We start from the raw sequence: 72,089 nt of genomic DNA on the forward strand, positions 1-72,089 counted from the left end.
TTGACTAATTTTGGACGACATACTACACTATGTCTTTTTTGACTGATTTTGAACGACATACTATAATATGACTTTTTTGACTGATTTGAACGACATACTATACTATGACTTTTTTGGGTAATTTTGGACGACATACTATACTATGACTTTTTTGACTGATTTTGGACGACATACTATACTATGTCTTTTTTTTTGATTTTGACTAACCTATGACTTTTGACCGATTTTGGAGGACATACTAACCTATGACTTTTTTGACTGATTTTGGACGACATACTATAATATGACTTTTTTGACTGATTTCAAACATACTATACTATGACTTTTTGGGTAATTTTGACCACATACTATACTATGACTTTTTTGACTGATTTTGGACGACATACTAACCTATGACTTTTTTGACTGATTTTGGACAACATACTAACCTATGACTTTTTTGACTGATTTTGGACGACATACTAAGCTATGACGTTTTTGACTAATTTGTGATGACATACTATACTATGACTTTTTGGACTGATTTTGGACGACATACTATACTATAATTTTTTGACTGATTTTGGATGACATACTATACTATGACTTTTTGAACTTGACATGCACATAATTTCCATTTATGTGCATGTGGAAATTATTTGCAGTTTTTTGTCGCCATGGTTACTCAAAATGCTTATGAAAGTCATAGCACACCATTCCCGATCAAACCGCACGTTTTCCTACAAGTTATGTTGGGGTTTTTGCAAAACTGTGGGTCTAGTTACGTGCCAAATAATGGGAGGAAGAGGAAAAAGAAGTAACGGAATAAACGCGGAGAATAACAAAAGATACTTGCGGTGGAATGCATTCTAGCGAAAACTCTAGGGATTTAGCTTTAAATATAAGAAGCGCCAAACTCCACTACAAAGAAGTGTGTCCTGTTTGTCTGGGAGACTGTCACAATTTGGTATTAGGCAACACGAAATACTCACACTTTGTGCAGATGATCCTGGGTCTCTCCCAGTTCCCGTCAGCCCGGCAGCGAGTGGTGGGAATGTGACGCTGGTAGAAACCTTCAGCGCACTGGTAGCGTACCACTGAGTGGATGTCATAGTGTGACCTCCGGCGACCTATCAAATGGGCATTCTCCACTGTGGGCGGAGTCCCACACAGCACTTCCAAAAAATAATGAAATTAAGTTATTATTCAAGTCTTCAAATAATGTAATAATGTAGAAAAATGAACTTTATAACCTTGTTTCTATCAGTCCAGGGTCAAAGAGCATAAGACCTTCATTCATATAGTAGTCTGCAGTTTCACTTTTACATGTGAATACAAATTAGGCCACAGTGCTTTATTTTTTTTTTTTCAATGGACAATGTCACAGGTGGGTTTTTGCCTGTAGATGCCAGCATTGTTGCTAGTTGATTGTTGACTTTTATTGTGGAGGGACCAGAGGAAGGCAATCATGCAACAGAAAGGAAATACAGCCAAACCACAGAATCCTGAGACCACAAACACTCAAACTACTTCGTAATTTTCTCCCTGTCCTTGTCCATCTTTCTCCATCCTTTGCTATCTCATCCTGAACATCGTCTGTATCTTCAGCGTTCTCACTGCTTTCACCTAACAGCTGGCTGAGTCAGATTAAGAAAGTTGGTTTCCTTGCTTGGTTTTCAACAGCTCAAAATAATCTCAGCTTGTACTGACAATTAAATCAGACTTGGGCAAAATGTATGGGAGCACAAATGCTCTAAAAATATTTGACAGAATTTCATTCTTCACACAAGTTTGTTAATTCTGGCACATATGCTTTTTGTGACCTTCAAATGTAGGCACAACAGGTGACCAGCTGTCCACAATAACACTCAAGCAACCAGATTACATGAAAACAGCAAAATCTCTGCACACGACATGTATAATATACTGAATGAAACCAAACAGTTCATTTAGTCCAGCACTTCTTTCGCAGTACCTGTGCCTTTCTTGCAGATGTAGGGCAGGTTGTAGTTGCAGGGCACGTCGTTCCACTTGCCATCCTCATGGGCAATGGTCACCACGCAGTCTTCACCACCTGCAAAGAAGTTGTCGGGCTGGCTCTCCCTCCAGTTCTCATAAACCTGTACAAGAGCAAACACCAACATTCAACTGTATTTGTTTCATTTGTCATTATTATAACTCTGGAAAGCACTGATTGTACATCTTTATAAAAGCAACAATTTCCCCTATTTGCTGATAAATTGTCTCAGCAAAATTACTGTTGCGGAGATGTGATTATCAGGTGAGACAACCAAGGATAGAGTTTCAGTGATGAGTTAAGTTGATCTGAGGAGAACTGAGACGATGGCAACCATGAACAAGGAGATGATTAACAGTTGGGCATCCTCTGTCAGCCTGCCTGTGAATCCCAGAGTTATTGTATATCTAAGGTTTTGGGGAAAATGTCTGGTGCCTTCCTCTGGTGATACCTAGAGTCAACCTTGGGGAGGACTGCATAGTCAAGTTATCGGTCCTCTGCCCTATTTAGGTTAAGTTCAACAAAGATATAATGAGGCACACTCTGCAGACAAATTATGGGTGTCAGGGTTACACAGAGTTGCAGCTGGCCTTGTTCTGAGTTTGTTAGGTTTGTGCTTTTTCTCTCTTCTCTTACAATTACAAATTGAATTGTGCTTTCAATGGGAGACAGTTTTACTTCAAAATTAAGCTTTAAAAGGTCCTGAAAACATTTTCTATCAGTATTAGCAACAGAGCAGCGACTTTGTGAAGTTAAGAGTTTCGGTTTACCCTATGGATCAGTGTTTTTTGGGTAATACATGCTTCAGGAACATGAACCAATTGTGTTGTCTCCAGAAATGCAGTTTTAATAGTTCAACGATGTTCTAAAAATCTTTTAATGCCATTAGAAGTTTTCCAGGGCCTTTACAACTGGAGATGATGATTCTCATGCATCACTCACCAGATCATTTCCATCAGTCCACTGAAAATCTTCCTCCACTGTACGGTCATTCAGTCCGATCCAGGCATTGTCGTGACCCAGACCTGAAAAAGAAGAATCTTAAACTTAAGTGAAAAGCATGCAACAAGCCACACTGGGTGCCACCTCCTGCCACTTTGTTATGTGCCTTGTATATTACATACTTTTGTTCCGAAATGAACAGGTCCGTGGGTGAATTAACATGTTCTAGTAATTTACTTTTTATTGCTTCGTAAATACGGCATACAAATTAGGACCCACAGAAACCAACACACCGTTGATGAAATTCTGCTCCGTAGCAGAGATGGCACTGCTGAGGTGAGCACTGTGCTCTCTGCAGTCTTTCTCCGCGTCCTCCCACGTGTGCCTGTGGGTGAAGTACCTGAGGAACAATGCCATGAAAGTGGAAATGAAAATAACATATTTCATACATTATGCAGCGAGACAAGTGTAAATGGTTCAGAGCGCAGCAGTAAGTATGTCACGGATAACTCAAGGGTATGAAGAAGTAATGCAGATAGATGGGGCACTTGAGGTTGCAGCAGATACATATATTGTGTGACTCCATATATTCTCTCTGTGCAGCCATTTTTTGTCATCATTCCTACCTGTAGCAGTGGCCGTGGAACTTCCACCAACCATGCTCACAGCCCTCTATGTCTGTAGAGATGAAGAGAAAAGAGGAGGGGAAATGAGAAAAACTGAAATGATTCCTTTACGGGCACGTAAAACCACAGTTAAGTGCAGGAACGTGGAGAAAGATAAAATAGTGTGTCTAAGAGAGGAGGAGAGAGGAAGCAGAAGAACAATTTACTTTCTGTCTCATTCAAGAATAAAATGTATGGCTCTGGCATCTTGAGAGGCTAAATGCAAGAACTGTGATTATACAGGACTGTTTCTCAATTCGTTGCACACATAGTGCTCTCTCTACGCACCATTAGGATTCATTAATAACACCAATGCCTCTGGATTAATGTATAACTGCAAAGGTTAGATATTCATTAATCCTCATTAGTGCACAGATACACACACGCACACTCACAGGAGCTGGAGATAGCTGAAGCAAGTGAGTTGATGAATCAGTGCTTGCCGTCCAAAAAGGTTCATTGTAACTCACCAAATTATACTCTGACTATATTCCTTTTCTTGGCTAGTGCAAGTTTGTTTACCTTTACAGTTTCGACTGCACTTCCTGCAGTCTTCCACAGAAGTGTCGCGTCACGTGATGTTGCTGTGAGTTCTGGTGTTACAGTATATACTGTATCTATATATGTATACATATATATATATATTGCAAGGAGTGCAGTCGAGACAGTAAATGTAAACAAACTTACACTAGCCAAGAAAAGAATAATATTATCCATGCTTGTGTTTGTGTGTAGGTAGGTTTGAGTGTGTTGTATGGGGGGTTATTAGGTACGACACAGGCATACTTTAGGATCCAAAAGCATAAAAATAAAGCACATGCACTAGCGATGGTCCGATACTGGTCAAAATCAATGGATCGGATATCGGACAGATAAAAATGTAAAATCCAATATATATTGCATAAAAATCAGCAAAAGCGTTGAGCTTAATCATTTTTGGGGAACAATATTTGTTAATTATGTCTTTGAAATAATTATGTCTTTTGAAATAACTCAGCACAAGTGTGTTGTTAACAGCTTCATACGTTCATAAATGGTCTAAAATAACTGTATTGGACTGATGTTGGTACTGGTAGATACTCGAGTGTGTGCTATCAGTATCAGACACAAAACAAAGTTGTATCGTCCCCTAATCTCTTAATATGTACAGTGTCTATAAACAAGTCATATTGGTGCAGGTTCAGAAACGTCTCCAGGTTATAGGGTTGCCAGAGGGTTTTTACTTTTTGAGCACTTTCTAGCATATCATACATTGTTTTTAAACACTATTATTTTTGAAATACTTACTGCTTATTACCCTTAACACCCCAGTATTAGTTAAAATTTTGTTAAGGGTAATCTCTGTAATCTTCTGGAACCAGCACTTTTAAGCGATGTTTAAGGAGCGAGTCACTGTTTTTGTAAATGCACGTCCACATGTGACTTTCACACTGTCCTGATGATCAACAGGTGGTGGCAGTAATGCATCATTTAAAAACATCAAATTGAGCTGTATTGCAAATACATTGCACTTTTTATACTAGAACATTGTTTCAATAGGTAACACCTAAAGGAATTAAGCTGATTCAAACCTAATTTGCTTCTCAGATGATGTACTGACCATAATCATAGCTTTTATCTACATAGAAACAACTCACTTACTTCAGTCGCCTCAAGCCATAAAAAAATCCCTTTTACTATAAAGAAAGCACGAGGAAAAGCATGTGTTTTTCATGAGTTATATACCAGCCACAAAACATGCAGCCACGTGTGCATATGAAAGGAGACAACAATGAAACAAATGGTATGCGTAGAAACTGACATGTGGAAAATGGTGAATACATTTTTGTGCTCAAGGAAGAGTCAGTCGGTATCCATCACAGTGTGTGACACAGTGTCTCACAGTGCTGCACGGCTGCACACTAATCAGGATTATTTCCACCGGCACTTTTCGCTGTTGGTATGAGATGGTTGCGAATCTTAATAAGCTCACCACAGCAGCTGCACACACAACAATGCACCGGATTTGTTGGTGCTACACAATCCAGTAACACAATGCATAATAAAATCCCCCTCAGATAGCTCGGAGTCATGTGTTCTTTATCAGTGTGCGGCCTCTCACCTTTCTCACAAGTGTCCCCGCCGTAGCTGGGTAAGCACAGGCAGAGGAATGAATCAATCTTGTCGATGCAAGTGCCTCCATTTTCACACGGCTCAGACTGGCAGTCATCAACATCTGCAGAGAGGGAAGAGGCAGGCATGAACAGATGGTTTGCAGGTCTCAAATTCAAAATGCATTTCCTGCCGAGGAGATATTGTTAATAAACAAGGGAGAGAAACTGCCGTTTGTGGGTGTTCAAGACCTGACATGAGAAACAGCAGAGTGTCTTCATGTTGGTGTGTTACAGTGTCGTAATTCAAACAACGGAGTGTGATGAGAATACAGACAATCTAATACACCCTTTCCATTTTTTGCCCTCATTACCCCACAGAAGACGCCTTCCATGTGTTCTGTCTTTCCTTTTGTCTCCTGCCCTTTGTCTCTCTTTACAAAGGGCTGCACGAGGGAGAGACAGACGTCTGCACATTGCATTGCTTATATCTCGAAGCTGTTTAAAGAGAGGACAAAAAACGAGCACACACGTTGGACCTGGTCTGGACTCGGGCCCCCATTTAAGCAGACGTCCACTCCAGTGGGGAAGACTTAAATAACACCAGGCGAGCTACCAGCTCCAGGACAGCATGCTCTGCAGCTCACTGTGCTCGCTCACCTCTGTGTGACCAGCATAAGGAACATTTCTCTTCATGGATCAATAGAGCAAAGCTTTATCGTTGGAAATGTGGTGCATGTAATCCTCTTTCACCACTGTGGGGTTATTTTGGTCCCAAGATAACAGACATACGCGACACCCCAGGACTGCAGAAAACTATTAAAACTAACAGCGAGCGTGCAGAGAGAAAGCTTACAAGTTTAAATTTCTTGACAGTGAAAATCTGTAAACATTTCAGACATATCAAACTCGGATGACCTCTAGCCTCACACACAGTTTCATTTGTCACACTGTCCTCACTCTACACACTTTAGGTTTAATGTTATTCATTAAACCTTGAGCCTAAACTGTTTTTTTGAATCATCTTAAATCACATTTCCTAAGCTTTAACTTTTTCCGTGACATCAAACTGTTTTGGGTTTGACTTTAATCTGACAGGAGAGGCTATTTATCTGTTTTTAAAGATGGCAGCACTTTATGTGTGAGTGATGGAGGAAAATGGTGCTGTTGAACACATTTGTGTTTCCTTGCAAACATTTTCAATGAGCTAAAAGGTCAGTCATTGTGTATCTGTAAGATCAAAGATCGCTTAGACATTAAAGTAGCAGACATGCTCCAAATGACAGGGTTTTTTTTATTGAAAAACTAGGCCTTAAACAAATGGGCTCACTGATTTAAATCACAAAACCCCCATATATGGGAACAACACTGTGGCAGGACGTATGTTTTCAAAAATATGTGAAATGTTATATTATATGGATTCGAAGAAGCTCCTATATTTCTTATATTATATTATATTATATTATATTATATTATATTATATCATATTATATTATATTATATTACATTATATTATATTATATTATATTATATTATATCATATCATATCATATCATATCATATTATATTATATTACATTATATTACATTATATTATATTATATTATATTATATTATATTATATTATATTATATTATATTATATATTCTATCATACATTTTTTATTAACACTGGAGAAAATGAATCCACAGGTCAGAGTAGTATTTGATGACTCAGACCGCAGGCACAATAAAAACTAAATGTTAAATGGTTGCAATAATTGTAATAATAATTGCATATGATGTCAATTTTATATAAATTATGTTCCCAGTTTTTTCCCAAAAAACCTGACATGGCACATGGTCAAAACTTTGAGTTTGGAAAACAACGTGCATATCAATATACAACCCTAATGAATGTCATTGAATGACCTTGATGTATGCTAGCGCACAGTCAAAGACGCATCACTCAATTCTCTCCCCATAAAAATCAGCCCAGCTCCTCATTGTTGCCTATAAAAAAAAGGGACCTCTCTTTCCTCTCATCTGGTATGCAGAGGGCGAAGCTTCCCCTCAGAGAATTAGTACTACAAATTCCACAAATCCGTTACAGCATATACTCGTACATCAGCGACTGTCACTTTGATTGTCTCGCCGTCTGTCCATCCCTCTTTCTGTGACACTGAACACCGTGCGTACCGAGGTGTTCACGGCCCAAACGGCTCTGTGAATACAGATGATAATGTTGCCGAGCGTGAATTATTTCTATTCATAAAGTGATCACTTCCAAGAGGAATTGCTGCCTAATGAGCTGAGCATGTGTTAAGGAACAAATTAGGCCTCCTAAGACAGATTTACACATTGTGTCAAAGTGTCAGACCAGTAGGGTTCGCAAACAGCTGCTCTAAATCTACGTCTGTCTGGGAACCAGGTTAGTTTATGACACGAGGCCTAAGGGCGAAGAGCAATACCAACATGCACATTATGCATTCATGGTATCACGATATACATAGTACAATTCCTGAAGCCTTTCAGACATTTTCTAGCTACTCCAGTGAATTTAATATCTCAGTGATGTTTTTCGGATTGATGCAAGAATTGTCTAAATTCAATATAATGTTGTTCTTATTATTTCCAGACAAAAGATCACACAACTAATCTGAACTCTCCTTCACCTGTTAACAGTCCGTCCATGTCTTCTGTGTACTGGATTGTGGGATAATGGTGTCCGTCAAGATCCCATACAAATGATTAATATGTCCTTTATTTTGTCAGTTTTCTACATAGGCTACTCAGAAAAACAGCGTGACAGCTAGTCTGTAGCTACGAACACAAAATGTACACTGTGTTATATTATTATATTACATATTATATTATATATATTATATTAATTGAGACTTTGACATCCAAAACTTTGATTGGAAATCATGTTATACAGCATCAACACAATTAGAAGTGGGTTAGGTCACTGGATATATTTTAATGAAAAGGGGCAAAAAGACATTTCGTTTAAAAAAATCAAGCACAACTAGTTGAGACACATTTTCCTCTGTATTGTCCTCATTGTGATGGAATAAAACACCTTCATTGAATAAAATGTTCTGGTGCACTGATGGTGACACAGTGGAACGGTGGTTTAATTGAATGTTTATATGTGGCTGCCTATGGGAAAATGTATTGAATATGATTTGTGGGGCTGTCAAATGATTCTTTTTTTTCTTGGTTGTGAAAATGTCATGATTCATCAGATTTGTATCACTTTATCACACCAGCTGCAGCTTCATTCATTTATTTCTTTGTTTCATTGATGGATCTGCAGTCTTCTCCCCAAAAGTTGAATTATATTCTAGTGTCTTCAGTTGCACACTCTCTGTCTTTCTTGGTAGATTGTTTGATCTGGGCATATTTTCTAAGTATGACGCAATAATGATAATAATACCGAGAAAAAAAACCTTGCCAGTAAAATCAACCATATATTATATATAAACTCCTCCTGGACTTGTCCTGTCAATAGGCCGTTAAAGACCCCTACGTCAACATGCACAGAATGATGCAGAGCCGACTTCATTAAGCCTCGTGGTGGGTTTGAGTGGGACGTTTGATTGCATGTGTGTTTGAGCGTTACTCACCAATCTCGCAGTTCTCCCCAGTGAATCCCTGTGGACAGTAGCAGCTGTAGCCGGTTCCCTGAGGAAGGCACTTTCCTCCGTGCAGACACGGGTTTGTCACGCAGGGCTCCACCTCCACTAAAAGAGACGCATGGAAGAGGACGGAGGAGGAATTACATTTCTTTGTGTTTGTTAATGTGATTAATTTTGGCAGCGAAAAAGCTTGTAACTAATCTCACCGAATAGTTAAATATGACTGCAATAAAATAAATTTTCTTTGTCAATTAATCCATCCCTTATTCTCTTTAAATTTCAAGTACTTGTGTGGGCTGCAAAATGTCAGTAAATGGTTGATTGTTGTTTATATATATGTTCTGTTTACTCTCATAGAGGAGCAAAGAAAAGTGAAAACAGGAGGTAAGAGAAGAGTTTTTTTTCTATAAATTGGCTTAATCCCACTTTTTTTATGTCCAATAATATCACAGTCTTCAGTTTGTGATACAGATATGAGTCGGATATACATTTACCATGTACCTGTCACATGACATCTTTCTTTACAGCATGTGGTCTGTGTTTAGTTAAGCACTTTTTCTTTTTCCAATATTTGGTCCAGTGATTATAGCAATTATTTGACAATTTCCCTCACCTTTGTTTGGATTCAGGATAAAATAAACACTCGAATCATACAAAAAACAACAACAAACAAAACATGCTACCCTGATTTTCCATAATTGCAGTTCAGCTGAAAAGCTGTGGTTACAACTCGCACATATCCATTTCACACTCTGTGTTTTTTCAAAGGGATCAGGAGCCACAGAGCCTCAACCTCTCCATCCACTTGCAGCCACAGTTGTCATGGTTACTGCATGGAAAGCGAGCCTTGGCTCCCTCCACCAAGCATAGTGGGCAGCGTGAGAACTTCAGACATTAGCCACCCTCGACAGAAACGAGCAGACCTCCTGCTGAGCGCCTTGGCCCCACTATTCACCCCCAAAATGTCTTCACGTGTGTGGTCTCCTTCCACAATTACACATTTCCATATCAATTGACACAACACCACATGTTTCTCCCCTGAACCGCTCATTATTACACTCGTTCATCCTGGCCGCAAAAGCTCGGCTGTGGGACTCTTTGTTCTGCCAGCTCTCTGTCTGACACTGAGGACCGCTTAGGGGGAGGTGGTTTGTGAAGTTAACAGTGTGTGTGTGTGTGTGTGTTTGTGTAGGTTTGTGTGTTCGCATTCACGCAGTATGATGAGCGAAAAATCAATACCTTGGCTATGATTACACCCGGCAGCCGTTCCGGCCCAATAACTAACCAAGTCTCGTATCCTATACAATGGAAGTCTCAAAACTGGCAGGGTTTCAATCACAAGGACCCCAGCAGAGAAAGATTCTTCGATAGCTCCAACTTGAACTCCACTTTCGGCTTCACCATTATAGATTCATGATAAATTTTACAAAGTAAACCTCTCCGCTCACGATTTGAAAATCTGCTGAAGTCAGGTGCTAAAGCCAGCCATGCATTTTATTTAATATACATCAGTCGCACCCAATGTGCACTTGCACCCGTTGCATCAGCGAAGGTCAATGGCACGTCTTGACAAATATAAACTGTTATGACAAGCAGATTTACTACAGTGTGTGTATGTGTACGTGTGTGTGCGTGAAAGATAAACCTTGTGTGACTGGCCATTCATTATAGCGAGTGGTGCAGAAAAATCAATAGCGGGCAGAAGGAACTGACAAAGTGGACTGTCCCTCGCTCCACATGCAGTGGCTGACACCACGGGTACAAACAACAATAATAAGCTGGCAACAGCAAAAGCCAACTAATACGTTTGCAGAGATAAAACTGCGAGTGGATAATGCAGTGCTGAGATCGTATATTAGTATTTATCTGCACATTACACATGGTCTTTGCTGCAGACACTGAGGAAATAAGGTTTGCATTGGAAATATGATTCTGGATAAGGAGACTCATTTCTGCGATGGCAGAGGATAAAAGATGAAAACGGACGAGAGAAGAGTGTTTTTGTGGACTAATACCTTAATCCCACTGGTCAAACAAGCTGTTTAATCCTGATTTTAAAGGTAGTTTTTTTATTATTATTATTTAAAATCACAATTCACTACCAAATCAAATGACTGCATGTGGGTTTATATCGGCTTTGGCTCTGATTGGCTCTCAGTAGTAATGTACGACTCGGTGAATACTCTGATTTCTTCTTCGTCTGCTCTGTTTTTGGCGACCCTTACCTTTTAAAACTTAGGGTAGTGCACATTGCTCAGAACCATTTATTTCATCAATCAGATCATCTAAACGATTGATTTAAAGACAGACTGAAATAAAAGATGCAAACTGCTAACCTCTGTTAACATGATCACTAAAGGGGTATGGTGTTGTTGTTTCTTTCCTTCCCTCGACTCGTTTAGTTTCCATAAAGTCCATGATCTCAATTCATGCACAGGTGAAGAAAAAACACCACTGGGCAGAGTAACCAATGGCAATGGGAATGGTGTGTATTGCTGTTTTTAAGTGGGTGCACCTGGGTTTACAAATCCTTTTTTTCAATGTGAAAAAGGCTTAAGTGTGAATTTGTGTGTCTGTGATGTGTGTGTGTGTGTGTGTGTATGTGGGCGCTCATGTACATGAATCCAATTCTTTCATTGATTGAGCTGACTGTTAAAGAACTCCGAGATCCAGTCACAAGAGTGAATACTGACCACCGACATGAAACCCGACCACAGGAGACTGAACAGGAGCCGAGAGTGTGTGCGAGAGTGAGAGAGATGTCAGCTGAAAGCCATTACTCTGGTCCAATCTCCTGCAAATGTATCCATCCACATCCTTTCCCCTCAAATCTATCAGTGTGTTTGTATGTTTATGGCCTTCTGCCTGCACGACTCCAGGGTCTCCGAGTCAATCAATCTCCTCTCCTACTGTACACCAGCAGTCCAGATGGATGCCCTCGGCTGCTTGTCAGTACAGTTGTTCTCTATCTGTAGACTCCTCACACACTGGACAGGAAGCTCAGTCGCGTCTGCTGCAGACATCAACAGCAGCAAAATAAATCACCTTAAAAATGTGTGATCGCATCATGTCCGTGGGGCTTTAAGGAGCTGGACCCCGCCCCCCCACCCCCCCCTCACACACACACACACACACACACACACACACACACATGCGTTCTCATTATCAAGTAAAAAAAGAAGTAGTAAACTGGGTGGCCAGCCTGGAGCTTCAGTGAAAAGCTTAATCATCAGATTGTGTGTGGTGACAGTGATGTGATCTCTGCTTCTGGTCGGAATAAAATCTTTTGAATAAAAAAAAGCCAGCGGAGAGGACAGAGCAAGGGTAATGAAAACAGTATTACGCGATCATTTCTGTTCTTTTACAACCACTGTCTTATTTTCCTCTTTTGACTGATATTCCTGTTGGTGATGATTGTGTTAGCAAGTTATGCCTCTGGTTATGCCTCTGGTTCAGAACTCAGTGGCTTTGCAGCAAGGACAGAAACAGCTGCCTATGAGTGTGTTTCAACAACACATTGTATAAATGGAAGGGATTCATTGATTCACAATAACAACAACATTTTTTTTATCTTGCAGCAGTTGTCAGTGAATGGATTGGATGATTACTTTTTCCTTTATATTTAATGCTATCTGAAGAAGAAACATTATTCTTATTGTTTAGATAATGTGACAGTTAAAAGTTCCTTGCATTAACTTCCTGACTGGTGCTTATCAGCTGTGACTTGAACATCAGGTGGGAAAACTCTTTTTGTCATTGTTGTTTCTTGTCAGTGACACTCTCAGAAACAAAGCAGGCAACTGCAGAGGAGAGAATCAACTTCCTGTTCACATTGGCACATGTACGCCCAGTGTATTTGAATGTTATTGTTTTTTATCTGAAAACAATATGGAAGTAGCCTGTAACATAACACTGGTGATCCCAAAGTCTACCCATCCACCATCATCTATTCAACATTTGAAAGTTCTAAATATGCCAGACAAACAGTGCTTACTTGTTGGTCCCAGAGTTACGGTACTGACATTGGCCCCTCTGCTGCTCTCCTCCTCCATGTTGCCAGGTAACAGGGCCCCCGAGCCCACAGCGTGAGACCAAGCCGGCTCCTCCTCATCCGCAGGCACTGACAGCAGTGGAGGATAATCCAGAGAACTGTTCTGACCTGCTTTCTTCACTGGGACCCAGTGAAGCAGTGTTGAGAGGTTAGTGGAGCTGTGCTGGTTATTTAAGTAGTCAGGCGATGGCGATGGGTCTCCTGATCCCACCATTTGAGACAGGGACTGGGAAGAGGGTGATGATGGTGAGAGTGATGAGTTATGGGAAGTCAGCGAAGGTGACAAAGTGTTTGGAGAGGAGGAGGAAGAAGAGGAAAGAGATGGTGAGAGGGAGGGAGTGTGGGATTCAGTCATGGGTTGAGATGGAGATGACTCAGAAGAGGAGGCTGATGTGGATAGTGTATCTGCCAAGATTGAAGGTGATGGGGTTTCTGCTGGCAAAGTAGAAAAGGATTTGAATGTGGAAAAGTTGGTATTTTCCAAGCCAGTTGTGGTCATCACTGTGGGCTCCAGTGAACTGGCAGTGGGAGTAGTGGTAGTGGTTGTGGTGGTGGAAGCAGTAGACTGTCCTTTTCTGTGACCCCTCTCTCTAGATCTTTCTCTGGATCTTTCTCTTGGTTTATTTGTTCCTACTGGTCGCCGTGAGACTTGTATTTCCCCTTTTGCCTCTGCACCGGTGAGTTCTCCACTCCCCTCATCATCTCCTTTGCCCTTCTCCTCTCCTTTCTCCTTCTCTTCTCCTCTGCTCTTGTCCTCCCCTCTGTACTTTTTCCCCCTCCCTCTGCCACCTCTGCCACCTGCTCTAGAGGCCACGGTCTCCTCCTTCTTGTCACTCTGCTTGGTTGTGGTCTCTGCTTCAACACGGACCCAGCTATCTCCGCTGGATGAGGTGATTTCAGGTGCAGAGCTGGAGGTGGTGGGTTTGTGGGTCTCTGAAGTCCCCGAGCTCTTAATGCTTTCTGTAGTCATAGCAATACTGGAGGCAGCGAATGTCAATGCCAGAGGAGTAGGTGAGTCTTCACTGGCTGGTGTAGAGTTCTCCTTCGGGGGACTGTTGAACCATGAACTTCCCCAAGAAAACAGACCTGCAGAGGGCATGAAATACACAGAAAGAACGTAGTGAGTGAAGTCAGACAGAGAGAGAAAATAACAAAAGATAAAGCCAAGAGTGATGAACAAAGTCAAATCATTTCATGGATTTTCTCTACCTTTCTAAGGGGGAGACATAATAACCTGTCTGAGATACAGTATTGTTCACATGGTTTACTCTTTCACTAGACTTGCACCATCTCTATTTCAATATCATCCATGCCAGCAAGAGAAGCTCTGTGAACACTGTAAAGACAACATTTAAATAAATAAATAAATAAAAATAATTTCCTATAAAAATCAAAAAGCATTTTCCTGTACCGTGCAGAATGAAATACTGTGTGCTGAATGATAATTGACTAACCTGCAGGTCTTTTACACCATATTTCATGAGTAAATGCAGGTGCAACACAGATACAACCGCTCAAAGAATTAAAAGAAATCTGAAATAGCTTGCCTTTGTATTCAGGTGCTGTCATGTAAGATGTAAATAGCATGTTTACCTCACTATATTGCAGAGTTATTAGACCCAGGAGGAAATAGTGATGGTTTCCATTCCCAGTGCAGCCAAATCCAGATGTTAGTGGGTCTTAATGGGTTTTTCACCAGTGGGAAAAAGACTAACAATGTAATAAAAGTGGCCTAAATCAATGTGATGAAATAACACTGAACTTACTGAAGTGCGAGTTTTATAAAAAGACTACACTACACCATGTTGTGATATGTTCTGTGGAACAATATTACCTCCCTAAGTGGAGTGATACTTTACAATGTAAACAGCATAAGGAACTCTGTATGTGTGTAATGTGTCCAAGTTTACATGGAGAAAAGTTACATTAAATCAGATCCTCCGGTCCTCATCATTGCCTCGATAATACTTCACGGTGGCAGTGGAAATGGATCGACACAATCCAAAGTTTGCAAATGCTAAAGTATTCCGCGAGCTTGATGCAAAAGCAGGTTATCTGTCAGCACATCTTGACAAGGACTCTCAGCTTCTTATAACCTCTCTCACTCCATTTGGCAGACACTTCTGGAAATGTCTTCCATTCAGACTCCATTCTCACGAGCTCCTCCATGTCAATGTGGACCAAATCTTCAAGGGTGTCCATGGCATGGTCAGCATAGCTGATGACATAGCAGTATGTGGCAAGGACGAGGAAGATCACAACAGATCAACCTTATGTAACGCTCACCTGAAGCAGGTATGGTGTTTAACAGTGACAAATACATAATGAAGCAGCACAATCCTCTGCCACCTTTACACAGACTGTGGCATAAAACCTGTCCCTGCTAAAGTAAGACACTGGGAGAATGCCAACCATACAAAACAAGAATGAACTTCACAGATTTATGCAAATGCTAACATACATTTCATACCTTGACCCTTGAAGTGGATGCATCACAGAAAAGCTTAGGCACAGCACTGGTGCAGAAACCTGGTGCAGACCAATCACATTCGAATCAAAGACACTGACAGGCTGCCAGTCAAGATACAGCAACAGTACATGGAATATCACACCGTTACAATATTACCGTTATAGCAAATCATTCACTGTGATAAGAACAGACCACAAACCACTTGTGATCATCTGTACAAAACCACTGCAGGCAGCAACCACCAAGACTCCAATGCAAAACATAGAGATGCAACTATGAACTCAAATACCGGCCTGGAACAGAAATGGTCCTGACCGACCCCCTTAGCCGGTTACCTAACCCTGAAGATGGAGGCGACAATGAGCTGGATGAGCGTATAGATGGACTGATGAAGAGATGGAGGATTAGGGTGGCAAGACCATTGCACATAGCGTCACTGCAGGTCAGAGCAACACCTACTGACTGAGAAAACTCCCTGCAACAACAGAACTGATCTTTGGCAGACCTGTTACCACCTTACCGCCAAGCCGAACAGACCCAGGTGAGGAAGCACGACGGCAGCACATGGATCACAGAGCAGCGGTGATGAAGAAACACCACAACAGCAGGCGAGAACTACGCCCCCTCTCCACCCTGGACAGCATGTGACTGTGTAGAACAGGGACAGAGGGACATGGCACCCTGCAGTTGTCATGCAAAAGTGCAATAAGCTAAGCGAGAGAGTTAGGTTGTCCAAACACCAAATGGAAATAAGATAAGGCTTTGCAGGAGCCATGAGCAAATGTAGTGTTAAATAGACAATATATTGTTTTAATCCTGACATTCTTTGGAATAATAGACATGTGTCTTCATCCATGTCATACAAAACACAACGGCATTGTGAGGAAACACTGCATTAAAAAGAGACACAAGAGTATAAAGAACCACAAAATGTGATGACACATGAACACCTATCAACTGACGATGTGAATTTAGTCAAACAGAGAGAGAGAGAGAGAGACTGCCTGTGAACACAGACTCACTCACTCACTCACAACGACAACAAAGTGTGAAACTAAGAACCTACATGCTCTCACAAATTGCCTCAAAATCCAATCAACAACTCTGTAACACAGACACTGACCATTTCAAAACCAATTCCCTCTACAGACAGCACATAAAACCCCGTAAACCTCAAAGAACCTGAGGGAACGGCTGTCTCCAGCACGAAGAAGTACATGGTGTTGAGTTAAAATTTTACCCTTTCCTACATCACCTGCCTGTGACCATGTTTACGGAACCTGATCTTTTTAACCCACAATAAATGTGCCCCTGTGTAAATAATGGGAATGCAGCTAAAGGCGGACAGTTGTGAGACGTATGTGCAACCCTGTGGTTACAGAAACAAGCGCCTCTTCTCTATTTCTGGGGTTTGGGTGAACAGCAAAAACAGCTTCACTTTGTGCTCAAAGCTAATGATGATGATTTCCATTTGACCTCACAAGCATATCATTTTATATGCAGATGACACCGTTGTTTTTCTTACAGTCTATCTACAAATCTGACTGTTAATCTGTCAAACGGGTCACGTAGAGCTTCAGGCTTGGCAGGTGACTTACTGAGGGCATCAGTGTGTGGCGGTGTTTGGATATTTTCTTCCTCTAGTTTTTCAGAATGAATGAGATCATTTTTCGTGAGATTATCTTGAGCTCCTTTTTTTTTTGGCTGTGTTTTTCATAAATTCATAAAAACACAGCCAAAATAGTTTTTTGAAGTGATTGCAATACGCTTCTGTAGGGACCAGTGTGTGTGCGGTGCCGTCTGTGACATTGTTTGGATGAGAAACACATGAGATGTCTCGTCTGTTTGTCTCTTAATCGCATACCAAACACTTCACTTGAGCCAAAATAAAACACTCACTCACTTTTTTGATCATTTTTTGGTCATTTTGATTTTCCCTGCACTCACTGTCACTGACAATATGAAAAATAAACTAGACTAAAACTAACTATGTTTGAAGATAAATATATGCTAAGCAGATAGTGGCACATCAGTGCAATCAGGGATTCAATCCCAGCTGAAAGGATATAATGAACATCCACACACCTAGTGATGAAGTACTGGGCTGATCAATCTTTTTTGTCACTGTTTCCTCTTCCTCGGACTTTCCAATTGGTGACTGGGTTCCCTCCTCATCTCCAGTCCCTGACAGGTAGTTCCAAGGCTTCCAAATGGACTTGACAATCTTTGACATCACCTGAATTAATGAACATATGAACAGATTTTTATTTTATTTTTTTTGCTGTATTTTCCAACCTCATCACCAAACCATAAAATCACACCAACCTTCTTCTCAGCAGCAGTGGGTTGCACTGGAGGTTGGAGAAACTCCTCTGAGTCAGGACCAGGCTCCAGTGGTTCTCCCCAGTCCAAGGAGCTCTGTCCTGGGATGAGCTGGAGAGTCACAAAGAAGGCTGAAGACTCTGTGGACCAGGGGTCTGTGGGTGAGAAGACCAACATATATATGTTGAAATCAAATATACCACAAAATACAAGCAATATTATTTACAGGCATCAATATTTGACTCACGAGCATCAGTGCTGTGAAGAGCAGCCTCCTCTTCAAGATCAACCGATCCTGTCCAGTTGGTAGGTGAGCCATCACCACCGTGTAAGGATCCTGCATGAATATATATAACATGTCTAAATCTACTGTTTGGATGTTTGATTTTCTTATTAATCAGCTGGTTACAGACAAATGTAAAACCTCTTGAAGTGACAGTTTGCTGCGTAGTCAGGCCGGGACTCTCTGTCCCTGTGGAGTCAGCATCACTTAAGCCTGTAAGGTAGCTCCAGGGCTTCCATAGGGAGGTGTAAATCTGAGAGACAGAGCCTGTGTTCTTCGTGTTACCTAGGAAACAAGTTGATGAGATTGTTCACAGGGCAGTCACTGGATGATATTATGCAGTTGGTTTTACCGTTTTAATTTTGCAGGATTAGGCCAATATCAGTCTACAGTCTAAAGCTTATCGCAGAAGCACACATCTAGGTAGATGACATTGAGATCCTGTCCCTTTGTTCTCCTCTCCTGTCACTCCAACTGTCTCACACATACATGATGGCCGGGTAGATAATGTGGCTCAGGAATCAGAGTTGCCATAGCTACAACAGTGGTAATGTCATTTGTTTTCATTCAAACTGCATTAATAGCTGTCGGAGCCTCCTTGGCAACAGCAACCCTTCTCTCATGAGGGAGACCGAGGTAAAATCAGTGCAGTATTTCATTTCTTGGCCATTTTTGCTCCACGCATAACAAAAATGATATCTGTGTCACTATAATCCCTAAGTCCAAAGTAATACATAGACAAAGCCTTTGGCCTTTTGACACCAGAGTTCCAATACCTCTGTAGCAGTAAGCATCATATAGCACTGTGGTGTTGTCGGCAGTGTTGTTGGGTGTGATGGTGCGGACACCCTGCTGGCTCCCACCGCAGTCTGGGCGAGGCCAGGTCACCGGGTAGCGGACGCTGCCATCAGACAGCCACCCGGGGGCGCAGCTGTCCAGTCCAGCTCTCCAGGCCAGATAAAGCTGTCCCACGGTGGCCAGCTGTCCCCCAAGGGACACACAGCGGTCTGAAGCTGAGGACAGAGACAACCTGCCCGGGACTGAGGAGTGAAACACCTCACCTGAAGGAGCAAGACCATGACAGCATGTCAGAAAAGAGAATGACCAATGACCTCTTGCAGAGAGACATCTGGATAGATAACTGTATACGAAATATGTGAAATGATGCCGGTCCTGGATTAAAAAAATTACCAATAATTTATCATATGGAACAAATGGGTTGGACCAATATGTGTTTATAACAATATAATGATGCATGTGGGGCTGGCATACAGTGCCCATGTTCATTTTCATGATGGGAAATGTCATCCTTACGACTAACATGTTTTTTTTATCTATCACACAGGAGCAACGAGGTGACACAAACAGCAGATCAATTCACTGCTGTATGTATTTTTATTGACGTGTATATGGCGTCTTTGATGTGTTTGTCTGCGCGTGTGTGTGTACCGTCAAGTTCCTTTGCAAAGCAGTAGACATCAAACAGCTCTTTCGGGTCCCTCTTCCCATAATTCCTCACTCCAGCAGAGTACTCCTTGTGACCATAGCAACCAAGATCGGGTAGCTGGACAGAATAACTGTGGAGATGACCATGTGGGAGTTATAAATGGGTTTAAACCTTGTTTCGTTTCAATAATCACTGGAAATAAGCAGCATAAATAATATCTCGCGGACTGTTATTGTCTGAACAATATCGTGTTGGTTCTTATTAAAACCTCAAATCAATAATAATAGGCAAGGTATTAAAACAGATTCATAAATAATGAACAGAAAATAAACACCAGGGATAATTGAAAATAAAGAAAATGTTTTCACACAAGATGATTAACTGGCATATTTTGGAAATATGTTTGTTTGTATAGTTTTAAAAAGAGATGGAGCATTGCCAAGTGAGATACCATCAAAAATAATGACCTAAGGATATGAACTGTTTGTACTGGATGTTTTTAATTTCACACAGAATATAGAGCGATACATTAATAATCAAATATAGAATGAATACCCTGCAGCTTTTGCGACTTTCGTTAGTCAAATGATGAGTAATATTTTTAATTTTCACGATTCATTAATTGTTATTAATTAAATTCATTGTTACGATAAGAACGTTTGGTCTTTTTTCTTTTCCACTTTCATGTTCAGCTTATGGTGTTAGAACTACTTCATCACTTTTGGAAACCTGTAGGTTACGTCATAGAGTGAAGATACAATTGACACAAACTGCCTTAAAGTACAAACTCTGTGCAACTAGCAAGAAACCATATTATGTAAAGGTGGAACGAGCAGAGGCAACTTATTCCTCACCGCACGGTCTGATCATCCAACCATCCGGGTGCACAGCTGGCAAAGCCATCATAGTATGCTGCCCACAGTTGGGCTGGTGTGGCAATCTGAGCAGAGTTTTCCTGGCAGGCGCGCTGTGCCTCTGCAAATGAGAGGGCGTAGCGGGCACTGGGAGCCTGGTAGTGAAACACCACACCTGGATGAGCAGACAAAGTTCGGAGTGAACTTTTTTTTCCATTCTTGTTTAAAACACAGTTGAGCTTTAAAATCAATATATTAGTGAGACGTAAACAGGAAGCATGTTGTTGTGTGTTTCAAAGAGAGGAATTTCCATCAGTGTCCAGTCAAATGAAGAGAATCAAACAGTCGCCGAGGTGGAAAGAAATGAATACGAGCAAAACAAACCAAGATAATTAAAAGCTATGTGGGGTCAATCTTTGTAATACTGATATGGCAAATCATCAAATTCCTGTTTTATATCTGATATCTTAACTTAGCGACAAGCTTTCAATGCAGTGACACAGAGGTTAATGAAGTTAGAAGAAGAGTGTTAAACCCATTTGTGTTATTACTGCTCTGTCTGTCACATTAATCTGTCCTTAGTTTAAACCTGTCCTTCAGGGTGTAGCACTAAACTTTTCTCACAATGAAATAGTTGCACTTACCAGAGACCACCAGGGGCACAGTGTCTCTCTCGTAGTCGTTACCAACGACAACCTGACAGTGGTAAGTGCCTGAGTCGTTGGTACGGAGACTGGAGATCTCCATGGTAGCGTTGAGAGGACTGGCAGCGTACCCTGGCAGCATGACACGGCCACTGAAAGCCTTATTCAGCTTGATTACATCACCTTTGGCAAGGGAAGAAAGACGTTTTTGTCCACGACAAATGTTTACAAGGCATCGATCATATCTATCTAAATGATGACAGACAGTACATTGAAAAGGACCCAAGATAAAAGAATCAGATTGGAATGCCTGTGCAAGAGCTCCATTTGTCAAGATGTATTGTTTTTTTTTTTCTTGGAATACCTTCAGATTCACTAAGACTCAGCTTGGATTCATATCTGGCTCTTTAGCTGCTAAATGCTCCGGTTTTATGTTGGCCATTTGTTATGCACTGAAACAATGAACTGAAATATGTTCAAATATAAATATAAAACAAAAGAACCAAGGATTCATTCCACCTGTACCTATAGCTTTGACTTGAAACTCTTCCACTCCACAATAAAACATTTTTTATTTTAAAGCCAGGAGCTTGCTACTGTCATTTTGTTCATTTCTCTTTCTAGTATTCATCAATTATAATTACCCTGAGCTCAAAATAATCTGTGACAGACCCACTTACACTTAGCCACAAGCCACTTTTGACTTTGTTTTTACCTTTAGCTGAAAGCACAATCTGCTCCTGAGCGTCACCGTCTCCTCCTGCTGGTAAACTGGTGCGAGTCCAGAGCAGGTGTGGAGGCTCGCTGGACGAGCCGGTCTGCAGGGTGAAGACACACGGGAGGACGGCTTTGCCCGCCAGTGTTTGTTGTACTGCAGGATGGGTGATCCTACGCATGTTCACGATGGAGGAGGCCTCGCCTGGAGAGTAACAACACGACAACACAACGTTAGTGAAAAGTGTCATTTAAAATGCTGCTCTAGTTCGTTTCACAAGATATACACATGATATACAGGCTCAGTGTAAGCATGACAACGTCATCCTCTAAACAGACAACATAATTATCTACAACGAAATTGTTGAACAAATCAATATTTGTGGTTTCACGTTCCGTAGACCTTATTTTAACGTTACGGTTAGCCATTGTTCTTCATTTGTTTTTATTTTATTTTAAAGCTTTTTTGGGGGGGAATCTCAATTAACTTTTGACTACTGAGTAAAGTTAAGTCATATTCCCCTCACAGCATCATGGTGTAATATTGCCCATGTTGTGCTACAGGGTCCACATACAGAAATGCAGAGGAAAACCAATGCAACACTTTAGTTTTCTCCTTTACATTCAAATGTTCACTGGGAGTCAAATACACCACTGTGTAGAAAACTGATATGAGCAAAATGTGTCAAAAAAAAAATGAAAGAAAAAAGAAAAGAAAAGAAAAGAAAAGAAAAGAAAAGAAAAGGAAAGAAATAGAAAGATTAATGTGGAATATTGCACACACTAGAATTGAATCCCTGAACGGTATTTCAATCTGCATTTATATTGGAAGGTTTCCACAAGTTAAGCCCCCGAGAGCATCGCCCCGCGCTGCAAAACACAGCCACCGCCTTCGCAGCAAATCAGATGTAATCACAGAATCACAAATACCAGGGAAAAGCACAAGAGCCAGGACATGACAGAGAGCAAGAATGAGGCAGGGAGGGGGAGACTCTGAGCAACTGAATGGTGCAAATTGAGGGACTTTGGATGACAAGTGTGTCCTGTAGCATGGCGATGACAGATGGGACAAAAGACAAGCAGCGTACAAAGAGGAGCAGAGAGCTGGGAGTGACATGAAAGGACACTCGCTGTCATTAACAGATGCCATCTCTTATTTCTGCTCTTTCTTCACCACAGTCCACTGAGCTGTCTACATTAAGGATAATTGCATCAATAAATCTGCAGTTTTCAGAGTGAAATTGAATTTTATGCCAAAACATATAATTGTCGCCCACAAACATGACAATGACGGATTATTTGTTAACCCTGGAAAACATGTGGTATAACTATTTAAAGGCATTTTTTGAATCCAGCATTGTGCAAAGAAAAAAAAAAAGATTAAATGCTGATTAATGAACAACTGCTCAGGTCATGCTTTCTATTTAGAAACAAGAGAGACAGTTGTTAATATTCTTGAAAGGAGAAAGTGCCAGGACCGACCAGCTACCACCACCACTTCCAAGCATAATCTTTACATCAGGCAGCAGTCAGCAAACCCTCAGTACTATCCACCAGAGACGTACAGCTCAGACATTCTTTTTCTGTCTGTCTTTGTCCCATAATTGTAAGTTTTATGCATAGTTGTAATGGAACAGATGGTGAACTAAACTTGCACAAATGGGTTTGGAGGTGTTCCAGCTCAGTTCCAACATGGGTGTCTGCAAACATCCTCAGCGTTCACGTACAACCCTCAAATTAGTGCACACCTGTCCTGTGTATTTATGTCTGTGAAAAGAATGTTTTTCTCTTTTCTGGTCCATCTGCAACCCCCTCCTTTACTCCTTGCCCCCCATCCTTCCTCCCATTTCTCCTCTTTCTCTTCCTCCTGTTCAATACCGCCATTCTCTTCCACTGAACCCTCTTTGACAGTTGTTCCTTTGTACATATACTGAGTAGTTCCTGCAGCACTTAGAGATGAAAAAGGTTAAGAGTGGAACTTGGAGACAGAACTTACCGGAGCCTAAATAAAGCAGCAGTGGCATCAGAGAAAAGATGATCTGCCGCCCAGCTTCACACAAAGCGAGACCCATCGTGGACCTGCAGAGAGAGAGAGAGACGACAAAAGAGAGAAAAACACTTATTTAATTATATCCATGTGAACGTTTTTTTTTTAATGAACTGCAAACAGTGCAAAACTGAGTTTCGCTTGATGATGTTCTAAGTGCCTCCATCTTTCAAATGCAAACATATTAGCACATTGAATACATTTTTCATCCACATTCATTTAATATGAGGATGATGATGATCCTGTGCACACAAAAGTGTTATCACAGACAGTATTGATATGCATGCTAATTGCATATTAATTGATCCTTACACATGTCCCTTAACTTGAAGCCTTTACGATGTAATGTCACAAATTTCGCCGTGTTTGCGTGTAAACAAGAGACAACCTGTGAAAAGCTTTGGGAAAAATCCTTCCAGAAATGCAGTCCGTTTACCTGAATGAACAGATGAAGAGCTGCTTGCTCCTGCGTGAGCCTGAAAAAAAACAAACACCTTCCACAGCTGTTTGGTTTGTCAAACCCCTTTGAAGCCAATTAGAGCATTTCAATCCACCCAACTGTGATATAAACAAAGTGAGCTACAAGCTGTAAAACAGAGATGTCACCTGATGGGAATGAAATGTTTTTTTTTACTGTGATACTGCCCTTTTCTTTGTCACACTTTGTCATAAACACATGTTCGCTCATCTTAATGAGTTGTCCCCCAGCTCACCTTTGGCCACACCTCCAAAGTGTCCCTGTAAACGAGGTTAGCCCGAGTTGCTAATGTTCCATTTATATTCCTGTTCACAGGCCATAGTCCATTTGTGACTCAACTTTACAAAAACAGTGCGTGCTAATGCAATTAAGATGTAGCCTATGTCTGCATAATGAGACCTATAATGTGACCACACAATGTGACCACATGTCTCAACCCGATTATTGTTCATTCTGACATGACCTTATTCAAGGTAATTAGAAAACGCGGTACACAAGCACACGTCGCTGTCAGTCCAACAAATGGACCGACCTGAATTTCACCATGTTTTTTTTTAATTCTTGGGGTGTGGTTTACAGTCAGGGGGGTTTGGAACTGTGGTGTATGCACAGAGCCCCCAACTGTGGTCTGACTGACGGTAAACATGCAACACTAATTCAACTAATCATGGCATTTGTTAGTTAGTCTGACTTGGAGAAATTCAGCACATGTTTGCAGGCATGTCAAAGGTTCAGTTTAAATCTGAATAACACAGTAATTATTTTTTGTACAGGTGCTGAGTGTCAGACTGTTGTTTTACTGTGGTCCAAGAATTTGTGACATCTAATGGTGAGATTGTAACAAACAGAAGACTGCTCTGTTCACCCCTAACTTTCCCGGGTCCATCAGGGGAACTATGGTGGCATGTTCTTTTTTGTTTGCATAGCAAGCGCCCACTTCAAACTGTACAATGCCTAAGTACACATAAAAGGCTTTTTCCAATGCTACAAAAAAAGTATATGCAATGTCTGTTTCTCATAAACTCTCATAAAAGTTACAGGACCTTTAATATTGGAATATTGCTATCCATATACTTTAAACATCAGTTGCATGCAACAGGCAATGTATCAAATCCATTCATTGTTGGTCTAAATAACATAAATAAATAAAAAGTTAATTGGTGAGGACACTTTAAGACTAAGACACTGATTACTGACGCTTAGGCAAACTACTCATTCAGCAGATTGCAGGCCACTGTGTGTGAGAGAAGCCATGAAAGTGACAAAGTGACCTTTGGACCCATTTCCTATTAGAGATTGGAGGATACCCTATCAGCTGCTTTACATTTATTTCACAGACGCTTTTTTCCAATTACATTTTTCGCCCGCGTTCCACTCTCCCACCTGAGGTTACAGCAAACGCTGTCACTAATACAAACACTAGTATCCAGCAATGATGGCATACGTAGCTCCACAAGGTTACCAGGCATCGTTACGAAGATCTCACGGTAAAACTGTATGAAAACTATGAGTCTGGATTAACTTTCAGCACACTGCAGTAAAAGCATGATTCTGATGTATTCCTGCTGCACCACAAAGAAGAAATTCTAGCACACATTAGAGATGAGCTGCTGACTTTGCCAGAGCATTTTGGCTTGGGGCCCGATGCTTCTCAGTTCGACGGAGAGACGCCGGAGAAGGAGCTTTATTGCCTTGCACGGGTATGAAATGGAGATGAAGAGGGGGATATGCCATTTGAAGTAAACACAGCTTTAAACTTTACAGTAATGCTGATTTTAAGGGGTTTTAAAGCAACCGTAATAACTCTGGTCTAAATTATTCATTTACTTGTAGACAAACATGGCTCTTTATACCTTCCTGACTTTACGGGAATTACCAACAGAGGCTTACAAGAAGACTGTATAAAGACAATGAAACAAATTAAGCAAATATTGGTCCAACTTCATAGATTTCCCTTAAAAAAAAAAACTATCAAAGGAAGTAAATGCCCTCTTTGCATTCACCAAGGTAAGAGTAACTCATGCCAACAGCATGCTCAGAGAGAGGATTATGCAACACCAACTCGAGCCTTTATAAATTACAAGGATAATGGCGGCTTTCTTCTCTGACCATGTGAAAGCTCAGTTAAATGTCCAGTGATATGAAAGTGGAGTGTGTGAGTCAAAGAATAACATTCCTCAAAAAGCACTTGGTATCACCTTAAACAACAATTTGTCGGGTGATTTTTAAGTGGTCCTCTGACTGAAAGTACGAGGTGTTCTGGTGAGGGTGAGATCCCACTGTGCCACACACTTTGAGGCATCCCACCATAAAGGTGGGTTAGGACCCCATGATGGGCTGTGACAGATTGGGGTCGAGGCGTTGGACTCTTTGCATGTTGAGGGACTTGCATCATTGGTTGAGCTTGCTGGGAGGGTGACAAGAGATTTCTAAAGGTCTGGAGAGGGTCATGACATGGAGGAGTTTGCCCAGCCTTGCGAACAGCGAGCATTAGAGAGTGCTGTGTGTGAGTGCCTGGGCCTGGCAGGGGCCTCAGCTACTACCACAGCAACAGAATTCAAAGTTCTGCTTATGGACATCTCTATGGTTGCAATATGCAAACTGTGTTTGCCATTCAAAGTTTAACCCGGGGGAATTTACAACATACAGCGCATTGACCATGCAGTCACACCAGCTGCATACTAACCACGAGCACTTTTTGTTAAGGATGAAGCATCAGATGTCGTAAACGCCTCCTTCTAAAACGCCCCGCTTCACTTCCATAGGCACAGTTGTGTCTTGAGGAGAAAAGAGCCAGAAGTCTCTAAAATGCTTCAGTGGACATCAATGTGGACGTCCATCTGACACATTTCCACGTCGTCGCGTGAATAGGACGCATTCTTAGCGCTTTGTGAGAGCCAGGGAGCACAGAGACAGACATCCAAAGAGAGCTAATGCATGAGGTTGGCAGGCTTACATCACAGTTCAGCTCGAAGCTGTCAATCTGTTAAGGCTGGAAATCAACTGTGATCTGTGTGCCTCGTGATCAGCGTGACGCCTTGACCCAAATATTCTCCACGTCCGCACATGGTGAAAAAATTCCTTGATGAAAAGCCATGACAATATGTTAGCTATAATGATGTCCGACACAGGCCACTAAAACACACACAGAGCACCAACAAGTACAAATACTACTGCCTGCATGTTTCTATTAAATATAAGATACAAAAAAGCATGATGACTAATGGTAAACCTGATATGAACGGCGGAAGAAAAAGTTAAAAAACAATTAAAATATTTTTCCATTACATCTTTCCATTGTGGTCCCTACATGGGCATTTGATGGCTACAGTGCATTATATGCTAAAGACAGCAATTTAGTAAAGGGTCAGCAAATTAACTTTTATTGTCAAAAGTGAATAAATAATGAACTGTGTTTGGATGCTAACTGTGGATAAACATATTTAGAAAGCAGCCAGAGGTCAGATTTACGTTTGCCAATATAATTTGCTTTTAGCCAAAAAAGGAAATATGAATGAATATAGGAAATGTGTGTCTCGTTTGTGTGAACCTTCCCAAACTAAATACAGAAAAAAAGAATGGAGTGGTGAATGTAAACTCTGATAAGCCCAAGATACATTTTTGTAATAGACTATAAACCAGTTACAAAAACAAATGCAGTTACATAATTGTCTAAACGTCTTAGATATTTACAAGTAATATCTAATCTTTTTTGTCTGTTATCTGTTATTTACAATATTTTGGATGTGCTTTATTTGTCACTTTTGTTTTCACAGAAAAATAAAAATATTTCTGGTTAAGAACATTGTTCTTCCCCAATACGTGTGCGCTCAGGGAAATGCATTTCTCATTTCTTATTATTTTAATAGGGACCTTTTAGGAGAGCAACAGCATTAAAGTCTAAAAATGTGAAGTAACTCGAGAGACGTGAGGATAAATCTTGACTATCAAACCCGTGGACCTGACAGGAGACGGTTCCTCTCTTAACCTTTGTCTTTAATCATGTTACATAAAACTATTACCTCCAGTGAGTCGTGTATAGTGAACACAGCAGAGTACCATCACCACATGAGTGACAGACAAAGTGGCGAGGAGGAGAGTGAAGTAAAAGGGAAGAAAAGAGGGTCAATTTATCAACGCTGTGACAACAAAACACTTCCATGATGAAATCGCTTCAGACTAGCTGCGTAGGAGGCTCTACATTTTCTTCATTTGCAGTTAGCTGGAAAAAGACCGCAGCCAGTCGATGTGCAAAAGATGCAGTGCTGACATTTCTTACACAGAAGCCATTTTCATTCATGAATTGTAAAGATAGGATAAATAATTGTGTCGCAGTTGAGACATGGGGGCCATAAAAGTGACATTAAACCAACATGCATGGACACTAATTGCTTAAGAAATTAAAAACAGAGAAAAGACATATTGCCGAGGGAGAGCGAAGTGAGCTGAATCATTTATTCACTTCCTGCACACAAAGACAGAGACAGACTCTATGTTTATGTGTGGTGACTAATCCCACTCGGGGCAACTGACGACTCATGCAGTACTGGCCTGAGCTTCAGATGGCAAGAGGACTTTGGAAAGCTGCTGGTCCCAAAGATTCAAGATTACACACTCCATATTCTCACAGAGAAACCACTGATCTCACTGGGCACAGACACAGGGATTATTACACCGGTTTAGAGTCCAAGTTAAAATTTGGATAGACGCGTGTGCAGTGAAGCACAGAGAAGAGGATCCTTCAGATACAGTGAGGAGTAACTGTAAGTATAGCTTATAAATTCTGAAGTTGGCTTTTACAGTTTTCTTGTTCATTTCATGAATTATTCATCACTGTACAGTGTACACGGGTATCCAAGAGGAAATACTGATGTTTACATGTCATGCCATGTATTAAACATCCGTATAATGCAATGATTTGTTCACACCTGAGAGAAACTGACAGCTCTTACGACATCCGTCTGGGTCTAACCCTCGTGCTGAGGAGCTGCACTCATCAGACCTGCACCAGATTATCTCCCATTTGCTCATTCTATCTCTCCACCTCTTCATCCTCAGCCTCTTTCTGGCACTGACTTATTTGTATTTTTATTGGGTATGAGGACTATAAGTCGGACAAAGAAAAGCAACAACATGTGAGAGAGTGTTGAAACATGGAAACCAGGCAACAACCACAGTGGAATCAATCAACTCTCATAGAGGGAGAGGCATCATAAAAGATTGATTAATTGATTTGTTGCTTCTGTCGCCAAAACACTGCTGCGTCACTCTAGGTACATATTCCAAATGCTCGCTGTCGTCTTGCAGTGTGATTTATTGGTGTAGCTGTCAGCCAATCAGAACATGGATGCAAATCTACCAACACAGGCACAAGCAAAATAAGTTTCGCTTAAACAACACAGGGCTACGGAGACGGACGAAGCCTTTCATCCATACTCTGCATTTATTTTGTCCGTCTCTGTGCGCCAAGCAGGGGAGCTTAGGATGACAGATGAAACGGAGCAATACCACCTGAAATCATGGGGGCAATATAGAGTCAATAGTTCAATCAGTCAGGAAAGCAACAAAAAACATGCTGCCAGAGCTCGCTGGTTTATCCCTGCAGCCAGAAAACAGAAAAAGTGCCAGGCACTCGGCTGTGGTTTTATTCGAGGAGCTATCCGGCAAAGCAAGCTGTCAAAAGTCACGGCAGAAATATTGAAAATGCAGCTCGCCATTGATCGCTCTCATTGGCAACACCAACATCTAATATTCCCCATTTATGGGACGCCTTATATTTTGCGGTCTTACAACTCACCGCCACAAAATCCACTTGCATTTCAGTCTATTACGGATCAAGCACAATAAAAAATAACCCTTTTAATTGTCGCTATGTTTGTTGATGCCTGCAGCTTGGTACTCGGCTCGCAGAGATAGCGTTTGGCACGGACGAAAGTGGAGTATAAACGGGCTTTTACTCAGCCCTGACAGACATTGTTCCGCTAACCTCTGATAGCCAACAAGCATCAGGTCCACCTGCCGCCAAGCGTTAAAGTGGGCGTATGTGTGAAACCAGCATTAAGCTTTGTGGTGACATGAAACACATCTCTCTGTGTGTGGCACAGGAAAGTCACCACAGACACAAAAACCAAACATCGCTGCACTGATAAACTCAGAGAATAAACTGAGATAGGCTGTATTCAGCTTTCCGTGAGCTTATTTGACAATGGTTTGAATGTAACTTAGATTTGTTTATATTTAAAAGTTACACACTGAGAACTTTGCGAAAACATTCCATGTGTTTGTTTTATAGAAATACACTGCAGATGATGCACGCCACAGCCCAAGTAGAAAAAGTGATCATCTAAAAGTTGTGATTTGATGTGAATTCTTTCCCCAGGAATATGAAAATCTCCTTTAAACCTACTTTAATTAGGTTTTATCGTGTTCTCCACATGGAGGCACAACAAACACAACACTGACATTTCACAAACCTCTGTGGTAAATAGAGGAGTGGCAGAAAATGTTTCGGGGGACATAAAGATTTTGAAGATCAATTTTTTCAATAAAACCATGTTATTGGAATGTAAACAACATGGTTTCCAGAGTCTGCATTGACTTCTCACTGTTTGTGTCTTTGTTAGCAAAGCAGAAAGGCACAAAGTTTATTTATTGCATTATTAAACATGATTGCATATTGCATGTTTTCCTAATATTGTGCAGAACTAAATCCTTTTTATTTTACATGTAGCAAATGAACTTCAGTATTTTATTGTTGTTTTTAGTGCAGCTTTTAAGAATCTGCTCCACTGGAACTACTCAACTGGATACATGTAAATGTGTGTTTGTTTAAGTAAACGTCAATATTGATGGGGATAATGATTTTAGGATCAGAGGTCAAACGTATGTATCGAGGGGCTGTGAGCGTGCAGTTCAAGTGACCACTACACCAGCTGTGTCGAAGAAAACCCAGAGTTCAAAGGTGAAGGTTCGGAGGTTGGCTCTTGGTAACAAAGCCAATAAAGGAACGTTCATCTCCGTGTAGAAAATCTACTACTCTACAAACCCTTTTCTTCTCCTTCTTCTTCTTCTTCTTGTTTGTCTTTGATGGATAAGAGAGCAACAGTATATTATCATCCACAGGATATAAGGATTTACACAAATATAGACACTGTGGGATTTCATCTTTGATCATACTTTTATACTGCCTTAGAAAATGAATAATCACCATGAAGTTAACTCCTGAGGAGTTAATGGCTGGTAAATTATGATCCTATTGAGAGGAAAATAGACAGAACAGAATGGAAGTATCGTCCAATTGGTGCCTGTTTGCAGGTGACGTCTATGAATTTCTGGCTTCAAAAACTGTCTCTTGAATCTCGAGGCTTCACACCTGGGGTGCATTTTTATTTCCAGTCTATGGTAACCTCTCAAACCTACACAGCAGCAGCTGATACAACTTTGGTGTTGCTTTAATGAGCTTCTTAAGACAAATATTTGTCATCCACCAGTCTCCACTTAGAGGAGAAGAGCTCCACTGGACAAAGACAAAGAGAGGGACCTTTCTCTCTTTGTGTGGGTGAGCTGTTCAGCCATGGTCTCATCTACGCTTGTAATGATTGGCCTGGTGGGCTGCTTTAGTCCCGCCCAGGCTAAAGACTGCAGCTGATTGATGGATTGGTTTACACAATCCCTTTTGGGGTTTGGTGGCTGGGGACTCGAGGACAGAGAGAGTGAGAGCGAGCGAGAGATGCCGTTTGACATTACAAACAGATCCTTCAGCTGAAAACATGAACTGCTCTTTTACCATTTGACAAATGGTCGGATCGTTGGAGTCTGAGAGTTGAGAGCTGTCCAGTGCTGAAACCACGGACAGTTTTTGCTCCAGTCACTGTGAAGTCATTGTTAGCCTATAAAGCCTATAAAGCTTGTTCCCCTTCTGGCTGTAAACAAACAACAAAGTTCAGAAGGGCCATAAAATTCCCACTTTGGTTTACAGTCTAGTGCACACTTGAATGTGCTGTTTATGAATTACATTTAGAGCAAAAACTAAAACAAGGACTGCAGCACAGAAGTCCAATCTCTTTACTGCACTAAACGACAACAAGGTCCTGATCCAAACAAAATCAACACATTTTCAGGGAAAATATAAAGCTATAAGCTCTCTCATAAGTGGAGCTTATTGTGATCATACCTAGGCCCCTATAAGCGAGGAATGCTGCTGATTTGCATTTATATTGTATCATTTGGTTAGCTATTAGCACTGTATGAGCCAGAATATGCTCCATAATGACCCAAATGTCACATTAGAATGGTCACTTTCATGCCACAGAGACCAATAGCAAAGCCATGACTGATAAATACCTTTGGCTTCTCCTGAAAACACAGCATCAGCAAGGCTCTCAGCGCACATTCATACGAGTGAACTGGAGACAAGAATGCCCAGTTGAGACCAGAAGACCGGTTTTGTTAATAACTCAAACCATTCATTTATCATCAAAAGACTTTCTAATTAGCTTACTGTCAATCAGTAAATAGGCTAATCTTCATACTCGGTGAATATGCTGATTAATGTTCTTCTTTTATTGGTCTGAGTTTTGAAAATGAGAAAAAAAGAAACAATGGAAAACTAGAATTGCTGCTTCCTCCAACAGACCTCTAAAGATATCCGGTGATAAAGAAAGAACAAAAGCTTCTCAAAGTGAGATGACATTTGGGTTGAATAATAATTATTTCTGTTGAGTGACTCGTTCTTTTTTTTTTAACATTCTTTCCAGCTCTACAAGTATTTTCATCCACATTTCTCATCTTGCACTGATGCAGAGTGACTCCTGGAAATGCGGTCAGCGCAGACAGGATCAACATGTGCAAATGAACTGAGCCTCTTCCCTATTTTAGAATCAGAGCTCGTCACAACTCGCTCTCCGATTCTTCCGCTTCAGAAAGTGCAGTCATCTGCTTACACACAAGCAGACACACAACTACCACATGTGTGCACACACACAACCAAATACTCAACCCTAACCTATACCCACTTCTACACCTTAGCCTAAAACCAAGTCTTCACCCACAAACATCCCTTTAGTTTTATAAGGACCAGCCAAAATGTCTTCAAAAGGTCAAACTGTCCTCACAAAGATAGGCTTGAATTAAAATGTGTCCTCACAGCCTGTTTCAGACGTGCACACACATGCACACACACACACACACACTCAACAGAATGAAAAATGCATGCTGTAAACTTTCAGTCGCTCCTCGTCGCCTCATTCCTCACCATCCTCCTCGCTCCTCACCCCACAAGCACAACTTCTCCCCTTTTCTCACACGCACACACACACCCCCTCTGCTCCTCAACTCCAGGCTGTTTGTAATGTGCCGTTGCCTAGTTAACCTTGTCCTGCTTTATGGCACTGACACACAGCTGGTGGTGGATTCTCTAACAAGGCCAAAGAAGAGAAAAGAAGCAAAGCCTTGAACTCCTCTGGAGTGGAGCAGTGAATAGAACCAGAACGGGGCTTCACTCGGCAACAGGGGTTCTCATATTCTCAGACAATACAGCTCATTTGTCAAGGTGACCCAAGCTGCTCTCCTCCTTCAGTGTGTCGGTACATGCCAGGGATTGTTTACAGAGCAGGCAGTCGTCAACACAACAATGTCAGAGTTCTTTTCACCTGCTCAGTGCCAGGAAAACACTCTTTTTAATTACCATCATTTTCTACTTATTCTGTCAAGACTAAAGCAAAGTTAGTACAGTGAAGCACAGAGACGCGAGGTGCTGTCGTGCACAGAATTGTCTATGAACCAACAACAATACATTTAATGTCATGCCCAGGTGACACTCCTGAATGGGCAAAGCATGTTTGGTCACCAGATGATGATTTCCATAATAGATCTGACAAACACCTGTTCAAGCCTTCACATCTCTACAATTACACCAGTGAGCAGAAGGCAGCGTCCTCCTCCCTGTCAGTGTCTTTCCATTGATTATTATTGTGTGAATCACAAAGTTCCTGTGACGCAAAGAAGATGTAAAGGACACCCTCACAAGGTTACTTTGTGAGGTGATGATTTATACATACATCCCCACATGGCTCGTAAACATAGACCAATATTAAAAGCGTTGACCTTGTAAATAATTAAAGATTTCCCAAACGAGTAAAGCTGAGGCTGCGGTGAGGAATGCAGTGATTGCTAAACACTTATTACTCGCACTTACGCATAGAATTAGACAACAACTCTGACATGTCTTTGATATGATTTTTTTTCCTCCATGCTTCACAAAAAAGTGCGTTTTAAACAAGAAACTGAAAACACAGCAACAAGAAGACACATGACACACTGACCAGATATTTGTTTAGTTTTTCACAGCATGCATGGAAATAAAACATTTTTTCCTCCACTCTTTACCTGATCTGACAGCACGAGGTGCCCTCCTAATGGCGCAATCCTCTGGAATGTGAGCGGCAGATTTTCGCCTCAGTGCAGGTGCTCTCTCTGCCTAAAGCTCCGAGAGGATGCAGAGAGAGAGAGGAGGAGAGAGGGGGAGAGAGAGAGAGAGAGAGAGAGAGAGAGAGACTGCACACGATGGAACAAGCGTGAAACAGCACTTTGCAGAGGAGGAAGAAAGAGACCCAGACCCGGCTGTGTGTGTGCACCAGAGCTCCGCGTCCTGGAGTTCACACTCTTCCCTTCCCCGGTGCGTTATCCTCTCCTCAGTGAGCATCAGCAGCAGCCTCCTCACACACTGGCATCGCAATAGATGCGCACACACGCTCTCTCTCGCTCTCTCAATCACACACACACACACACACACACCAAGGTGCTCCCTCCTCCTTCTCCTCCTCCTCTTCGCCAGCAGCTATACGCTGAGGGAGAGAAGCACAGTCGGTTTGAACAAAGAGGCAAGCGGTGACAGGCAGACGGCCCCTTTCAAAGAGGAGGGTGGTGGTGTGTGGATGAGAGGGGGGAGGGTTAGGGGTGAAGAAAAAAAACGTGAGAGAGGCTGGAGGGATGGGGGTGCACCTCATATGACCATAATCCGATTCCTGCATAAACCTCAAAAGGTTGATCCGGGTGTCTGTCAATTAAATTAGAATCTACATCAGATTATCCAAGGACAGTCTGACCATCAGATTATACAACACACACACACACACACACACAGTCAAACATCATGACAACTTACAGACACAGTACACATCACACTGCATCTTAATATGTGCAGGAATATACAGCATGTTGGAGTGATGCTGAGCAGACACAACTGATGCTGCTGTCAATAGAATATAAATAAAGAGCGGGGGAGACGTGTTTCCTGCTCGTGGCACATCTCAGCCCTGAACTCTTGTGACCCACACAGTGGCTGATCTCACCGCGGGAAGGTTCATGATAAAGTGAAGAAGAACACCTGACTCCCCTTTGTTATTCATCATATTGTAGGTCTGTGGTCTGCTGAATTATGCATCCTCCCTTTGAGGTAAGAGGTACTTTCAGAATCTTAATAGAGCCACAAATCATGACAATGAAGACGAATCTGAATTTATGAATCTATTTCTGCAGGTAAAACACCTTGAGCAAAACAAACTTTAGTCAACGTCCACAATATTCAGCTTTTTGCAAACTTCACTTTTACTTTGCTTTAACCTAACGGACCTGCCTCTGGCTTATTTAATAGAATCTCCCACTGCACACTTGAACTTTGTTCAAACTTGAATAAATGTATTGAAATGATTGCAGAGATGTCAGAGTTTCCAGTGGGCTGAATTTTGAGGAAAGTGTAAAGAGAATTGGACAAGACAAGAAAATCTCTGAAAGTCTTGGGTTTAAATAATTTACATAAACATCATACGGCTTCACTAAAGGGTTGGTACAATGTGATACATACTACAGTATGTAACAGGAACAGGGGAGTAAGATGGATTTTTTCTGATCTAATCCTACTTAAAATTGTATTTTTTGGCCACTGGAAAAGCTGTAAACACAGCACACCATCAAACATATTTATGGCATTGATAAGAAAAACAAATCTAACAGACGTGGAATATTCATTTCACCTAATATTAAAGTTTTATATCTTTCTCTCGCTGCTGAATGTCTTCATTACATTGATCTGTCTGCTAATGGTTTATCAGTCTGCTTTAGCTGTAAACATAACATGGGACAAGACTAATGTGAGTGGTGATGGTGAACTATAAACTGTAATAGTAATGTTTTTGGTTCCAAAACAAACAAAACAACCGCTGAAAACAGTAAAAAAGAAGTGTGAGATGATTTCCTGTGGGTGTGTCGTTCCATCCACTGTTAAACTAAACCCACATTTACTGTACACGTGAGGTAACGTTGGACATTTGGAGATTTAATGTAGATTATCATGTGTTCAATGTGGTTTTACCGACACAGCATGCACTATTATTAGAGATTTATTTTATGTGCTCAGAGAACAGAAAAACTTCAGAGGGTAAAGTGAAGGCACCTGCAAAATATGACACATCGTTGTGCTGCTGTGTGTTTCTGCTCGCAGCTCGAACAGCGAAGGGACTCAAGAGCCGCCTGGATAACAAACAAGGTCGACTGCACCGAGAGAGAGAGAAAGAGAGAATCGTTGTAATTCATCTGGAAATTGATCCTGTGGAAATGAAGCTGAGGCCAGATCGTCTGTCCACTGTGCCACTGAACAGTTTCCAGTCCACTGAGGAAGGAGCATTTCCAATAACAACTATTGATTCAGTCCATTACTGTTATTGAACAGTGTAGACTTACAGTTTATTGTCTTGTGACATAAATATCACAGAGATTCATGGGCATTGTCTGATTTTCTGTCGCAGCAAGAAACCGCGGCAGTGCCAGAAATGTGAGTGCAAATATGAGCTAAGTGCACCTCCGCTTGACACAAAAGCTTTTTTTTTCCCTTTTTGTCAGCAAATAAATCTGCAGAGCTGAGCGACTCGACACGACACAATATGTGTGACAATGAGGCGTGAACCAGCTGAACATCTTCAAGGCAAATGTTAGTCCATTCAGCCATCTAATCACCTCCCTGGTGTGGTGATGTTAGTTTTCTTTGTTTTACAGTCACTGCACAGAACACACACACACACACACACACACACATATTGTCTCTGTTTCATATTGAACAGTTCAGAAGAAGCAACACAGTTTGATGCCTGTGAGAACATACTTTAGACATATTAGTAGATAATCGCATTTGGTGTGTACACATGCACAGCTGCATTTTGGTTGGTCTCTAATCCTGTTGCAAACCTCGTCGCTTGGCTCAGTCTCACTGGCGTCCAAACACAACAGCATGTTCTGTAATACTTTTATGAGACAAATTACACTCAGTGCCACACACACATACACAGGCTTGTGCAGCTATTCTTCTTTGGACACTGTATTGACTTGACATTCATTTGGACAGCCAGCATTATCCTCCACCTTAACCATAACCAGTTATTATCTAACCCTATAACCTTAACCCAACCACAAGTCTTAACCCTAAATGTAACCAGTTCCTCAGAAATGAGTTTCCACATCATTAGGACCAAGTTTTGGTCTCCACGAGGACTACTGGTCCTGACAAGGTCAGTATTTATGCCAGAAAAAGGTCCTAAAGAGACAACAAATACAAGCGCACATTACATTACATGTCATTTAGCAGACGCTTTTATCCAAAGCGACTTACAATGGAATCAAGTACAATTAGCCAGGGGTGGAATTGAACTTGCAACCATGATGTCTTTGGTACACAAGGTAGGGTCTTAACCACTGAGCCACTCCACCCCAACACATAATGCATTACTCTAACCACTGTTAATTAAAAAAGTATCTTAACTCTGTTCCTAAACTTTTTAACCCTCTTTTTAAAGATGACAAACTATTGTGGCCAAATTCACAATATAAAACAATATATGCACAACAAATCTGTGCGTAATGTTTTTGAATATTTCTATTGCACTTTCTGTAGAATATAATGAATACAAACCAGACATTTCCATGAGATATCTGTTTGATAAATGAATCACAACTTACTTTGTGATAGCATTTTGTTTTGTTTTTTTATGAACCTTTAATAAATGGCTGGGAAACAAATTCTCCTTTCACCGATCTGTGGATCCTGATGCAGTGTCTGGGTTTTTAAGGTCTAATAGGTCCCCACAAAGACAGCACTAAAAATACCTACACACATGTGCACATTATTTCAAAGGCCAGCAAAATTTACGGAGACGTTTGTTGACGCATGCAGAGACACAAACACAAAAAAAGTGTGCGATACATCTGGCTCTTATTGCATCTCAGATTCCTTCACAACACCAGAGGAGGAGCGGGAAAGAGTTTTACTGCAAAGGCCTGAGGGAGCCGCTCGGGGAGAGCTCATGAGAACATGTGAAAACATTCAGAGATCATCAGCACATACAGAAGTGCTGTTGCAGAGGGAGAATGCTCGGTGTTTGCAGCTACAGCTGCAGCAAAAAAACAGTATTGACAAAATACAATAAATCATAATTATTGACGTGTTTTGGTGGAAGTGAAGGTGGATGTCTGAGCTGGTTTGCTACTGTTGGAAATAAGAGAAATTGGATTTTCACAACACACGTACACGTCACATGCACTACACAATTCTCTCACCCACACACACACAGACAGCATGAGAGACAGAGCGTGAGAGCGAGAGAAGGCCGTTTAGCTCAGCCTTAATATGAGCTGTGACTTTTAGAAATGTCAGGCACCTTGCCAAACACATGAGGAGGGAGAAGCCATCCACACAATACACAAGTTAGGCGGGATGAGGATGATGGCACAAAAATGACTCGTAAACTGAAGCAAAAATAATACTTTCAAGCCGGGTTGGGAGTAACATGTTACAAGGTACCTTTCTGATGGACCGAGTAACCTAATTAGATACACTTGTTTAATCCAAATAACGCCATTCACATCAGCGTCCTTCATATCATCACCCCAACATACTGTATGGCATAAAATAATCCGACTTCTCTCCTTTTCAGTGAGTCTTCATGGTGCATCATCTGTTAGAAGTGTTAAATATGAGCAATAAAAAAAGTAACTGTGTATGATATATACGTCAACCATTAATGAGTTTGATGGAAGTTGGCACAAAGTGTGACATGGCTCCTTTAAATGATCTATTTCTCCAGTCTGTGATGTGAGAAGGTGACTGCACTGGTTGCACTCGAGTGGAGGGTGTGTTTTTATGTCGTGGTTCTTCTGTTGTAAGTGAGCAAGGATTGGTTCCCCGATTCTTTCCACCTTTATGATTTTGTTCTACTTGGTACTGATGAATGTTCCCGAGGGAACCGAACTTGCCACAAGAAAAGAAAATCCACCACAAATGTGCACCGTTTCACATTTGTGGGGTGGCAGAAAGGACAGCAGTCAGTGTTTGCATTATTTTGAACATGTTTGTGAAAAGCACAAGAATAACATAGTAAAATGCAAGTGGTGTCTGGTTAACAAGAGCTTGACAACTGCAGGGAGCTTGTAGAAAGGCAACATGGTGGAAGGAGATGTTGTGAACTGTAGAGTTTGTCTGTGAAGGTTCTCAGTCATCCAGGTCGTAGTCTTCACAGGCGACTGGACCTGCTAGAGTTTAACTGTGGAGTCTTCAACTTTCTGTGGGATCATTAGTGAAATACCTGTGATGTGGCGTTGCAATGATGAGGCATTGACTATAACACATGCTCAGTGAATCACAGGGGTTTTCATTTTTTATCATCTTTTCTTAAAAGGTTATGCTGTGATACTTTTTAATTCTAGTGATTTTGCAAAGTAATTTACAAATCACTTTTCTCTCTGTTTATTTTTAGAAGTAACATTCCTTAACACGGCTGCCAAGTACCACACAGTGTCCTCAGTATTAGAAAAAGAAAGGGTAATGAAGCTCTGCATACAGAATTGTGATTTCCTTCTTACAAAGTGGAGTGTTTTGGCTCCTGTGTTTGCTCCCTCTCTTTTTTTTTTTTTACTGGGCAGACTCATTTCGTAATGGGTTTGGATTTTATGGCGTGCGAAAGATCAAACAAGCCACAAAATAAGGTAGGAAACAGGAAATCTCCTCTTAGAGTGAAGTCTAAACTAAGCTGGACATTTATGAACTCCAGTGTTAGTGCTGATAAAGCAGTGGTTCAGCCTCGGTTTCACCACCCTGCTGAGTTTAAGTGCTTCTACGCCACAAGATCCCATCTGGGCAGCAGCAGTCATGGAGGAAGTCAGGGAGACGTGATAACTGCATGGAACACGTCAATGGTGTCTACCCACAGGCCTGTTAGTTCAGGTTTGGCCCAATTCTCTCTTTTCTGTGACTGAAATGTCATGTGCCTGTCCCCCATTTAATCCAGACCAAAATAGAATGTAAGATTTCCCAAATTTACTGCCAGCATGAATCTGACACTTACAGTAGAAGGATGTGTGTTGACATTTCTCAGCTTAGCAAATGTTTGCATGCTAACAGTGAATTACCTTCACACTTTCTATGAGCCAGTCATCTCGTGGCAAAGCATTATCAATAACCACTTCATGCCGGACCCTAACTTTAACCAAACCACAATTTGAATCTATGTCTTACTGGCTCTGATAGACAAGGTTCTTAAGAGGTGACAAATACAAGTACACAAGTACACATTTATGTATGTATTCACAGTCACACTGAAAGAGAAAAACCTTTTACATGGTCAATTAAGCAGTGATCTACCTTAGCAGTTAAAATTCAGGTCATGTGCAGAGGAGCAGCTGTGGTGTCTGTGTGTGTGTGTGTGTGTCTGCAGTCGACTGTGAGGACACATTTCGATTAAAATCTGTCTTTGTGAGGACATTTTGACTGATCCTCACAACATAAAGGTGAAGGTTTGAAGGTTAAGACTTTGAAGGTAAAGGGTTAGAACTGAGGCTTAGGTCAAGAGGTCAAGAGTTAGGATTAGGCATTTAGTGGTGATGGTCAACGTTAGGGTAAGGGGTTAAGGAATGCATTTCGCCTATGAGTGTCCTCACTATGGATGCTGTACAAGAATGTGTGTGTGTGTGAGAGTGTGTGTGTCTAATGAGCTCTCCTGTGCAGCATCTGTGGTCTGCCTTCGTTTGTCTCCACCTCCTGCTTTCATTCAGCATGTGTAGCATTCACTGTCCTCACAGCAGCAAATGGAAATCACACAGCTTTGAGAGCAGGCGGCTTGAGCAAATACACTGTATTTTGCACACATGGTGGGTGAGCAAAACACACACACACACACACACACACATACTGAGTGCAGGTTTATATTGTTCATTAGTGTCGCCCCAGATAGACGACATTGAAAAATAGAGAAAAAGAGAAAATCATTATGAATCCTGTACATATTTTCAACTCTGTCGTAGCTCTTCTCTCCGTGAAATGGTATAAACTATTGGCTGTAACACAGCTCTTATCTCTCATTTAGTTTTTACTCTTCTTTAAGAAAAAGTGTATTTTGTATTTTGTGTAAAGCTTTAACAATTACTTACAATAATATTGTTCTATAATGTAGCCAACTGCTGACACCTGAACAGGCTGCAACACTGCAAAAATTAGACCTCGTGAGGCAATGAGCAGTGAAATGAGCAGTTAGCGTGTTAACAATCCCTTAAGTGAGTCAGGTTTATTCAGGATCAAGTGCAACCTAATTCTCAGGTGTATGGACATTTAGTGTTTCGTCTGTGTAAGAGATTACTGTGGCAACCTTTAAAAAATAACTCACTTTCAGTTTTACTTGCAAATAATATGGAAAATAATTGGTTGTTTTGAATGGATTAAAGGTTACACTTTCGGTTCCATTTCCTCGAAAGAAAAGGCATTGTTGTTTACTCAAAACAAAAACAAAACAAAACTTAGACAGCCACATGAACAGCCTGGCACATCGTCCTCATGCCAGTCACCAGCTTGTTCATCGCACTGCTGTGTGATGGCATCCCATTCAACAACCAGCATGAAGTATATAGGCAGAGAGAATCTGAAATGATTATTGTCACTGAACAAATCTGCAGCATTATTTACTGTATATGTAGTTTATTAATTCATTCTCTGCATTTAACACATTCTCTACTGGGAACCTTCCTGGAAGGAGCAGTGGGCAGCCACACTGAGCAGCGCCCCGGGATGTAATGTAAGTGTAAGTGAATTTGCATCTCCTCACGCAGTGATGTAAACTGTTAGATCAGAGCTATACACGTGTGTGATCCTTTATTGTCTTCCCTGCTGCAGGTAAGTCTTGCCCCAGTTGGCCTAAATAATAGTGTGTTTCAGACATATTGCCTCACTCTGCCTCCTTGACAGTGAGGGAAATATGCTTTTAAATCATTGAGAACATATGCAGACTCACTCCTTAACCCTCTTCACACTAGTTTTAAACATCTGGGTTTGTTGTTTTTCCACATCACCACTCAAGCGAACACATGCTCCAATTTCTATGGAGACTGATATTGTTTTATGTCCAAGGACAATATTTCATAAACGTCTGTCATGAAGCCTCAATCTCAATCTCAGTCTCATTCTCTCAGTCCTTTGGATTCTGCTGTCTTCCCCCTCTCTGCAAACATGGCACGACGTGCACACAAATGCATGTAATTCATGGTTTATGTATGTACAACAGCAGATCAATCAAGTTATAATGAATTTGATCATGCTGAATTATTAATTTGGTAATTTCACAGTGTTTAGCGGTGAGAAATAAAACACCCTCTATTACACATGATGTGGGATAAAAATATGTTTTGGCACAATAGCTATAAAACTGCTATGTTGTGATGTTGATTAGATTCTTCTCACAAAACCTGCAAATTAACTATAACTATATTAACTCACTTCTTTCACACACACACACTTAACGCCCTCTAATTAAAATGCCCATCTGTTAGTTTTTCCTAATTACAAAACATTTGGCTTGTCAGAACACTAACACACAGTGTGAATCCAACATATTTCTGAAGAACATGACTTCATTAAAAATATTTGCACACATTTATAAAAAAGAGTGCCAGTTATAAAGTATAATTCAAAACAAACAAAAGTCTAACCTCCAATACAAACCCTGGGCCTGTTTTCTGCAGTCCAATCTGCCGCGGAACTTTTGTTTGTTACTTAATTAATAAACATTTTCTTGTGGTATATCATTAAATATTTGACATTTCAAGGAAATAAATGTAAAATATAATGGGTTTTTTTTTGCTCCCTATGTTTTTCTTTTTTTTTTACAGCCAGATTCAGTCCAGCACAGGTCCTGGTCCATGTACCAACCCCCAAGGTCCATTTTGTTTGGCAACCATGTATTTTTTACCTTTCCTTACCTTTTAATTTCCCTGAGGTAAATATCTGCCTCTTTAGCAGCTAAAAGCTCAACTATGTTCATATATACACTGTTGACCTACAGCTCACTGCCTACTGGCAGCAGCTTTATACTCATTTGCATACAAATATAGTCTCCACCAAGCAAATAAACTTTCTTCCATCCATCCATCCATCCATCGTCGACTCTTATCCAAAATCAAGTCACAGGGGCAAATAAACAAAATACGCTGTCAAATAATTCATTCTAGAATTTACCTGTCATGCCTTATTGCCATTCTGAGCAACAATGTGTCCACTAAACATCTAAGCCCCTACTCTGTCTGTCTGTCTGTCTGTCTGTCTGTCTGTCTGACTGGTGATGTGTTGTGTGAAGATTATTCTGACAAAGCTGTAAATCCTTCAGCAGCAGAAATGCCGGTGCCTCGCAATCGCACAGTTTTGTCTCTGACTGGAGGCTCAGCGTGTCCAATGTAGTAAGTCTTTGTTGAATTCGACTTCAAAATAGAAAACTGTTTTCCTTCTGTGGCCTTAGAATCAGCCTTTTTTTATATCTATTTCACTCAAGGGCCTTGCTTTATGGAGGCCATCATCTCGCCGCCGCCATGCTACGGCATCTCGAAGGAATGAATCATTTTGAAACTGAATTTTTGAGGGTTAGCTTTTAGGTTTAAAGGTCCACTGTATAACATTTAGCAGGGTTTAAAGTTATCTTTATTATCCTCGAGGGACAATAACATGCATTGTTCTTACAACCCATTAAGACAGCATACAGCTAGACAAGGGTCTAGCTGTATGCTGGCCACCATTTTGTGCCATGTTTCCAAGCTTACATGCAAACAAAGAAGAAAGGCTCCCACATAAACCAACAAAGATGGAGGAAATGACAGAGAGTGAGAAAGAGGAGAGCGTTGTGAAAGAGTTCATGGTATTTAAAACTACGGACGCACGTGCACACACAAACCCAGTGGATGCTGCTCTTTAACCTCACGCGTAAAGAAGTTGGTCTAATTAAAACCTCAACAGCCTCAGGAGAGCCGATCTGTTGTGGACTGTGACATTCCCGCAGTCCTGATATCAGGTTGCCTCCTCTTGCCCTCGTGTCTCCTCATTTCACAGCACTGTGTCACTAATGGTCTCCTCGCTGCGATGCAACGGAAACATCGTCCCGCATCCACGGCTCAGTTTCTTTCAGTTACTTCTGGGCTAATGAATGTTTGGAGGAGCGTTCTGAAGGGCACTGAGTTGCTCTTGCTTGTCCAATAAAATACACCTCAAACTCAGTCTGACAGATGGGAAGTGATGAGCAAGGCCTCTGAAACCTCAGTGGTTTTACTGACAACACCAGGCAGACTGCATCTAATATGTGCAATAAACCTTGAGAGTTCTCTGGGATGAACGCCATGCAGCTCATGAGATAAAACCTGTGCCATCCTGTCTTTTCACACTTGGCCAAGCAGGAATGTTTTGTACCCTGTTTCATGTGTAACACAAGACTCAATGTATCTTCTCATAAGGTGAAGGATTTCTGAGGGAATTCAGGACGTTGTTATAGAAGCACTGGTGCTTTAGGGCCATCTAGTGGATGTAATTGTCACATGATGCTTAATATCAAAAGCAAGAATAAAAACGGTTATAAAAATTGTTTATGTCTAAGAGCAGATGCTGGATACTACATATATTTATATATATAAATATATTCACATATTCACACATGTGCACTCATAAAATGTAATCTCTGTTGGATTAAGGCAGGTTTAAAGGATTTTATTTATTCTCATTCTGAATGGTTACATTTTTTTAATGTGCTTATGTAATTAAATACCATAACTGGTAAATATATAATAAGTGCCACTGGTTAATGATGATTAAGAGATTAGAGATGTTCTACTTAAAACTCAATCAGTGACATTTTGAATTCAGAATCCCAAATTGCATATAATCAAATGTAAAGTTTCAACTAAATACTTTCTGCAATTTGAAGCAACACAAAATAAATTCAGTTTAGGGGCTGTTTTTCTGCTAAATCTGTTTTGCTAATTGCTAATGTATCCTGATTATCCTTTGTCTTACACCACTACTCTATACTTAATATAATTATAAATATGAAATCAAACGTATTTGCCATTTACATTCTAACACAGAGGGGAAAAAAACTTTGATCGTCAACATTATGTGAAGTAATCTTCAGTAAATAGAAGCTTCAAATATTTTAGTCATCAGGAGTTTCTTTTCTGCTTTTCACATGTCGTCCAGCAGGGGTCACCCACGACCTCTGTAGCTTGCTGCTTATGTGTCTGTTCTTCGACGTTTTCTGTTATTCACACCAGAAATGTGAAATAGAGGTGTGTGAAAACACAGCAATGCATTTCAGAACACAGACACTGGCTCATAAATGCAAAGTCAGAATAAAACCAGTCCAGTTGTGTGTCAGAGGGCAAATGGGGCAAGTGCTGTGCACCTGTGCATGTCTGTCTGTGTGTGTATGTGCTTGTATTTGTTACCGCTTTACTGTTTTAGGAGCTTTTCTGGCAAAAACACAGACTTTTTCAGGACTAGAATTCAAGGAGTTAACAGTTTAACTTATTACAGTTAACTAAAACCTGCTTTTGTATTTGTTTGTGTGTGTGTGTGTGTGTGTGTGCGTACCTGGTATTCCTTATGTTGTGGGGACCTAAATCTGTTTACACACTCACATGGGGAATTGTGTTTCTTACAGGGACAAAAATCAAGTCCCCTTAACATTAATAAGTACATTTTAAGGTGAATACATGTTTTAAAGTTAGGCTGGGGTTAGACTTATAAAGGTTAAGTGTAGGGTCAGGGTTTGGATTAGACCAGTAGTAATTATGTGTTAGGTTTGAGTAGGTCTCCAGGAAATGAATGTAAGTCAATGCAATGTCCTGTGTGTGTGTCTGTGTGTTTACTAATTAGCTTTGTCTTTAATTTATGTAATAATGCTTTCAATTCAATCGTAAAACTACACAGAGCTACATCAAACCTCACAATATATTATTCTGAATGTAGTGAACAAAGACTTACACAATATTATTGCACCAACGTTCACACTGTCTTTGGTCGCTGTCATTTTGGATCTGCACCCATGGTCCACAAAATGAAGCTGAAATGATGTGTCTCTCTCTTGACTGGCTGCTCGCTGTTTCCCACCCAACTCAAAAGGGAAGAGTCACGGGAGGTCATGTCTGGCCACCCCTCAGGAGAATAACGGGGTCTCTGTGTGCCCCCCTAAACCACCAACGGCTCTCCACGGTCCCTATGGCAACAGCCAAGGACCCCCCTGTAAGGCCCCCAGACAGGGGCGTCCAAGCAGATGCCCATAATTAACATGGCTATATGGAGGTGTCAGTCCTTCCAGTCTGCCTTATATGGAGCCAGACCCTGTTCCAGACCTGTCAGAGGAGCAATAGGACTGGGTGAAAAATGACTGCATGTGTGTGTGTGTGCTGGACTGGAGGTGGACAACGTCTGCCCACCAGTGTGTGCCCAGTCCTGTCCTGCTCTTACAGACAGGACTGATTATCACACAAGGTAAAAATGAGCCACGTTAGATTTTCATCTCTCTCACATCTTACACACATCATCCCGATACCTTCATGTTCTCACCGACATGCTGTCGTGATGGTGTGATTTTGTCTCATCCTCACGTGTGTCCATCTTCCCGACATGGAGGGCGATATCATATCAGAAATCCTGCACAAATACTGAAACATCCAGACTTTGATCACACTGACGTTTGAACACTGGACGTTTATTTATTTTTGCTGTCATTGTGAAGAAGAGGTTCTAGTGCTCCTAGAAACAAAAACATATTGACCCTCACTGATCACTGTGGGAAAAGAAGAACCTGATTACTGACAAGACAAAGCTCACTGTGAACGTCTAATTAGATATTTATGAATTTATGAACTTGCCACAGCTGTAATAATAATAAAATGTATTTGTATAGCACCTTTTATAAAAGGATTGTAGCTCAAAGTGCTTCACAATAAAAGGAAAATAAAATGTATAAAGAAAAGACAACAATAAAACACAAAACAGGATGGAATGAAAAGGAAAAGTCAAAAGCTAAAAACTCTGTTTGAACTTTGAAATAAACCAAGAGATGCAAATTAACAGTAAAACACAACACAGGGTGGAATAAAAAGGAGCTAGTTGAAGGCTAGAGCAAACAGAGAGTATCTAGCGAGCTGGTTTCCCTGATTTTAAGGGCTTTGTATACAAGGAGGAAGAGGAGCCTAAAGTCAACTCTAAATGTTACAGGGAGCCAGGGATGCTAAAAATGGACTAATTATGCTCTCTCTACCTGGTTCTGGTTAATAAACAATCATAACTCTCATATAATCTAATTAATCTGTACTATAGTTTTTTTCTCACTTAGAAAAAGCAACAGAGACTACTCTAAAAGTAAACCATGAGTTCAAAATTCATGTTAAAATAATGGATTTTTGTCAATGTGGTAAACCTGCCTCTTAGTGTACCTGTGCATGAAGTAATACATGTTTTTTTACACAGTTTTTCATGGATTTTTAGCAAGCATTAGCATTTTTAGCATTCAATGTGGGGTCAAATTAGTGATGTTTTCCAATGACCTACGTGATTATAATGAAACACAAGCAGTTAATACTCAACACAACACACAAACACCACTGCAGTTTCCCGCCTGTACAGGTCAGCGGATCAGTGCTGATTGGCTTAAAGACACATCCGTCTGCTGTCCGGCAAATGACACCAAAGGTCACCAAATGCACTGTCCACAAGTCCACGAGTTCATCATCGTCCCTGTGGTCACCACACACACACACACACACACGCCACGGCTCATGAAGGGAGGGGTCAAGGTTTGGTCTCACCTCTGACCTGGTCACCCCTCTTTGTCGTCATTACATAATGCGATGTTTCCATCCACACTGATAAAGCTGTTTGTGGAGCAGAGACACAGCGAGTTGTCACTAAAATGTCTTTACGAGGTTGTTCGCGCTTTAGAGGCAAAGTGATGAGGTCTGTAAAACAGGAGGTTACACAGGCTTGTAAATGTGGGACAATGGTGAGGTGGCGAGGTGACGGAGAGGTCATTTCATTTAATGCAGTTGTTATTTTTGGTTTTGTTTGTTGGTTGTTGTTTATTTGTTGTTGTTTTTTACCACATTTGTTGAGCTATGACTTTGTCTTTATTGGCCTTATTGAAATGACGATGACATTTCAGCAGCAACAAACCTTGTTTGGCTGTAAACTTTAAAACACAATGGAAAATACATTTTAGAAATCTGACATAAAACGACGACGGACGAAATAAGGATAACACCAGAATAACTTCCTCCCTGATGTGTAAAACTGTTTATGGTCGCAGACAAAGCTGGAAAATCTGAATCGTGAGTGGTCCCTCGGGGGTCGTGGGATCAGCGAGCCAGACACTGTTTTGTGGGACCTCAAATGCAGGAACACGGGGAGGTGTGAAAGGGCTGTCTGGTCCTGAAGCAGCCAATTATACTCTGGCTAGACACATCATACTTACATGCTATATACATACATGTGAGAATCACCAGTGTTTGCTGCTCACAGACTATTACAACTGCTGTGTTGCCTGAAATGACGAGGGGGAAATGGGGATTTTCACCTGCTTGACAGCTTTAAACTCTCAATATATAAATAAGAAATGTGTACAATTGCAAACACTTTAGAACACAGACATTGTGTTTGTGCATAAAATACAACAACACGGCATGGAGGGTGGAATATTGCTCACTGTTTTACTTTCTTTTCTTATTTTTTATTATTTTCAATGACCAAAAAGCATAGATCACTTTCGTATTTAAGCTTGAATGCACTTCATTCATTTGGGTGTAATGATTGTGAGTTTGTCAAGCATTTTCTGTTCTTTTCTAATATCTTGTGTTTTTGTCCTTTCTTTTTTTAACTTTTCTTTATGATTTTCCTTCATTTTACACCTGTGTATTTATTGAATTGAATTGTGTTGTATTGTTTCTTCTCTATGACATGTGGACCATAGAAGAAAAGTCCACATGCAATGGCGCAAGCCTGATAAATTAAACTGACCGAGTAAGGACCAGTTATTTGAAATTAGTGAAGGATAATGACGTCACGATAATTATTTGTACAAGAGATTACACAGGCTGAACAGGCTGTGTGTTTCTGTAGCAACAGACATTATTATCAACATTTGTGGGAAAAGTGAGTATGCGTGGGAAGACTTTATGTTCAGCACTGGTCCCATTTGCCCTCTGACCATGAAAGGGACACTTTTAGATCATCAATTATCCCTCAAAAATAATGTATTTGCCCAGAAAATGTATTTGAGTTGTGATGACTGTGAGTCATTTTTTATTCTGTAATTTTGCCCAAATAGAATACCTGTTAAACCTCTTTATGAGTAAAAACCTGGAATACACTCCAAAAAAACAATTTAAAATGTACTTATTTACTTATTTACTTTCCCCACACCCCACCCCATTATCGCCTCTTTTCAGTATTCTGCATTTTAAATTCTTGTATTATTTTTTTAACCTCCATCTACTGTGTTGATCTTGTCCTCTTTATTTCATCTTTACTTTTTACCTGTGACTTTTTAATGTCTCTGTTTTATTGTAATCTTAACTTTTATTAGTATTATGATTTATTTATTTTAATACATAAATATGTAATGTACAAGATTTGGCCACTGTAACATTAATAATTAATAATTATGAGGGGGGGTGAGACTTTTCTTCCACCACATTCTGTTATTGTCCCTGCTGCTTTTTGGGAAGTGAACTTGTATGTGGGCTTTTGCAAACTTCACACGACAAACTATACAGTGCTGGTGAAAGTGTTTATTGCACATTTGCTTCATGACAGTCAAAACATGTGAAGTGTGAAAATATTATTTCTCCTTACACTTCTGCAACTGCTGGTGTTCACACTCAACACAGAGCTTGTTACTTGGTAAATAAAGAGTACTGTTTATCCAAAAATGTACAATATTGACAAAATCATTCTATTTTTTTCCCACTGTTTTAGCTTTGTTTGTTATTAATCTATTTTGATTAACTTAATAAAATAGTATGCTTTGTTGGCTGCATCTATCTATCTATCTATCTATCTATCTATCTATCTATCTATCTATCTATCTATCTATCTATCTATCTATTTATAATCTGCAGCTGTAATGGGATACAAGGTGACAAACTCTCCCACGGCGGGGAGCGCGCGCCTTTTTTTGGGATTAGCCACGCGGCACGCCTCGCATATTAATGGTGGCTCGCGCTTTGAGCTTGAACTTGACCGCAGGAATGCGGCTCGTGGGAACACAGGCTGGAGGTTCCCTCCCTCTCCCTCTCCCTCTTACCCTCCCTCGTCTATTGACGGCGCACAGGTCGGTGTCAGCTCTGATTATCATAAAACCCAGTCTGTTTCAAATGAAGGCAGGAGGAGCGAGGCTCGCGCTGCCTCTTTCTCACCAGGCCGAGGAGGAATTAACAAGTGCAGCAGCAGCAGTGGTAAGAAGTTTGCTCTGGATTTACACACACACACACACACACACACACACACACACACACGTGTATTTACACAACTGCTAATGGACAAAATGGACAAAATGTCTTCTACTGTGTAGTTTGTTGAGTACATGGGAAATAATTCGTGGTTTTGTTCAAAGTGTTTGTCTCTAAAACTCTACTGTAAAACGAGTCTGACGTCACTACACTGCTTTCCTTTTTAAAATTGGAGCTTTTGTGCATCTTTTTTAAAAAAAAGATTTAAACGTTAAATACACCTTCATTCGTTTGAGTGTTTTTACAAAGTTGAGATGTTTTATCTTATGTTTCCCGATAGACAAGTTGATTTTAAATCTATATTTTTTTTATTGTTCTTTATGAATAATATGGGTTATGTTTATAAATCAGGTAGCTGCCAAATTGTCAAGATTAGATTTTTTTTCTGAAGTCATTTTAACTCGTGTGTATTTTTTCCTGAAGATTCACGTGTAAATGTTTTTGTTTTTTTGTTAATTTTTTTAGAGGCCAGACTTTGAGCCTGTTATCTGGATTGTATGAGTTAAGAGGTGGACTCCAGTAAAATATGAGGCCTGTAAATTAGAATGCATGAGATTAAAGTGTGCACAGAGGAGAAATTACCTTTAAAGAAATGCAATGTTTAGTTCATTCATTCATTCATTCATTCATTCATTATTGAATTACAGCTGGTGCTGGTCATTTTAATTAACATTTAATCCAAGAGGCAAATGCAGTGAGATCATTATATAAGAATGTACAGAGGCACTCACTGATGATGGGGAGTTCAAATTCCTATATCAAAACAAATTCTTACCCATCATCACACTGTTGTTTTAAATGTCACACCTAATTAAAATTATATGAAATAATACAAAATTAAAATGAATTTACAGTTATAACAATGAATTTAAAAATGTGTATAGCATCATGTCATAAATCATCAGAAAAAGTTTGGGGATAAAAACTATTTTTTTCCCAGAAGATACAATAAAGTGTTGTAGGTCAAATATGTCATCCTTTATCAGATACTTTCTCTATGTTATGTGCATTGAATTAATATGCTTCTATTTTACTGAGTGGAAAAGTTTTGTACCGTAACTTACAGAAAGAAAAGAAAGAACATGAGGAGTTAGTTTGTCAATTTTGAAAAAGGTGTAACGCAAACTCCTTCATTTGTAAAGCACAATTTCCTTCAAAATAGTGATTTAAAATATATAGAAACGTACAATTCAAATACACAGCATAGGTTTGACAACTTATGTGTGGGGCAGAAGATTTAATATGTGCTTGCAGACCAAGTAGCATTCAGATTGAAAGGTGATAGCCCAAAACACACTAATATTATTAATAATAATATGAAGAATGATAATAATAAATGTATCACTACTTGTATAAACAAGTATCTAAAAATAAAATATTGTCAGACTCAGTCACAGACTGGAATTATCTACACTGTTTTGAACACTGTAATATTTCTAGTAATAAATCTAGACTTCACTTTCTGTCTGGGTTTTATCAGCTTGGAATGTTGGATCTTTATCTACATTACAATAATAATTCTTATTAGTATTAGTATTAGTAGTCTTATTCATTTACAGTATGTTGACGCTTTACAGTATCAAGTATAAGCCTTTTTTAATACAGTCCACTAATTTCCTTTTTAATATCAGTCACTGCAGCTGACTTTGTCACTTAAATATAATGTGTTATATTATGTACCTTAATATAAACCTTAATATAAACCCCTTCAACACATTTTGTCAATAGTTATTAGCCATTAGAAATGCAGTAAAGTTACTTTAGCTTCTTAAATAAAACAGTGTTGTTTCAAATGATCCAAATTAGAATCAGGTCGGAATAATTTGACGTTTGGTTATAATGAAATAATGACATTTTAGTCAAGAGGATTCGCCATTAACCTTTTTAAATGTATTGTGTTATACCTTTAAAGACACAGTTTTACTGCACTGCAGTTTGCTGTTTCTCACATTTTATTTCTTTATTTGCATGTCTAATTTCACACCAACATAAAGAAAGAAACACTGCCTTATTTGTGCATTTAATTAAAAAAAAAACCTTTAAAAACAGAACGATACTTTCACTTTTATGTAAAGATAACAGCTTTTTTTTGTTGCGAGGTGATCAGCTTTATTCTCACCAGTGTGTGTCGCTGTTTCGTCTCATGGTCGACGCTCTCTGACTGTGTGTGTACTGTACACGCTGTGTTCAGTCAACACGTGTGGCTTTTAATGAACCTGCAGCGGTTTACTTTTAAAATCTAACGTATCTCCAGAAACAGTTGGTGTGATTTCAGGTGAGACATAATATTAATAACCTGATCCTGATGCATTGTTATTATTCATATGTTTGTGTTATAGATTGAACATAAACAGGCTGTAGCTACACACCTGCACGTGCATGCATCACTGTAAAGAAATGAGTGACACTGATCACAGGCTAAAGGGAAGGAAACTAAAACAAGGCAACATGAGACTGACACATCTCCACTGCATCAAACTGTGAGAAAAAGAAAAAGAATCACATGAATAAACACATACTGTAACACCTTAGGTTCTTCTTTAAGGCATAAAAAACAATATCAATACTATTATATATATTTATATTTATTATTATATAATATTATTCTTTATATTTACATTACTGTAAGATAGCACAATTCTGTCTTGAGATTTTCTTATGTCTTTATAACCTACTTTATTCTTTATTCATGTTTGGGGGCGTTTGCTGTTATCTGATATGTGTTTCAAAAATAAAACCCACGTTCACACAGTTTTAAAATCCCCCCTTTGCTCCCTAAAATATTAAAAGGCTTGTTTTACAAATGTGATAGGCCCCGAGCAGACTCTATTCCCTCCTCCTCCATCCTCCTCATCCTCATCCTCCCTCCCCTCGCCTCGCCTCTCGCTGTCTGCAGCCGCAGCTCTCTCACTCTCCCTGTCTATAAGAGAGGATTTAGATTTTTGTTGTTTTTGTTTCACTTAATGTGCAAGGCAGGGTTTTTTCACATTAGTGCAGAAAATAAAAATAATTTACAAAAACGGGGTGTTATTGCCACGCAGGACATGGTCCAGTTTATTTCTGATGGGCTGAAGAAAAAAGAGGAGGCTTTTAGAATTCAGTGAAAATATCCACGTGGAACTAATGACTGGAGAGCTCTCCAAAGAGAATGTAAGTAGCCTTAATGTTTCTGACGTTAGATGTTTTACTTTGATGATACACAGATTAAGATGTGAATAATTTGGAATAACTGCAATATTACTGGTGGATTTGGATAATGATTTCGGGATGATCAGGGGGAATAAAGGAGTTGACAATATTCGAGGTGAGGATCGTTTAGAGGAGAGATTGTGTAAAAGCGTTGGAGTTCACGCAAACTCTGGAATATTTAATGAGGCTCTCTGCTGCCATGTGCTCATGTGAGGAGTATTCATGTAGAAGTAGAGGAGGAGGAGGAGGAGGAGGCCCCGGGCAGCGCTGCAGTGCAGAGTTCAGCAGGGAGATATTGTTGTGAGCCTGGGAAAGTGTAGCGGGGCTGACGCCAGACTCTGTTGTGCAGGTTGGGGGAACCTCGAGGATCCCAGACCCGATTGTCATGTAAATGTCGCTCCGGCACGTTGTTGAACTTGATGTTGACTTCTTCTTCTTCTTTATTTTTGGGTGGGGGAGAGGCGGCGGGAGGAGGAGGTCGCGGTGGTTGTGGGAGGGGGGTCAGTCTTCCCTGTCACTTGTTTGGGGAAAATTCATCCGAGCGCGCGCGCACACACAAATTCACACACAGAGGGGTGGGGGGGGTCTTCTGCTCAACATTATTGCAGCTATGTTTAATACGATATTTATAACATTTTAACAATTCATTTTTGTGTGTAAATTAGTGCGTGTGTGTGACTAGTAAACTAATTACTACACACACACACACACCGAGAGAGAGAGAGAGAGAGAGAGAGAGAGAGAGAGAGAGATTGAAAGAGCCAAAGTAAATTAATAAAATGTGTGATTTAGTTAAGGTTAAAAATATCGCACCATTCTGAGATTTAGTATTTAACTACAATAAAGATGTGTGTGTGTGTGTGTGTGTGTGTGTGTGTGTGTGTGTGTGTGTGTGTGTGTGTGTGTGTGTGTGTGCGTGTGAGAGAGCGAGGGGGTTACAAAAAAAGAATATAACAGAACATAATAGGGTTTGGGATTTAAATTGCACTTTAATGTGGACGTGAGGCCCTGGTATGAAAATAACACAGGTTGTACTTTATTTATAAAATAAATAGATTGTCAGAATATTGATGGAGTTGTGAAGCAGAAGATGTAATATATGTAACACACACACACACATATATATATATGCATACATGGATGATGATGATGGTGCACGTGTTCTCCAGTTCCTTATGGTCGCGCGCATGCTCAGGAACAAAGACGAGTGTACCTCCAGTGATCCAATGAAAATGAACACATGCAGCTCTTATGCTAATATTGCTACAGAGCTGTATTTATTTATTTATTTTTAATGTGCAGGGCTTTGCTGCTGCTCTTCTTTCACCGCGTGCCAGCACCTCTGTATGTGTGCGTGCACGCTGTTAGTTCACTTTACAGGATGACAGCAGCTGATTAGATCTAGTGCTTATAGGTGCTTCACAGGAGAATGGGATGCATTTACAGTGGAGCTGCTGCAGGCTGACGACACACACACACACACACACACACACACAGTCATACTAACAGATTATACCCATGTTCAATAATCAGATATGTAACTGCTATCAGATCAGATGATAGTTTCGTGTGGAAACCTTGGACTGTGTCTCCCTGCTCTGCATGTTATTGCTTTACCTGTACACCACACACACACACACACACACACACACACACAGAGGTTTTTTAAATATCCTTTCAAACTTTGGAAGATATTGCATGTTGCTCTCTGCCACATTGGCTTCTTCTTTCATCATGGAGTGTGATTGTAATCATCCTCACTGGCTCATCCTCTTACTCCATCTTATATCGCACTGGATCAAGATGAATGTGGCGTGAATATGTCATCAGGAAATGTGTGGCCACAATCACTGGATTCCTCTGCTTGCATATGGTGCCTAAACAGTGAATATGTATGTAGTATGTTGTTAAAAATAGGGATCATGAGGATAGAGGATGAGGATTAGAGAACAGTGAAGACTGTGTCAATCATGGGAATAAGCTTTAAGAGAAATAACCTAGAACGTGTACCATTTATTCTATCACTTTGTCTCTTGGTGGATTTTAAAATGTTCTTCTCTTTACATTACCTGAAACATTATGTCCGGAAATATGTGTCTCTTAGCACATATTTTAAGACGATTTGTTCCATAACTCCACAATACTGCAGAATACAGCAAAGGATTAAAGGGATTTAGTGTTGTTTGTGCAACATTACCCAGGGTTTTAAAGCGTGTACGGGGAGGAAAGCTTCTGTTAGAGCTACAAAATATTAAAAATATTAAACAATAAAACAAAGTCAGTGGTTGCAAATATACTCCCCATGGATTCATTCTCACCAGGAAAAGGGCATTTATATAAATATTTAAATGCCACTATTTTACACTGAATGATAATTATTGTGGGAATCAAATAAGGTTTTAATATGATTCAGCTTCCCGCCACTCGTTTCTCTCTCTCTGAGGCGGAGTCTGTCCTCCCCGTCTCTCTCCTCTCTCCCTCCCTCTCCTCCCTCTCTGCACTTGTCATTTGCTCCTCGCGCGTGTGAGGGAGAGGACACTGTGCAGCAGAGTCCATGTAGATAAAAGGACACTTTCTCTGCAGCCTTTACTCTCTCACTCTCTCACCCTCTCACACCGTCTCTCCTCTCCTCTCCTCGGTTGTGATCAAACGCGTCACTGCTGATGAAACACGGGAAATATCCGGCAGAAACACCGATGGTGGATATTGTGTGGAGTTAATCTGATGTGCAAGTAAGCTGCTTTTCATACTTGTGACTGTTGATGTGGGAGGGATAATTACTACGAATGAAAGGGGTTTACTGTTGTGTTTGTTGCGTCTATTATGGGCTGTCACAACAGCCGCACAATTAAAGGTTGTGCAGTGACAACTTTGATTGTGTGTTGAATCTGATGGTGTCAAGCTTAAATCAGTGCAAACCTACAACAGTCTAATGTTTAAAGAAGAAGAAGGGAAAAAAAGGGTTGTGATGTGGCTGCAAAAAAGGACGAGGAGGGCGTTCTGGCCTTTATAGCAGCCTGCTGCACTTGAGATGCTCCAAATGTTTTTTTTTTATTGTTTTATTTTCTTAACAATAACTGAGTTATTTAATTAATGTCAGTGGGGGGAAGTTGAAATGTGATGGTGATCCACTCAGAAAAGTGTGTGTGCGTTTTTGCCGCCTCTTTAGGACCTTATAGAACAAACACACGACTTTTTCAGTCGTCATGGGGGAAATAAAAGAAGGTTCTAATGAGCCAAAAACTATTTGTTAAGTTTTAAGTTTTAAGATTGAGATTTTAATTGTGGTTAGGTGGCAGCTGGGTTTAGGGGTTAACCGGCTATGGTTTTAGGGATAAGTCAGTGCAGTGCACTGACTTCCAATATGAATGGAAGTCAGTGCAGTGTCCTCACAAGAATAGATGTGTGTGTGTGCATTAGACAGATTAGTCATTATAAACATATACGAAGCCTAAAAGGTCTTTCTCAGTGTGTGTGTGTGTGGTGTGAGTGTGTGAGACCTTTCTCTCTCTCTCTCTCTCTCTCTCTCTCTCTCTCTCGCTCTCTCTCTCTCTCTCGCTCTCTCTCTCTCTCTCCTCGCTGTGTTTTCTGTCTTGCACCGGAGAGGCGGCCCCTTTAAGAGACAACGGGTTAGTTTGTGTCTTTGGTTATCTAGCTGTATGAGTTTTAATTTCATAAAGCTAGAGAACCGAAAGTACTAACTGATGCCGAGGACTTCAGAGCCGGGGGTCCCTCGCTTCCTGCGTGGAGGAGGAGGAGAGGAGGAGGAGAAGGATGCCGGGCAGCAGCAGCATCAGCAGCGGCGCGAGGAAGCAATAGGGACGGAACCTGAGCGCCGCTGCCGCCGCTGAAGGAGGAGTGGTGATGATGGTGATGGTGATGATGGAGGAAGGAGAGTTCACTGAGCCTCATCATGTCACACCAGGTGTGATGTTAGTGCTGGTGCTTCTCTGGTGGACTGGTGTGGGCACGGTCACGGGATGAGCCACCTGCGTGTCTGTGAGGGCGTGAATGTTGATGCTCGTGGTGGTGGTGGGCATCGAGGTGATGCTGTTCGGCCTGTTGAGGACCAATGAATCGGCTTTTCGATTAACTTTAGGACCTCGGGGAGTGATGTATGCATGTAGGAGGAGAAGAAGAAGAAGAAGAAGAAGAAACAACCATGTTGTAAAAGGAAAAAAACCCACAGTGGGTGCTGCTGCTGTGGACTTGTGTGATGACTGTGTGGGTGTTATAACAGCAATATCTTGAGGGATGAGACAGAAATAGTTAAAGTATACATGTGATTGGCTGATCCGGGAGTCACGTGACCGTGTTGGCAGCAGCAGCACATATCATCCTAAGATCTCACATGGTGGTTATGGAGATTGTTGTAGACCTTACAGAAGTTGGTATATGGGGTTAATTCAGTAGTGTGAATAGTGTGAATATTCACTGTGTGGTAGATTTAAAACCACATGGACAATTGCCATCATAATATGAACTATGTTTTACTGCACTCTAAGGCAAAATGTGAATTGTTTCCAACAACATGTATGTAGTATGATTTATGAACTGCCATAAAACAACAAACAAAAACACAAGAGTGAAATTGCAGCACTCAGATTGTGATTCTGATTCAAAATCTACTAATGAATCCCTCACATCTCTGATGCTCATCTCTGAATATTTCCCCTGCCTGTAATTAGCTTGACATTAGCAGTGTGACGTGTAACGAGCTGCACATGCACACGGCTTGAATCACGCGACTGATTACACCACAAACGTCACGTATATTTCTGTCAGTAGCGTGTTGTTCATATTGTTTCCACTAAAGCAGCAAACGCAGGCCATAACACAGAGCACATCACAGCGACTGTGATGAGAGAGACGTGGCCTGCTTCTAACGTCCTTTCATCACTGAGTTAGACATGGCAGATATGTTCAAATTTGTGTTTTCACTGGGTGGATTATTTCCATGTTCGCCTGCAAGATAAGAAGAAAATAGGACATGGGCTCACAGTTGGATCTATTCTTGGAGCAGAATCAGCAAGCCTTAGAGATGACTGAATATCCCTGAAGTCCCAGCATGCTCTATTTAGACCATGACTGACAATATTTGATGTGCACCGTTAAACAAGAGAGCTCAGATTGTGTGTATGACAGTATGTGTGTGTGTGTGTTAACGTTTACTATACAATATAGCTTTTGTACAGTGTTTAGGCCACAATTTGACCTCCATGTCAAATCAGGGATTACAATATTACGGGATGATGTAATCTTTATATCTTTTCTGATACGTGGCATTTGCAGCTCTTAACAAACATTTGAATTGAACAATTTACCGTTCACACATGATAAGTAAAGATATTTGACCTTGAAATAAAGAAAATGAAGCGAAAGACTAAATAGCTCACGTGTGAAAACAAATGCATGTGTTTCCTCTTGTGTCATATATATATGTTTCTCTGCTGCCTTACAAGCAACCCATTTACACCTGACATTTATGACGTCCTGTTTAAAAGTCGGAGCTACAGCTGATCCTCTTTTTGTTATGTCTTTACAGGACAATGGCAGCAGCAGCAGCAGCAGCAGCAGCCCTAAAGTTTGCACCAACTCCAAATGAAGACAAACTGCACCAGACAGGAGGAGGAGCTGCAGTTGTCCTGCAGGTAAATATGTGTGAGCAGACGTGTGTCACTTTCTTATCAACATTGCCACAAGTGCACCAGTTTGCTTTGCTTTATTTGTATCTTAGCACGTCCTATCATGACACTCCTTCCTCTTATTTATTCCGGACTAGCTTGTGAATAGCAACGAGTCAGTGGCGTTCAGAGAAGATGTTCAGGTCAAAGATTTTTTTTAATTTTTTGCATCAGAAATTGTTTGTTTTTTGGGTTTTTTTTTAAACTGCAACACTATTGTCATCCTTACCATCGTTGTGAAAGAAAAACAGAGGGACATTTACGGCTTCTTCTTTTTTTTATCAGCACACAGTGTAAATGTCAGCTTTATATCATTCATGCATATGTCAGAATATATGCTGCATAATACAAGCGGTGTGTGTGACAGCAATGGACTGTAGCCTACAGCAACACGGGGAGTGTAAATGGTGTGAATTGAGTGACTGAAGTAAGGCGTCCATGTTGAATTCCACCATTCCTTTCTCCTTTGAAGTATTAACATTTTTACATTATACATCATCTCCATCCTCCTCCCTCCCTCTCTCTCTCTCTCCCTCTCTCTTCTTTGCACACACACACACACACACACACACACACTGAAACACTTCTCTCTCTCTTTCATTCTCATACATCCAGCGTTTTATCCCTTTAAAGACTATGATCCTATTTGTCAGGTAGAGTGTGTGGTAGGTGCTGGGGAGGTGGTCGTGTAATCTTTGCTGCGGTTCTTTATCCCGTTAGGAGAGCGCAGGCAGAGGGCTCACCCAGGGTTTGGACCTGCTCATGTGGAAAGAGTGTTTGGGTGGCTCTGTCCTTTTCGCCCCTAATGCCTTGACGAGCCACCCTCCCCTTGTCCAAAGTTTCCTGATTATTGTGCACCAAGCATTGATTTGCATAAAGGTAAAGCCCATGTATTATTCAGCATTAGGTCACATCAGTTAAAGAGCCTAAATTCCACGTGAAGTCTCCTTAGATATGATCACTTTGCATTTATACTTGAATGCGTTTAAGGGATATTTTCGTTCAAAAATGTGCGTCGTTTCTGCCAGGTCGACACAGAAAAAGTCCCAGCTTTAAGGCGGTCGGCATGTTCTCCTTCAGTGCCCCATTAAAAAAAAAAGCAGAGCATTAGAAATTAAACAATAAGTACGTATTGTTAGCAAGGTCAAATCTTCATGGTTCCACAACCTTGCAGCTCAATGGAAAGCTCAGTTATTCAAATTTGGTATGGAGTTCTTTGAGTTGCCCAGATTTTCCCAAGCTTTACATTAGCATATGCAAGGACTGGCCTGTGCTGCTGTTTTCTAGAGTGGATGTAAATTATAACCTCAGTATTATACAGGCTGATGGGAGATAAATCTCTGCAGTAATGCATTGCAGCGAATGGGCATGGGGTGGGGGGTTGGGGGTGGTTTGAAGTGTGTGTGTGTGTGTGGTAAGAGGTACTGTACAATAGCTGGAGCCAGATGGAATACAGACTCGTGGCATTATCGTCATGCTAAACCCTCTTTTCACTGGCTGCAGTTTCTCCAAATGTTCTACCCCATACATAAGAAAAAAGGGACCAACACAAAAAAATACATGCATAAGGTTGCGCTAAAATTTTACATTTTCGGGACTGTTTGGTGAACTAGCATTGGCATTGGGCGCACATTGTTTTTAAAAACAAATATTAACACAGAGGGATTACTAAGTCGAAATTGTCACTTGTGCGGTCCAAAAGGCTGAGGGGCTTCAAGCCTCATGAGCAGAGTGGAGATCTCTTTGGAATCCCTATGCAAACTAGGGCTTGAATAATGAGATGTATTTATGAAGGGCCGGGAAGGGGGTCCTGCTTTTGAAAGCCAGTAGGCCGAAGCCTCAATGGGATAGAGGGAGGAGGGGGGGGAGTCGGGGAGTCAGACAAGGGGGAACGGGTGTGTGTGGAGGGGGTACAGGGGCCCCCAGCAGTCCAGGCCTCGGCTGAGGCAGCTGTGAAAAGGGGTCCCATCTTTTTCCCACGCCCAGCAAGACGCGAAACACTGCTGCAGCTCGCTAGGGTCAAGTCCCATCGCTAATATGTACACACATACATATACACGCATGCACACACACATAGAGGGCGAGATGTGTGTGTGTGTGTGTGTAAAAGTTGTGCAAATTAACGAGCTGTCTGTGAGGCTCTGTGACATGCGAACACCTGCTATTCTCCCAGAATGCTTTGCACACTCATCAGGGGCCATTGGGCTTGATGGGACAACAATTAGGTCATAACTTCAACTTGAACTTAAAATGAATGAAAAGGGCCTGATTCTAATTTTTTTTTTATTTTATCATCTTTATTTTTTTCTCTCTCTCTGCTTTGTATTTTTTTGAAGTATTCATCACGCAGTCTTTTTAAAATGTCACTGCAAGATGGTATTTACAATACACTGGTATTTGTTTGTATTTCGAATGAAATTGTTTTTGTATTTTTCTGCCAATGTGACCCTGTCTCTCATGAGACAAACTTGACCTTGTGCTTGACCCGAAACCCTAACTGTCAACTTGGCATCGTGTCTGTCCTCCCTCATGCACACACACACACACACACACACACAAAAAGGACATTTATGGGTCGGAGGAAGATATGACAACGATAGATGAATGTTGAGGCAGTTGAGCCTTTTTCTCAGTACAAGCATTAGCAGTGTTTTAGACTGAATACTGACACCTATCACATGGATTTACGTGTTTCAAGCCTGGCACTCTGATGCATTTCCATAATTATTTTTGCTCAGTCTGGTCAAGGAGCAGTGTATCTTATTTTGACCGTGTGAGACACCACCCTCCCAAAGAAGCTGGTGTCACATCCATCCCTTCCCTCTATCGCTCTCTAGATACTGGCACAATCAAAACAGTGCAGCACTCAGTTCCCTCCCCACCGTTGCTACATCCGAGCCACACAGAGTGTCACACTAATTCAGTTCCCCCTGCCTGCTCGCGCTCCCAGCTTTAATTCCACACTGTGAAAGATGTACCGCGCTATCTCCTTGATTGTATTAGCAGGCATCCTCTCTTACCTTTCTGCCGTGCTCCTTCTCCCTTTCTCCTCTGCCTGTCCCTCCTTCTCTATATCTCTTTCTCCCTTCCTCATTATCATGTTCCCTCCTATTCAGATGAATTTCAAATAGAGAGCGGGGCCCTTCTAATTAGCTCTGTAAAGATTCTTTGTCGTGGTCAGTGTGGGCACCAGTGTGTGCACTGAGAGGGGATGTGTGACAGCTAGTGTTAGCATAGAGAACGTGTGTATGGGCCCTTAATGAGGTTTGTTAGCTGAGTGTGTATCCTGCTGTTTGAATTCACCCTCGGCAGCCTTTGAAGGAAAAGAGATGAAGAGAGCGAAGGAGGAGAGAGGAGTCTTTCAGCGAGGCGGCATGCAGAATGTAGATGATGCATTATGCTCCGTGTGGTTTTTCATTTAAGTAGCAGATGACAGGACAATGAAGCTTTACCTTCACGTTGTTCATGAAGACTGTGAGAAATATAGCGGGGTCATCGTGCTCGCCAGACACCGGGGGACGCTCCTCTCCTCAGACACCGCCAGCGACTCCAATAAAACCTTGGTGGGTTCATGCTCGACAGATTCTGAATTAAAGGAGGGAAAGTGACACGAGGAAATATTAGATCAGAATTCATCGACTGGCTTTGCATGAAGTCTGGTGAATGCGGCTTTAAGACACTTCAGGAAACTCAGATGAATGGGAGGCCAGGTGCACAGATTCGCTTCATCGTTTATGGTTGTGAGTAAAAAGGGAATGAAAATTCTTGACCTTCTACTTACATATGTATTTATTTCAACGACGACACACTCGTGTAGATGTTTAACAGGGCTACTCCACAAGTTTCTGCACAATTATTGTAGAACTACTGATGTCTCACAGACATGACAACCCTAAATGTAATGAATGGGCATTATTACACACTTTATATTGAGAAATGATACGATGAGCCACATAAGATTAGAACAATGGGTCCTTACCTGATGCTTGAGCACCATCTGGACACGTCCATGATACTTGAGTTTTCTCTATGGAGGTAAAGAAATACAAACTCACATGTTACACATTCAGCCGGGGGCCAGTCAAGAAGATTGGCAAAATAACTGGTTGTCAGTGAGGAGGAAAGAAAGGATTTAAAAATGTAGTCAAAAGTCAAAGGAGAGGTGGTGGTGGAAGCGTGTGGTAGATTAAAGATGGCTCTAAACAGACCAGAGAGAGAGAGAGAGAGGATGGAATGGGAAATGAGAGATGGTATAGCTCCAAAGAGCCAACCTGCTGGGCTCGCCTGCTGCCTCAGAGATTACAAACTGTCACTCAGGATGCAGGCACACAACCAGGACAGACATCATTTGCTCATATTATACTGTACGACTGAAACAGTTGTCCAAACACCTCCCTCTGCTCTCCTTCCTTTTCTATTCTTCATTCCATTTCTTTTTGCCTGTGCACATGCATGTGCAGGAACCCCTTATCTAGTTCCCTCGATATCCCTGCTCTCACTACTTTCGTTTCCATTGATGAAATGAGTCAGTTTGCCGTACACTCGCTCCTCTCATTGTCTGATGGTTCGTTGCCTCTCCATAGGAGGTAGAGAGTGTTCGGGCTCTTTTCCCTGTTTTTACCAGTTTACCAGTGTAATCCTTTACATCACCACAATGAGCTCTCACACCAGCCACAGGATTCTATTAGGCTCCCAGAGAGACACAGGATCTCCATAAACATTTCCCAGCTATCCTCACCGCCCACCCACCACCTATACCATTATGTGGCCACAAACACAGATAGTTTCTTCTATACATTTTAAGCAGGGAGTTCTTTTATTTAGTGAGAGAAGAGTCCTCTGGAAATGCAAGGTAAAATAAAAAGCTTATGCATTTACATTACCAGCAGCTTGTTAGTGCTGTCAGCTCCGCTCCCGCACTGACTCCCAAAACAGTATTCCTTTACAACTGCAGTGTATATAACAAGCAACTGTGAACAATGACACACTTGTTATATGGTCTTTGGAGGAACACTAAAGGTGTTTTTTTTTTAAAAAAAATAGGCTGGAGTCACTGGAGGATGTGAGTCCTGCTTTCTGCTGCAAACACGCTGCCATTAAAGTCTGCAGATTCACGGCCGCAGCTCTGCACATGTATTTCAGTGAAACCTTTGAAATGTACAAAAGCACTGACTTTCATCAGCAGTACCTTTTCTGAGTGGGATTATAGAACAGCAGAATGTTGTTGCTGCTGCTGCTGCTGCTGCTGCTTATACAGGCTGTTGCTAATATGTCAGATGGTTTTTTTTGTGTCTTTAATTGTTGTGCTGCTGTGACAGGCAGACGGGAAAGCAAGAGAGATGACATTCAAAGAAAAGGAAAAAAAAAAAAAGTTCACCAGTTTGGAATCAAACGAAGGACACTGCAGTTGTAACAGCTTTGTTGTGTGTGTGTGTTATTTTATAAAATAGACACAGCATGTCTCAGTCACTGATAACAGTCTGTAAATCAGTGTGAAATCTTTGCAAGCATTAGATTTTGCAGTTGTTATTTATTGTTATTGTCAGAAGTCCTTAAATATGTTTTACCAATATTTTAAATATTGGTAATATTAAAAGTAATCCGACAAAATGTCTCTGGATTTGATAGGGGTATATTTTCCATTAACCATTCAATACTTTTTGATGTCATGTATTCCCGGTGTCTCCAACAAGTAGCTTGCAAGCTACCAGTAGCTCCCAGCTCGTCAAAGGTTTCAATAATCGAACATAAACCTGCTTTACATTTTATATTTTTAATCCCCCCTTCAAGCTCATTCAGTTTGTTTGGGTTGAAATGAGAATAATGTTAAAAAACACGAGTAGCTCTTGGCCATTTTCATTTTGTCAGAAGAAAAGAGGTTAGACACCCCTGATGTATTCTATCCCTCATTGTAAATACACCTATAAAACAGGCAGACTGATCTTCTGCTGAACAGGCTTATATTTAACCAAGCACTGACTTTTAATATATTTCTGAAAACTACAAAAAAAATGTGTTTTCAATGTCCCTCTCTCTTTCGTTCCTCAAGTCCAAAGCCACGGGTCACAGCCCCCTCACTCATCCACAAACATATCCCTCTGCCGTCCATCTCCCTCCTCCTCCACCCATCTTGATAATGCAGCTCTTTTCTTTCTTGCTGGGTGGAGGGCTGCCCTGAACCAACATTGTCCCCTACGCTGGCTCTAGTGGGGGGCCCTATTGTGTGTGAAGGAATGGCGAGTTAACACCCATGTCTGAACCCTCTCAATGGACGCATTGTGTCTGAATCTTCCTCAGGCTCACCCAGTCTCACCTCACGCTCTCCACTGCACAGGACAAGTTCGGGGCTACTCCCGGGTGCTCCCCCATTACATGCTGAAAACATGCACAAAATAGCAAACTCAAACTCCCCAATAAACCATCTACCACCTTTTTTGTGTTGTGCAATTTATCAGCGAAACCGTGCTGAGCTGGATATGTCTTTGCTGCTGGTCGCGACAAAAATTGGGGTCAGTGGGTGTTTGGTTGCTGCAGGAGGCCCCGGCAATTTCTTTTTTTTTAGAAAAGAACAAAGCTACACATAAAGGACTGTTTTGGATTAGCATGATAACAGGGTGCAGAATTCTTTTTCAGAATATTTCAAGAGAAGTGAAGCGATCCACAAAAACAAATGTGTGTAGAATTAAAAAATAATAATAATCTCATACGCATAGTAAAACTGTGTCATTTGACGATTATAAAGGAGATCATATTTACTATTATATAGTATGTGCACATTGGCATTGATGTGAATGATTTATATTTTAGAATATGACAAGTAATAATAAGTGTGTCTGTGTCTCATGCTCTATGCTGAGCTTTTTTTTATTATTTTTTCTTACTGGATATCAACAAACGCCTTGAGGCAGGTTACCAAAGAGCAAGTTGGCGTTTCTTCCCACATATTTTTAATGAAAGTGTTAGTGTTTACATTTGCATTAACATTGAGCAGAGGGACGCTGAGTGCCAAAGGTGAGATTTTGAAAAAACATTCTCTATTTTTCCTTTTTCAGATAGAATCATGGAGTGGGTGGATGGAAAGCTGGATAAAGGCTGGTAGATGACTGAACTCAGAGCCCCAGCACAGCTCATCATCATTGCCATGGGCTCTCATCTTCCTCCTCTCCTCCTCTGGCCCATACCTCCATCCAAGGGTCCAGTCGAGGCAGTGAAGCCCAGGCAGGGGGCTAGTGAGTGGGCTGGGAAGGATGGAAAAGGTCCCTGAAGGCTCGAAGCACCTCTGGAGCTCCCGTCATGCAGGAGAAATCAATATGAAACACAAAGCTTACACAGCTCTGAGTTGGGTTTCCTGTGTTATTCTGTGGCCTCGGGGCCCACAGACCTCCAAAGTACGGGCCCCTGCATGGCCCTCTTGGCTGCAGCTCTGGCACCGAAGACTGGACCTCAAGTCTCGATCCACGCCGGCTGTGTGTGTGGTTCTGCTGAAGGGGAATTCTCCCCAAATAATATCCAATACTGAGACTGCTTAAAGATTGCCGAGAGGGATATTCCTTTCTCTTGATTTTTTTTTTCTTCATAAGATTGACATATCCCCCATTCTCTGCCTCTGGCTGTTTAAATACCCGTTTTGGAGATCCGCTTTTGACTCGCTCTCCATCTACAAGCTGTTTATTCCCTGACAAATGTTTTACATTTGACAAAGAGAGACTGCTCAGTCTGTATTTTTTCTCTTCCTCTCGTGGGTTTGCTGTTACTATGGTGAGCTGTGGTCATGTGTCTGTTCAAACACATGAAGTATGAGCATCTTTTTTTTTTTCCCTCCACTATGTCAGACTGATTAAAAACTGACAGAAACCACAAAGAGGGCTAAAGATCACAAAGCAGAGACCTTCCCACCTTACAGTGAAAACAGTAAAATGGCAAGTATCTGTCTTAAGCCCATGTCCTTTTGTCTGCTCCATATAAATCTCTCACATTGCCTTGAATGTGTGCGAATGAATGTAGCGTGCATGCATTTGCTCAGATAGGACGATTGTTGAGCCACTCTGTACATGCAGAGCTGTGTGTGTATGTGTATGAATGGACTTTATGGACTTTGGCCTTGATAGTGATTACCAGTGGGCAGCAGCAGCAGCAGCAGCAGCAGCAGCGTGTGCACCCACAGTTCCCAAACTGCTGTTGCTGTCACAGTAATGCAGTGTGGTTGTTTCTGTCCAGATGGGCACAGCGTCATACAAAATGGCTGCCAGTCTTTCCCCTCTGCCAAAGATGGCGGGCAAATTGCTGTTGTCTGCCATCTGTGCGACCGTTAGCTGTTATCAAATGCAAATCGTGGTTAATTGCATTTGCATAGCCTCCAAACATCATGTCGTTGGCGTGTGCTGATAAATGTTCGTTTGAATGTGGCGCGGCAGCGCGCGGGCAGGATGGAAGTAATGTTTTAAAGCGTACTCGGGGGCGTTTCGTTCGTTTCCTCATGAGATGTGAACGTTCACACCTCGAAAATGTGCTTGATGGGTGTTTGATGTGTGTCAGACCAGGAGCTCGGGCGCCCTGTGCCATATGGCCTGTGCATGTTTGCATGTGAAACCCTTGCATGCAAATGTGTCACTGTACAAAAGGCTAAGCTGCCGAGGCTTTATTTAATCAGAAAGTGCTCCGTCACGCGTGCAAACTCAACCTTTTTCTTTACGCACGGACGTGCAAAACGAGACGAGAGATTTAGGCAAACGGAGAAGCTCAAACGTACACATGAAGTCTAATTAAGAAGGCATCCATCATGGGCCCAAGAAAAGTCCAGACAGACTGAGCTTAATGGTCTAATTTTCATGGACATGAGTGTCTGTTACCATGGAGGAGTGATTTTGTTAAGAGGTTTGTATAAACAGCTGTCCATGTAACACTGGACTGTAGCTTTGACGTGTGTAAGGCTGCTTCCCAGGAATATGTCTAATCTCATGGTTTAGGTCCAACAATCAGATTTTGAGGTGTATATTTAGCTAGAGGATTGAAGCGTTGTTTAAATGCGTTTTTTTTTTTTTGCTTTTTGGCAGTACAGTCTTTTGTGATCACAATCGAGTGAGCAGGTCTCGTTGTTTTTTTGGGGGGGGGCTGCTAATTCACACAATGAGAGTCGTCTGAGCGTCTCGGGCAACAATGCAGCGCTCGTATTTGCATTCGCCCATCGACGCAGCTGCTGTGCTGTACAGTTACTTCTACTGTGGGCAGCAAAATGGCGGTCACGCAAATCACAGGGTCTGTCTGCTGGTCGTGGGAGCTGAGGAGAGCACGGAGGAGGAGGAGGGGTGAGGGGAGGAGGAGGATTTTGGGGTGTCTGGTTTGAGTGAGAGAGGGTTGCGGGGTCTAGACTGTGGGGTGGGGAGGTCGTTCAGGAGGGGATGATGGAGTGGGGGGTGATAATGTTGAGGTTATTATTTGAGAAGGGGGAGCGTCTGGTTTTAGGAAGAACCATTAATGAGGCACGGGGAGGGGTTGGTTTAGTTTGTCTGCATTTGTGAGCATGTGTCTCTGTCTCGCCATTTGCATAGCGTGATGAGGGCGTCCATATGCCGTGCAGTGAGACAAATTCAGCCACAGCCCATGATGCTCATCTCTCCAGGTCTCTCTCACATGATGTGAATGAAAACCTGCCAAGTGTTGCAGCCTTCCTCATCTGACAGTGACATTATCTGACGGAGAGCAGGAACACACACTTCCCCATCGCTCACAAAAAAAAAACACAATAACACCCCTACTGTACCGACTGCCTCGTTGCATCACTGTTTCTGGTTGTTACACCAGCCAATGAGGGCATGTGGAGGTTCTTTTGGCCAGTGACAAATGGTTAGGAATCAGGAGGAGGAAGGAAACAGGAAAGGGGAGTCATGAATTTACCCTTGATGTGCCGGACTAAAGAAAAACGACACAGATACGGAGGGGAGAATTTGGAGTGACCGTAGCAATCCAGGATCGTGGAAAAGAGGAGGAGCGACATAAAATAATGATCTCATGGTGACAAACGCATCAAGAAATGTAAGGAATACCACAGGTGGACAGCTTTAAAAGTGAAATAATGGCGTTTGTCAGAAGCAGATGAGATTGTGTTGTATTTTCTTTGTCATCAAAATAAAGAAAATAGAAATAGAGCACAGCTGTTAGATGAGCAGTTATATACTACAATATAGCAAAAGATTTGAAAGTTAAAAAGCCAATAGTCCAGGCTAATGCATGGCAAAATTTAAATATTGCGTGCCAATGTATCGCAAAAAAACTCAGACCGTTGCCACGGTTTTCAAATCTTTGTAACTTTACCACAACAAGAGTGATCTGGTTTCCAAATCTGTTTGCTGTGTATAACGTTAAGTATGAAGTATAATAAAGTATTAAGATGCTGGTGGTCAACATGAGGCCCATGCAAAAAAAGCCAGACGCAGACACAATGCAGATTTCATGTATGAATGCTGCTGAAAGTGTGATCATCTCCTGTGCTGTGGGTCTGCACTCGGAGCGTGGGAATGTAAGGACGACATATGCAGAACAGTCGGGCGCTGGCGAGACAGCCTCGCTGGCCTGAATGCTGTTGTAGCAGCTGAAAGAGGACCCTAGAGTTCATGGGTCAAGGCCAGCAAAGGGGTTGTCTGCCTCATGAGTGTGTGTGTGTGTGTGTGTGTGTGTGTATAGGAGCACTTAGGTGTCTGGGTCTTATAGGATGCAAATGAATTTGCCAGGCTGTTTGATAAGCACTGTTGTCTATTGTTCCCTCAGTCTGGTTGCTCAGTGAGGACTAGACTGGGTGTAGACTTGGAAAAGAGCTCCTTCATCATCTTATAGTTGCAGCAGAGTGGAAGACAGGCTGATAGACAGGCAGCCTAAAGTCAGACCTCCCCTGCTGAAAGTGTGATTGTGTTGTCTGGAAGCCTTTTCTCCTCACATCTTTGCTTTCTGTGGCATTTCTTCTCTGAGTGACGCATTGGTCTCAGGCTCTCCAGTGTGGTGCCTGTCTTTGTTCCTTTCTAGATTGATGGCAGCTTTGTAAAAAAGGTGAAGAAAAAGTGAAGACCTTGGTTTAGTGCATATATTCAGATACTGGTGGTTTGAGAGCTTTCGCCTCTGTGATTTCTGTCAAATCAGAGAGAAAGATGTCTGATGAGAGGATTTGACACAAACTTTTACTTAATGTCCACAAGTTTATGACAAGACCGAAACCAACACTGAATGGATCATTTACTGTAAATGAAATGTACATTCTGACATGATTAAAGAGACTCTCATTTTTTTTTTATTTACCTTAATATTCAAAAATATTCAAAAAGCACTCTAATTTCAATTAACTTCAAACAATGCCATAAGCAAATTGCAAGTATTGTTCTATATTCTAATGCCAGCTTTTTGTTTTCTTTCTTTAATGTAGTCCTACGTGGTCGGAACAATTTGTATCTTTAAATTCTCGTCACTGATGAAGAGTTTTGCAGTAAAGGAATTGTGGTTTAAATCCAGTGCAGTGAATATTGAACTGAAGCAGCACTGGCTTGTTTTTTAATTATACGGCAAATCAAAAAATCACAAACTTACTGTCGATATTTTACCCAAATCATTCAGCTCGAGTCACCAAGTGACGTGTGTGTGTGTGTGTTAGAGAGAGAGGGAGAATGTATTCACAATGGAAAGTAGACCTCAACATAAGCTGCACATATAAACGACTGTTTGATCGAACATTGAATGTTAAGATTTTAGGAAATAGAA

General features: G+C 41.1%; 1 protein-coding gene and 1 long non-coding RNA gene across 5 annotated transcripts; one reads left to right on the top strand and one right to left on the bottom strand.

Moving 5' to 3' along the window:
• Positions 1 to 971: 971 nt before the first annotated feature.
• LOC122760690 (neurocan core protein-like) lies at positions 972 to 35,498 on the bottom strand (the record flags this gene model as incomplete). Its single annotated transcript, XM_044015837.1, has 19 exons — positions 35,008 to 35,498; positions 24,093 to 24,175; positions 22,098 to 22,301; positions 21,383 to 21,565; positions 20,739 to 20,913; positions 19,887 to 20,014; positions 19,214 to 19,498; positions 18,579 to 18,722; positions 18,402 to 18,491; positions 18,158 to 18,309; positions 17,918 to 18,068; positions 13,306 to 14,448; positions 9,300 to 9,416; positions 5,705 to 5,818; positions 3,565 to 3,616; positions 3,232 to 3,338; positions 2,939 to 3,021; positions 1,955 to 2,099; positions 972 to 1,154 (listed from the first exon to the last, which is right to left on the bottom strand). Coding segments are annotated over exons 2-19 (3,532 nt in total), but the record flags the coding sequence as incomplete, so codon positions are not given.
• Positions 35,499 to 51,310: 15,812 nt separating this feature from the next.
• On the top strand, positions 51,311 to 67,992 carry LOC122760691. Of its 4 annotated transcripts, XR_006358470.1 has the most exons (4): positions 51,311 to 51,420; positions 54,516 to 54,624; positions 60,209 to 60,314; positions 67,400 to 67,992. It is a non-coding gene; the product is annotated as an uncharacterized LOC122760691 (long non-coding RNA). The 4 variants fall into 4 exon arrangements; XR_006358468.1 differs by lacking the exon at positions 54,516 to 54,624 and having other exon boundaries at positions 51,322 to 51,420; XR_006358469.1 differs by lacking the exons at positions 51,311 to 51,420; positions 54,516 to 54,624 and adding an exon at positions 57,158 to 57,395.
• Positions 67,993 to 72,089: the final 4,097 nt, after the last annotated feature.

This window comes from Solea senegalensis, unplaced genomic scaffold (assembly GCF_019176455.1).
Source record: "Solea senegalensis isolate Sse05_10M unplaced genomic scaffold, IFAPA_SoseM_1 scf7180000013953, whole genome shotgun sequence".
Lineage (NCBI taxonomy): Eukaryota > Metazoa > Chordata > Actinopteri > Pleuronectiformes > Soleidae > Solea > Solea senegalensis.